This window comes from Malus sylvestris, chromosome 8, assembly GCF_916048215.2.
Source record: "Malus sylvestris chromosome 8, drMalSylv7.2, whole genome shotgun sequence".
NCBI lineage: Eukaryota > Viridiplantae > Streptophyta > Magnoliopsida > Rosales > Rosaceae > Malus > Malus sylvestris.
Window position 1 is genome coordinate 14,333,327 of NC_062267.1, and position 53,250 is coordinate 14,386,576.

Consider the following 53,250-nt stretch of genomic DNA (forward strand, 5'->3'; position numbering starts at 1 on the left):
CAGTGAGGGGTTATAATGCTTTAGATGGTTTCTATTAAAATTTCATTTCTAGGGCCACTCACCCTTGTTTTGTTTTCACCCTCCAGGTTTTATTAGCTGAGCTTTTTTATCGTCGAAGATTCGTGGCAAGTCTTGGTATTAGAGATTACCTTCGATGTTATGATTTTCAATCCACTCTACTGTACTTTACTTATGCTCTGACGTCACGTGTGAAAAAGGTTCATTTCCGCTCACAGCGCACTCTTGTATTTAGGCACTCTTAGGTTTAAATTTATTCACATTTTTCCACATCATCATACTTTATGGTTTCGTCACCCTCCAGGTGTCGGCCAGCACAGCTCGATCTAGAGTCCTAGTGGACATTCCGGGTCGGGGTGTGTCACGAACCCTGTCGGCTCTCTAATCTAATATCTTATTTAACAAATCTATTGTTTGATTAAAAAAAAAAAATATCGTACTGTACTCTTTATGTATATTTTTAGAAATAAAGAAAGTAGAATGACATTTTGTTAGATAACAATTCAATTTTTATCATGTTATTTTGCAATATTATTTTTCTTTCGAAGATGCCGCTATTTGGTTCCCATCAACGAGAACCATTAATTGGCGACCACAAAGACAAGAGCTAGTCAAATTAACAAAATAAAATAAAAGATGAAAGTGGAGTTGAGATGTCCATATATTTTCAGCGCCTCCTTTATACATGTATTCTTGCATTGTTTATTATATGGAAAAATTTGAATCAAAGCTCGAATACGACCCTTAAGAGTTGCTTGACCCACAAGCACACCACCATACTTTTTGGATAACAACTCCTCTTAATATAATTACTCTCTTTTTAGTTTCTTTGTTTTTGGTGTTCGTTGAGAAATCAACCACAAGCAGATAACAGAGGTTCTTAAAACACATAACAGTTCGTGTGTGATTAATTGTAGCTCTTTCATATCGGGTGAAACATGAATGTGGGTCTCACACGTGGGCCCCAGCTTGGTGTGAGAGAACTGCATAATAGAGCGATCACACTTAAGACGTTCAACTAGATTTGAATTTATCGCACGGGTCTAGCATGTTGATTCCATTGGTCTCTAATAGAGAAGAGGGATTCTATTGTATAACCAGAGTATTAATCCTTGTTGCATGCTCAGAAAGAGAGAAGGCGATATATCTCCACTCATACTCAAGGTTTTGGTCAGATAAAAAAGCGGTAAGTAAATGTGATACAAATAACACTCGTTCAAAGGGAAATGAGTCATGCACAGATAAATTTATGATAGCTCTAATAACCTTGCTTTCTCACATCATGTAGCTATACTTGTAGTCCAAAAATTCGTTATTTCATATCTGAATTGGCTGAATTATTTGACATAAATGTTAATTATACAAGATAAGTCTTGCTTGGGGTCTCACCTTATCTGTCAGCTAATCATTCAATTAACAGTGGCAGCTAATTAATTCTTCATTCTAGCAAGACTCAGCCCTTGTTGCCAATGCTTCGCTTCTTGATCTCTTTATTATGTTCCATTACTGCGTCATAAACGTCAAGTTTGCTCGCTTCTGCAATTATTTCACAAGCTCTTCCACCTGGCTCCTGAATTCACTAGTTTGAGATAAGCCGTCTTGAAATCATTGAAGAACGTATCTGGTCCTCGGCATACTTTGTGATCCAGCTGCGCAGGAAGCAAGATTCTCTTCAGTTGGATATGAATAAGAAACAGATACTACACGTACATAAACATAGAGCATAGGCTACTCTGTCATTTTTCTAAGCTGATGGCTAAGTATGCAACAGAATTATATATCTATTTTCTTCCGGAAAAGGGTGAAAGTAGTCCAGGTTTAACCAGTGGGAAATCAGACGTAGCATGAATCAAATAAAATGCACATGGTATTTCAGAAACGTATGTGTTTTGCTTGCATGGATCAGGAAATTTCTAATAACTTTCTGATCGCTGGAGCATGACATATCAAGCAGTTATGCAAGATATGTTAGATCATAGTAATACAGAAGTAGGCCATCGTTCTAAAACATTCGCAATTGTTGCGTCAACCCACCGTGACAAAACCTTTAATTCCTCTCCTAGTGTAGAATATTAAGCAGAAATATCAACTCTTGCATATGGAAATTGTGAATGATCACAATTATCCCAACTACTGTGAGGAGCTTGTGGATTTATTTTCATTGAATTTAGATTTTTCTGTTTTAAATAATGGCTCTTTCTTTTTCTTTGAAGTCTTCTGACCAGATAATATTCATTTTAATACGTGTATGAGTAACTGGGTCGAGTCTTCAACTGGCAGAAAAAAAGTGCAGATTAAAGTTTTTGAAAGGAAATAGACCTTAAGCATTCATCATCCTTGGCAAGTGCACGGTCTGAGGGAAGGCCAATCATGCTTCCTGCATGCAAAGAACAGAATCAGGAATCGAACAACAAAAATTGATATTTTGACAAGAGAAAATAATTGTCTATCAAGTCATGGATTTTCAAAGCCGTGTGTATAAGTCACGATACTTTTTTTCCATGCTATCGTTGATATCATGATAGAAAAAACAATGGCTTTGTTAACCAAGTATTTGATCAATCATACTTGTGCATCAAAATGAAAAAAAATAATCTCATTGAAGATTAAACAGAAATTTGAAAGTTCTCTCACTCTCATTACTCCGTTGTATTCCTATGTTTCTATTGTTGCTCAGTTATCGTGTTGCAACACAAATTCCCCAATAGTGGGAGCTTGGGCTGAGTTTCTTTTAGGCCTCGTTTATTATGCACCTTATATCCATGTTACTGTTATTTTACCTGAAGATGGTTTTGTCAAGCAGAATTTTGAAGTATGTATTGTCGAAAACAGTTGGGTTCCCGAAACCTTTATTTCCAATAGTATGAGCTCCTGACAGAGCAACAAGTTCCTGAGTTCTGAAAAAAATATAAAAGGTTATGTTTCCCTTCAACTCCGTACGTACCAAGGCAAGTCAAGGATAATAAAGTTTGATAAAGTGGTTTACTTATAACCATATAACAAGAACAGAAATCAATTAAATGCAGAAACTAAGTAAATCTATCAACAAAATGTCCATTGATATCTCAAGGACTATAATCTTCGTGCATATCTGGTTTATTTTGAATACAACGAAACAACCACACCTCGTCCACCAAATGCAAAGGTTTTAACATATACGAACTTACGACAAGCCTTTTGTTTGAAAGCTTTGCTTCAGACCAAAAGCATCCAGAGTTTCTTCAGGCAGTTTTCCTTCAGGATCAAGCTCCCTGATCCCAGTGCACAAGGCTCCCGCTTTACGCAGGGTTTGGGAGAGGTGAATGTCGGCTAGCCTTACCCCCATTTATGGAGAGGCTGCTCCCAAGTCTCGAACTTGAGACCTACCGCTCATGGGCGTAGGCACTTGCCATCGCACCAAGTGCGATCTCTCAGGATCACGCTCCCTGATGATAAAATAAATAAAAAACAAGAAAAATATGAGAGATAGAGAGAAGTAGCTATTCACGACATCATTTCTTAAAATAGGAATTACCAGCTTTTGGTAGCATTAGATTGATGTTCCTACAAGAATTAGAAACTCTTTTTTTTTTTCTTTTTCTTTCTCCTTATAGTGTTTGCGTTAACACTAGCAAGATTCAAGCATGATGTTGGCTTTTTCCCCTTGATGCATCTTACTTTGCATCTAGTCTGCCCAACGGGACTTGGATTGTTGGACCTCCACATATTGAAACTGCTTCTGCTCCAGCCACAGCAATCATGTCTGTCCAGGACACTAGTTTTGGAAACACCCACATGTTAGCTCAGAACCAAAACACCGGCACTACTGAAACCTAGACAAACGTATCTAGTAGATGGAAAACCTGGGTTGACTGCATCCACCTCACTCTTTGCTTTCTCTAGAATCTACCAACAATTCAATCCACCGAGGAGTTAGCAGGTAGAAGATCATATAAAATAATTTGTTTACTCAATCACTATGCAAAAGATTAAAAATTGGGAACTCGATGGAAACCAAAAGATTGAATCAGCACACATCTATATATAAAGTCAAGAAGGGGCATGCCTTGAAAGGACTTTTAAGACCTTTGTTTTCTGGTCTATCTGTTGGCGTGAGTCAATGCTATATTTCAGGAATTATATGTGTATTATTTGGGTATGTAATCATGTGATTAATATCCTATAGAATTAGGATTCTAGTTTCCTGATTTATAGGACCTCTTGTACAACTATATATATTCCTTTGAGAGAGAAGAATAAGATATACATGATTAAACCCTAAACACATACTTTTATCTTGGCATCAGAGCAGGTTTCGGCCTGTCTCTTCCCAAACCCTAAAACAAGTGAAACCCAAGCCGTGCATTCTTCAAAGATTGCATAAGAAAAAAACAAATCCTGGTGTTCTTAAAATTTGAACCCAGAAACTAAACAAAATCCTCGTGGCTTTGTAATCATCAAAGTTACATCAAAATTTAATCTTGCCAAATCACGATCAACCTCGAGAGTTGGTTACCATCCAACCTATGTCCAGTTCGATGGAGTCCACCAACATCAGCGGCATACCGTTTGGATTTCGGATGAGTGATACGAACTTCGAAGTTGGGTCGAAGATGAAAGAGATTCATGCTTCTGGACTTGGCGATCTTGGCTACCTCACCGGGAAAATTTCAATGGTCGATGAAGACAGCATGGCTGCTATAGCAGCAAGTTAGCCTAAAGTAGGAACTGGCGTAACTGTTGTTGCAGCAAGTCGATTTGGGCCCAGGGGTAGCACAGCTTCAGATCATGACTTGGAGCACAGTAAGGATGCAGCAGCCAGAGATAAGGACTTTGGTTCAATGTTGTCCCTAATTGAACTAATTTCAATGATTGACGACTCTGAAGATTCAGGTAAAATGGGTACTGCTTTAATGGCATCCACCACGCGTGACTCTGGTTGGATAATAGATTCTGGGGCTACTGACCATATGACATACGATGCATCCTTGTTTCACCACATGACCTCCCCGCCTAAGGAGAATGTCATCACAGCTAACGGTGATGTGGCTCTTGTTATGGGAGCGGGTTCTATTTCTCTTACTCCATCTCTATCTCTGCATAACACACTACTTGTTCCATCATTATCAAATCATTTACTTTCAGTTAGTCAAGTCACCGAACAGTTAGAATGCGTTGTGCAAATGTTTCCTACCTTTTGCCTTCTTTAGGATATACAAACACGGGCAATCATTGGACATGGTACTAAGAGGAGAGGGTTATACTACGTGGATGATGTGATCGCAAGCCGAGTAAATCAAGTCTGCAGTGGTCACAGTAATAAGATCAAGATAATTTGGTTATGGCATCGTCGACTAGGGCATGCTTCTTTTGGTTATTTGAAAAAATTGCTTCCATCTTTATTTAGCGGCGTTTCAGACTCTCATCTTCAATGTAATGATTGCATTCTGGCAAAAAGTCATCGTGCTTCTTATCATTTGAGTTTCAGTAAAAGAACGGTACCGTTTGAGTTAGTTCACTCCGATGTGTGGGGTCCTTCCCCAATAGCTACCAAACATGGAATTCGTTGGTTCGTTATTTTTATGGATGATTGCACAAGAATGACATGGCTTTGTACAATGAAACATAAAAGTGATGTGGGTCAAATTTTTCAACAGTTCTACCGGATGATAAGAAATCAATATTCTTTTCCGCTTAAGGTTCTCAGGTCTGATAATGGTGGAGAATACCTTAATTATGAACTTTCTCAGTTTTTCCAGGAACACGACATCCTTCATGAAACTAGTTGTCCTCAAACTTCACAACAAAATGGTGTGGCTGAGCGCAAGAATCGCCATATCTTGGAGACCACTCGCGCCCTTCTCATTGGCGCTCATGCACCTCATTCTTATTGGGCAGATGCTGTTACCTATTCCGTTTATCTCATGAACCGAATGCCTTCCCGAGTCCTTAATTTCCACACCCCGATGGAAGCCTTTGTGGACCATGTCACTTTACCGTCCTCACTTCAGTTATCGCCACGCATATTTGGATATGTGGTCTATGTGCATCTTCACAAAAACCAACGTAGTAAATTGGATCCATGTGCCGTTCATTGTGTATTTTTGGGATTTAATGGCCAACAAAAGGGATACTGATGCTATCACCCATCGACTCGACATCTATATGTCACTATGGATGTCACATTTTCTGAGAATGAAATATTTTTCAGTGATCAAACCTCTTCTACTCTTCAGGAGAGATGACTACAAGTGAAGATTATAGTTGGTTTGATATCATCCCTACTTGGCAAGACAGTGGAAGCAAACCGAATTTGGGTGCAAAAAAAGATATGGAATTTGGGGACTTACCAGATGCAGCGACAAAGGAGCAGCAGCCCATTGATGCCGAGCTGACCAAGCTTGAGATAGATGGGTCGAATGGAATTGTTGCTGGGGAAAATGGACCACAGTAACAGCAGGCCATTGACCAACAGCAGTCCACTGTTGGACCACGGCTACACCATGCTACTGACCAACAGCAGCCCACTGATTATAGTGGCAAGTCATGGCAGGAGCAACCCTTTGATAAGTCACGGCAGGAGCAGCCCACTGACGCGACTACTGGGTCGGAAACAATCACATTAGATAATAACCCTCATTCTCCACTTGTAGACGCCCATGTCCTTGAGGAAATCCATGAGGTACGTTCATCTCAATCTAATGAGACTCATAATTTGGCTACATATGTATTACCTCTTAGAGAAAATCGTGGGAAACCACCTGACAGGTTTTCTCCGAATGGAAAAGTAAGATATGCAATTGCACAATACATGTCTACTCATCAACTATCACCCAAGTACTAAGCCTTGGTGAATAAAATGGAAGGAATTAAGATACCAACAAAAGTAGAAGAGGCCCTGCGAGACCCTTAATGGACAGAAGCCATGGAGGTAGAAATGGAAGCTTTGCAAAAAAATGGAACATGGAATGTGGTGTCACTACCACAAGGGAAGAGACCGGTGCGATTTAAATGGGTGTTCACCATCAAACACAAAGCAGATGGAACCATAGACAGATACAAGGTAAGATTGGTAGCTAAAGGGTACACACAGACGTTCGGGGTTGATTATCAAGAAACTTTTGCTCTTGTTGCAAAAATGAATACAATTCGTGTTCTGTTGTCCTTGGCTGCTAACTTTGATTGGCCTTTGAAACAATTCGACGTGAAAAATGCTTTCTTGTATGGAAACCTGGAAGAAGAAGTGTACATGGATTTTCCACCTGGGTACGAAGTGCCAAATGGAGCTGGCAAAGTGTGTAGACTTCGGAAGGCCCTTTATGGACTTAAACAATCACCTAGGGCGTGGTTTGGAAGATTCACCGATGCAATGAAGAAATATGGCTATCAACAAGGGAATGCAGATCATACTTTGTTTATCAAACGGAAGGGGAGTAAAGTCACCTTGGTAATAATCTATGTGGACGATATGGTGGTTACAGGTGATGATACTGAGGAGATGAATGAATTACAAGAGCATCTCTCTTCAGAATTTGAGATGAAAGATCTAGGTGGCTTGAAGTATTTTTTGGGAATTGAAGTCGCTCGTTCTCGTGATGGTATTTACTTGTCTCAACGAAAGTATGTGCTGGATCTTTTGACTGAAACTGGGATGTTGGCATATAAGCTAGCAGAAACCCCCATCGTACAGAATCATCATCTAGTAATTTATCAGGATCAAATTCCTACGAATAAGGAGAGGTACCAGAGGTTAGTAGGAAGATTGATTTATTTATCGCTTACAAGACCATATATTACATATGCTGTTAGTGTTGTAAGCCAGTTTATGCACTCTCCTAGTGAGGATCATATGGCAGCGGTAATGCGGATACTTAGTTATTTGAAAGGTGCATTTGGAAAAGGATTGATTTTCAGAAAACATGGGCATTTGGAGGTAAAAGGATACACCGATGCTGATTGGGCTGGGAACATCACTGATAGACGCTCTACATCAGGGTACTTCACATTCGTTGGAGGAAATCTTGTGACTTGGAGGAGCAAGAAATAGAATGTGGTTGCTAGGTCCACAGCAGAGGCCGAATACCGTGGCATGGCACATGGGATTTGTGAGTTATTATGGCTCAAAATTCTTCTCACAGAGATAGGATTCAAGCCACAGGGACCTATGTCATTGTATTGTGATAATCAAGCTGCTAGGGAGATAGCTAATAATCCTGTTCAACATGACCGTACCAAGCATGTGGAGGTGGATAGGCATTTTATCAAGGAAAAGCTAGATGTCAAGTTGATTGACATTCCATATATGAGGTCAGACGAGCAGTTAGCTGATATGTTAACCCATGCAGTGGCTGCAAGGGTGTTTCAAGACTCACTTGTCAAGTTGGGCTTGAGAGATATCTACGCACCAACTTGAGGGGGAGTGTTGGCGTGAGTCAATGCTATATTTCAGGAATTATATGTGTATTATTTGGGTATGTAATCGTGTGATTAATACTATAGAATTGGGATTCTAGTTTCCTGATTTATAGGACCTCTTGTACAACTATATATATTCCTCCGAGAGAGAAGAATAAGATATACATGATTAAACCCTAAACACATACTTTTATCTCTATCAAGTTCATAAACGATAGAACCATCCATACCACCTGCAAAGTTAACAATAGCCATGAAGACGCATTACAGTAATAGTAGAGCACTTGTAATTCCTCATTTGAAAGAAATTTGGACAATATATCCGTTGTTTCAATGCGAAACATATCAGTGGCAAAATGACTGTACCATCAACCACTCGTGCATCCCCGATCCACAAGACCCAAGTGGGTATTGCAGGAAGTGTAGGAATCTTAACTCCAGTTGATGTTACTTCAACTTCAAAAGGCAATGAACTAGCAAGGTCAACGCATATAGATATCTGCACCTAAATTATCATCAATTTGAAAGGTCCCGGCATCATGGAACACCAAACGAAGCACGCCGGCGGCCTTACCCTTCGTCACCACCTTCCTGATCTCCTTCTTCATAAGCTCATATTCCCTTCCATCCGACCTTCCAAATGCCACAGACAAAACCCAGTAATTACATTACACAAAATTAAATCTCTTCAAACACGAAAAGATCAGAGATTTTGTTGACTTCTCCAACCAACCAAACAGATAATTTAGGGTTATGTTAACTTTTACCTGAAGTGGTTGCACTGACGGCGTGGAGAGGATTGGCACGAAAATTCACCGTTGAGGGGGATTTGGCGGGAAAGATGAAGTTGAACGGGAATACGGTGGAGGAAGATGCAGGAGAGATGGACGTGCTTGAGGAGCAAAGGAGGAAGGCGGTGGAGGTAGTTAGCGCCATATCTAATGGATGGTCGAGGTAATGAGAAAGGAGATGGATTGTCTCCTCTTTCCATACCCTCTCCATTCCTCCCGTTTTATGCGATCACAGTTAAGCTACGTCAACATTTTATATTAATTTTTTTATAAAAATAATAAGACAAAAAGAAAATGTTGACGTGGCTTAACCGTGACTACACAAAACATGAGAGTATGAGGAGGGTATGGAGAGGTGAGGGCATATAATCCATTTCCAATGAGAAATGGGTTTGTTGTCATTTTAAGAAGAGAGATATATGTAGGAAAAAGGGCCTCATCCCATGTGGTCAAGTCCATGGGAAATCCTACACCCAATCTATTCAAAAGGCGTCTGTCAACTCAATCCAAACTTAGGATCTCTTATGGACACCCAATTCAAATTTGGGATCTTTTCCAACATTAAGAAGGGATGTATCGTTCATTGACGAGTAAGGCAATTCAACATGGGTCTCCCTTTGTAACGTTAGGAAGAAAAGTATTATTAGACAAGTTAACTTATGACGTGATAAAATTTGTTCAAAGCCGCCAGAGCAATGGAGCAATGGTTTAGCTCTGGAGCTTATCAACATGTAAGTAGTGATAAAGTTTGTATTTTGGTGTCTTTTGTCATTGTTTTGGTTAGATTTCTTGGGGACTCGAAATGACAGAATGAATAAGGAATGTTGCAGGTATTTGACGGCTACAAGGCCGTGCCATTACATCAGCTATAATTTCATTTATATAGGAGTGTTTGTAGGGTTTTGGTACATTGCCAACGCAAAAACCTCTCTCTAAATTATGCTAAAGGATAAGCATGTACTATGAAATTCACCTACTCTACTCCAAATTTAATCCTAACCCTTCATTGGGGTTTTAAGTGATCTAATCTGGAGTGTATACTTGTCACTAACTTACACACACAAACTTTAAATAGAAACTAGCCGTTAACTCTAAAACTCTTTGTTTCTTCTTTCTTCTTCAACTTAGCAGCAAACTATCCGTTGGAGCTTCACCTGCTGCCTTCGATCCTTAGAACTAGAAGCAATTTAGGTTCCAACACCCCCCTCTAAATTGGTTATGGTTGTCACTCCAAGCAATCCCCTCAGGTAATTGAATCTATCATTTGAAAGAGCTTTTGTGAAAATGTATGCGATATGTTCTTCTATCTTGCAATAGTGTAACTTGATTGTGTTCTCTTGCAATGCTTCTCTGATGAAATGATATCTCATTTTTATGTGCTTTGTTCTATGATGAAAAACTGGGTTTTTAGTCATGGCGATTGCAGAGGTGTTGTCACACAGAAGTGGTGTGGCATTAATTTGCAATTCACCAAAGTCCTTGAGTATGAATCTTAGCCAAATGGCTTGAGCTATTGCCTCTAAGGCACTCACATACTCTGCCTTAGCTGTGGACAGTGTAACACTTTGTTGTTTCACTGATGCCCAAGAGAAAACCCTTGAACCAAAAGTGAATGCATAACCTGATGTGCTTTTGCAATCATCTTCACTGCCACCCCAGTCACTATCATAAAATCCAATTAGGATAGTTGACTTCCCTTTTTTATACTTGATTCCATAGTCAAGTGTTCCTTGCACATATCTTAGCACTCTCTTAGCAGTCCCTATGTGTATCTTAGTAAGATTTTGCACAAACCTTAATAGTAGACTTGCTGATAACATTAAATCAGGCATTGTTGCAATTAGGTACAATAGACTTCCAACAATGCTTTTCTAGATACTAGAATTCACAGCTTCACTTCCATTATCATTCTTGAGCTTCTCATTTGCAATTAGGGGTGTATAGGCAGGTTTGCAGCCTTTCAAACCAAATTTCTCAAGCAATGTTTGAGCATACTTCTTCTGATGAATGAAGATGCTAATTCCTTCTTAAATTACCCCAATCCCAAGGAATTGATGTAAGAGGCCTAGGTTTGTCATCTCATACATCTTTATCATTTCTTCCTTGAATTCTACAATCATAGCTTCATCATCTCTAGTGTAGACAACATCATCTACATAGATTGATACAATGAGTGTCTTGTTATTGTTTTTTGTTTTTGGTGTAGAGGGTAGCTTCACTTGGACTCTTATGAAATCCTTTCTCAGTGAAATAAGAGTCAATCTCACTGTACCAAGCCTTTGGAGCTTGCTTTAGGCCATAGATTGCATTCCTTAGCTTGTATAACTTATCTGGAAATTCTTCACTTGTTCCACAAACACCTCATCTTCTAGCACTCCATTTAGAAATGTAGATTTCATATCCAGTTGGTGTAACTTCCAACCCTTTTTAGTTGCTAGGGCAATTAAGGTCCTTATAGTGTCTAACCTTGCTGATGGAGCAAAGGTTTCATTGAAGTCTACACCTAGTTTCTATGAGTAGGCTTTAGCTACTAATCCGGCCTTGTTCTTTTGCATAGAACCATCTAGGTTTAGCTTGGTTTTATACACCCATTTCACTTCAATCACAGACTTGTCACCTGGTCTATTCACCAGTTCCCAAGTGTCATTCGTTTCTATCATTTGTAGCTCTTCTTTCATTGCCTTCTTCCAAGACTTATCTTTCTCAGCTTCCTTATAAGTCTCTGGTTCCACTACACAAAAGTTACAAGTGGCATATATTTCTTCCAGGCTCCTCAATCTCACTAGAGAGCTTGGTGTTGTAATCTGTGAATGGTTTTGTAACATCCCACATCGACCAATGGAGAAGGGGTGATGTGCCTTATATGTACATGCCCACCTCTATATAGCACGAGGCCTTTTGGGGACTTACTGGCTTCGGATTCCATTGGAACTCCGATGTTAAGCGAGTTCGGGCGAGAGCATTCCCAAGATGGGTGACCTACTAGGAATTTATCATGTGAGTTCCTAGAAACAAAACCGTGAGGGCATGGCTAGGCCCAAAATGGTCAATATCATGTTACGGCGGAGTCGGGATTAGGATGTGACAGAATGATATCAGAGCCATTCTGTCGTGTGGTGCGAGTGTGTCGACGAGGACGAGCCCCTAAGGGGGGTGGATTGTAACATCCCACATTAACCAACGGAGAGGGGGTGACGTGCCTTATATCTACATCCTACCTCCATATAGCACGAGGCGTTTTAGGAACTCACTGGCTTCGAGTTCCATTGGAACTCCGAAGTTAAGCAAGTTCAGGCATGAGCAATCCTAGGATAGGTGACCCACTGGGAAGTTCTTGTTGAGTTCCCAGAAACAAAACCGTGATGGCATGGTCGAGGCCCAAAGTAGACAATATGGTGCTAAGGAGGAATCAAGACTGGGATGTGACATGTTTGATTGTGGACTCATACTTGCTTGCTGTGGAGTTCAGTGTGTCTCAATATTCTTTGTAACTTTTTCTTGAATTGAGGTCTCAATAGGTTGTCTTGTTTCTCTATCATTGAGATCAAGTTGTAAAAAGGCACTGTCTTTCTTTTTTACACTTGTTTCCCAATTCCATGTGGAGTCTTCATCAAAGATAACATCTCTATATATGTTTATCTTCTGAGTTGACAGATTGAAGATCATGTACCTTTTTTCACTAGTAACATAGCCCACAAAAACACATTTGTTGCTTGATTTCTCCAGCTTCTGCCTTATCTATAGAGGTATGTGAGCATAACATACTGAGCCAAATACCCTCAGATGCTTCACAAATTGTTTCTTTGCACTGAAAACTTCAAATGGTGTCTTTTTGTCTAGTGTTTTGGTAGGGCACCTGTTTAACAAATACACTGCAGTATACACTGCTTCACCCCATAAAGAATAAGGCATGTTCTTTTTATGCATCATTGACTTAGCCATTTCAACTATAGTCCTGTTTTTCCTTTTTGCAATGCAATTTTGTTGTGGTGAGTATGCTACAATGAGTTGCTTCTCCAATCCACATCTTCACATAATACATTAAACTCTAAAGAGGTATACTTTCCTCATTCTTAGTCTTTTTATCTGGTGTTCACTATGCAATTCCACGATTGCTTTGAACTTCTTGAAGATCATGAACACTTTTGACTTAAACCTTATGAAATACACCTAACACATCCTTAAGTAGTCATCAATAAAGGTTAGAAAGTATTTGTTTCCACTGATTGTTATAGTTTGCATAGGACCACACACATCAGTGTGACTCAATTCAAGTGGCATATACGTCTCTGTGATGTTTTCCAAACACCACCCTTCACAGGTTTCAGTGCAATGATCCAACTATGGTATACCTTGCACCATTTCATACTTTTGCAAATTTTGAAGACTTGTCATGTTTAAATGACCAAGTCGCTTGTGCCATAGCTTCATTGAACCTGTCACACTTGCTTTCTTTGCCATTTCTTCAAAATACCTCAGAATGAGTGAAAAGCTTATGTTTTTCACTTCCACTCTAGTCACTAGATTTGAGAAAGACTTGTCATCAAATATTTCAACCACAATTACTCCAAAGAGTAGGAAATAGCCATGCTTCATCATTTGGCCAACACTGAGTAGGTTCTCATCCAATTGCACTAGCATAGCTTCCCTTATGTGTATTCTCCCTTTCTTGGTTTCAATAACTAGAGTTCATCTTCCAGTGGCTTTAACAATGTTCCCATCTCCCATTTTTACTTTTCCTGTGAAACCAGTGTCAATGTCAATAAGTAGTGACTCATGTGCAGTTATATGGTTGCTGTAGCCACTATCAATGTACCATACTTTAGTGTTTTTTTCAACTTTGGCGTTGAATGCACATAACACATTTATTTTTTCTTCCACTTGATTTGCATAGTTCACATGTTGCACATTGTTTGACATGCAATCCTTCATGAGATGCTTCAACCTGTTGCATTTGTGGCATTTAGGCTTGCCCTTGAACCAACACTCCCTAAAATGGGATTTATCATAGTGCTTACACAACTATTTGGTTTTGGGAGCCTCACTGGTGTTGCTGCCAATGTTAGATCTAGGGTTTTAATACCCCTTTCCTTCCCATCTTTCGAACTTGCCCTTTCATTGTGGTTTCTGTTTGCTTGCACCAGGTTGACTATTAGAACCAATATTGAGAGATTGAAAAGCTCTCTTAATGGCAGAGTTAGCATGCCTTTCAAGTCTTTGGTCAAAGACTCTTAAAGATGCCATCACATCTTGCACACTAAGAGTTTCTGTGTCTTTGGTTTCTTCAATAACACTCACTATTGAATCATAGGGTTTAATCAAGCTAATCAATAGTTTTTGGACAACTCTTTCATTTGGCAGCTCTTCACCATAGGTTTTCATTTGGTTTACAACATCAAATAGCTTAGAAAAGTAGCCTTTCAACAGTTCATTTTCCCTCATTCTTGTATATTCAAAATTTCTTCTAAGGGAATGAAGCTTTACCTTTCTTACTTTGGTGTCTCCTCTGTATTCCTGTTGTAAAACCTCCCAAGCTCCCTTTGCAGTGTCTTCATTTACTATCCTTGGAAAGATGGTATTTAAAACAACTCATTGGATGATCCATTCGGATGGTGGTCATCCTTATTCTCCAAAAATCATAGTTCTCCCCATCAATGATAGAAGATTTTAGCTCACTGCTACTGGATCCCTTCATTTGCAGGCTTAAAGCTTGAATTTTGGGGTTGTAGACAATATCTGAGTACTCCCAAAGATATTTGACGGCTACAAGGTTGTGCCATTGTATCAGCTATAATTTCATTTATATAGGAGTGTTTGTAGGGTTTTGGTACATTGCTAACTCACAAACCTCTCTTTAAATTGTGCTAAAGGACAAGCATGTACTATGAAATCCACTTACTCTACTCTAGATTTAATCCTAGCCCTTCATTGGGATTTTAAGTGATCTAATTTGGAGTGTACACTTGTCACTCACTTACACACACAAACTTTAAATAGAAACTAGCCGTTAACTCTAAAACCCTTTGTTTCTTCTTTCTTTTTCGACTCAATAGCAGACTATCCGTTGGAGCTTCACTTGCTGCCTTCAATCTTTGGAACTAGAAGCAATTTAGGTTCCAACAAGTAGGTCTATTACTGGCCTATGATGGACTAGAAAGACCTAATAGAGTAATCCTTATCTCAAATCGGAGATGGTAACGGGGCGGGAACAGAAAACGGGAGACAAAGAAAGTTATATCTTTGTCTCTTAGAGTATGTTGTTTTGGGTGTTTTTGGTTTTTAGAGATGTATTGTTGAGTCTTAAACATTAAACGTCCAGCTGCTTGAGAGAGATAAATGGAATTCCACTTCATTTTGCAATATTCAACTATATTGAACACTCATTATTTACAGAAAAAGCAATGCCAAGAAATATATAAAGAACTTGAGCTAAGAAAAAGGTAACAACTAAGGTTACAAAATTTCAGTAAATGGAGAAAAATATACAAAAATATCGGAGATAAACAATGTGTACATGTTTCTTATCTTTAGCAAATGTTATCTTGGGCTGGAGAGGCGCACTGTAGAAAGATAGGCATCGTTGTTGCAGTCTGATGGTCATGAGGAAGTCCTCTTCTCACTGATCAATTTGAAAAAATTTGTATAAAGATGAGACCTCGTTGAGTTGGAAGTTGGAGGCTAAGAATAGGATATATACCTTCAAGCATTTGGACAACCTTTTTCATTGATGGTCTCAAAGACATATCTTCTTGTATACACCACTGAGCAACCATAATGGATGTGTGTACCTTAGCGTCGGCTTCATCTTTTCCTAGTTTTGTGTCCAGGATGTCCTTTAGTTTGCCTTCTTCCAACATCTTGAAGGCATAAGATGGAAAATGGGATTTTTTGTTCCTGAAGTTTCTGTCGAGTCATAGTTATATTCTCCCCCTAATGATCTTTCACAATAGCATTCCATAGCTATACATATCACTCTTCTCTGATATTGTGTAGTTGATCCACTTCGGTGCAAAGTACCCATGGGTTTCTCTTAACTTTGGGAAAACATGGCTTTACTTCCTGGTCATTAGCTTTGCCATACCAAAATTTGAGACTTTGGAAAACCAAAATATGAGACTTTGGCAAGGTAATTAGTGTCGAGGAGAACATTTTTAGGCTTTATCTCACAGTGAACAATCTTCATGGAGATAAGCTAGTCCTTTAGCCGTACATAATGTATGTTGAATCTTGTCTCCCAATCCAATAGGAATTCTCCATTGTTTTTCTTGAAAATCCAGTTATCAAGAGATCCATTTACCATGTAATTGTAAACCAGAAGTTGATGACATCCTTCTGCATAGAAGCCCCTGAGCAGGACCAAGTGCAGATGATGAATGCTGCCAATGATGCTAACTTCAGTTCCAAACACTTTCTTTCCTTGACCACTGCCTTCCAACTTCTTCATAGCTAGTTGAGTCCCATCTGGGATACTCCTTTGGTAAACAAAGCAAAAACCTACTTGGCCTAGCTTTAACGAATAGTTGTTAGTTGCAATTTGGAGATCTTTGTAACTGAAACATCCAACATCCAAGTCAAGTCAGCCTAACAAAGTTAGTCTACATCTGCTTGACAGGGGTGTTGAAAAATATTAGTATTTTATGGTTATTTGATTATTTAGATTTGCTTGTTAATTAATTTAGTATATGGACCTAGCCCATCCAAATTAGCGTTTCTAGGTTTTGTTGTGTATAAATATAGGTTATAGTTTAGTATGAATAACAAGTTAGTCACAATGTAGCCTTTTGAGATTTTGTTGCCATTTCGGCATTCTTGTTTGTTTAGTAATATTCTTATTATTTTGTAGTCTTGTTCATTGCGCACTCTGATATTCAACTGTTGCTACCATCTTATATACACTCAGTTGTGTATCTTTTTGTGTTTACAACACTTATCTTTTGAGAACTAACAATGAGTTGATCTTGTTGAATCCTAGTAGCAGAGTCAAGATTAGGATCTCATGATCTTCTCACATTTGACTCTGTGTTTCGGGAATAATGAGAGAGGGAAGAGGGTGAGACCCATCCACGAAATTATAAAAAAATCATGGTCGACGAGATATGGCTTCACTTGACGAAGCCAGGGAAATAACACTATAAGAATGTCAGACGAAACCACTTAGTGAAAGGTTTTAAGTTCGATTCTCGCCAAAGACGAATTTGAATCACATTATTGCTAACTCATCGTGATAAATCCACCCTCTCTCCTTTAGTGTAGATAATATTGATTTGTTCAAAAAAAGAATGTAAGACGAAAGGCACAAAAGCTATTGTGCTTTCTGCTATAAGGGGCACTTATATTTGTGCCATATGTTGTGGGCCATGGTGCAAGCACGTTTAATGGGTCGGTTTGTGCAAGAACTTGAAAATTAAATAAGGAAAACAATTTAATCGAAAATTCAAAAAAAAAAAGAAATCAAATGAAAAATTACTTATAAATAAAAAAGAAAAAACCAACCACATTGCTTTCGAAGTGACAACGAGAAAATCTCAGGTTAAGTTGAATATGTATCGTCGACTAGTCAAGCAAGAGCACGTGAGTAGGTGGCCAGTCAAAGTGAGTAGATCTCAAATTAAGTATGAGCAAGCGGCAGTGAGCTGATGCATAATAACGTTGCTGAGCAAGTGGCAGAAAGACAAGACGAAGAAGGAAGATCCTGCGATGATTAGAGAAGTAAAGTTGAAACCTATGATCGAGAAGGGAGATTTGGCGAGAGACGTCCTTGAAAGAGCAAGAGAAGAATTGAGAGAGAAAGGAGAAATTTAAGGAAAAGAATTAGTGTAATGCTATCCACACATGTCTTTTTGCTCCCAACACATTCCTTTCAATTTTTTATCATCACAATGAATTGAAGAATATCAAGGACAAAAAATTAACAGAGAATGTATGACCATATGAAAGATAAAAAGAAGTGTGTGAATAGTACCATTAAAAATTATAATGCAGCTTTATCTTTTGCAGTCCCACCGGAAAAAAAAATTAAAGATACAAACCTCGTAGTGGAATGAGGAAACTAATTTGATACAAACATCATATTTGGAAACATATAACCCAACTAGGGGTGGATTGTTTTATATTATATATTATTGTGCCAATCCAACCGTGCCATACCAATTTTATGTCAAATTTTTGTGACAATCGGTAATGACACAATATTTGTGCCAAACTGAGATTTTCTATTATGGTATTGGTGTTCAATATCATTATCCACAATACTGAAAAAAGTAAAAAATAAATTTGTTTGTTTTATCTCCCATATCTTCCCATCGACACTCTATCTTATCGATTCTAACCTTCATCTTTGTCTCTCGATCCCAGCTCTCCGTATCATACTCTCCGACGAACTGTGGGTCAATTGTAAGGTGATTTCTGAAACCCTAAATCAATAAATTTGTTAGTTTTATGTTTAGTTGATTCTTCAACTCAAAGTCTGTATGATTATTGGTTGTTAATGGTTGATTTGGACCTATATTAAGTGGTTATAGATGGCTTTATTCATTTTACCAAAATGAAATGGTAAAATATGCAAAGGTAATCCCATTTTGAAGTACTTACCGATCCTTAAGCCTCCTCCCATTTCAGGCTTCAGCTTGTCACTTATTATCTTTGTCTGCCATATTATCTGTATGTATATTCCTAATACCTTAAGGCCTCGTTTGTTTGACCTCCTTAGTTAGGACTGGACTGGCTAGGACTAATAACCCATGTTTGGTGCAAGCCGGGATTAAGTCGGACTCGTGCCGACTAAATCCTTCGTTAACTGGGCTTAGCGAGAGCCCCCGAAAAGGAGGGGATTGCTAGTCCCGTTTCCCCGCTTCCCCTCACTTTGCCTCACCCCACGCCTGAGAACTTGCCCTCCCACTGTCTTTCTCCCCACCTCCTTCTCGTCTGTCCATAAGATCTCCAAGTCAGAGACCCAGAAAACCCAAAAAAGCCAAAAACCCAGAAACCGAAAGCAGATTCATAAAAAATATACCAAATTGAAGCTGGGAGTGACAAGATTACGATTCTACCTGAATCGAGGCCAAAAGGAGGTCGAATGTGGCTGGAAAATGATCTGGAAGTCTCGGCCTGTTTGGGCTTCTTCGAATCCATGACAAATTCGAACATGCAAAGCTAAGATCTTGGTCCAGGGATGGTGAGGAATTTTTTGGCGGTGCTAACTTCATCCAATTCAACGAGGGTTGGCCGGAAAACACGTCGGGAAACCTGCAACTCGTCGGGAAAAATGGAGCCGTGAGGTTCCGTTCGAACAGCGCACAGCTAGAGAGGGAGGGAGGACAGAGAAATAGAGACTGGAATTGATAAGGAGCTTGACCGGGAATGAGAGAAAGACAGGAATTGAGAGGTCTGGTTGGAAAAAAAGAGGGAGAGGGTGGGACGAAGAACTGAGAGAAGAGGGAGAGTGGGACGGAAATGGTAGGAAAAGAAGGAGAAAAAGATAAGATCATAATAAAATATTAATAATTTATAGATTAAATAATATAATATTAGAATTTGTTATTATCCCGCTTCTTAGTCCAACACTGCACCAAACACTTCACTAAGTTAATCCGACTTAGTCTAGTCTAAGCCAGTCCAGCTTAGTCCTTGAAGCTAGTCCAGTCCGAGATAGTCCAGCGCAACAAACGCACCCTAAGGGTCTACTCTCACTTTCTCATAATTTTCATGATTCTACTTTGTGTTGGATAATATAAATGATTATGATCATAATACAAATGTAAATTCAATCAATTAGATAATACCCAAATGCATTAAACACATATATCAATAAATAAAGCAGTAAAAAGGAAAAGGTAAAGAATAATCTGGCCTGTGATATCAAGAGAGGCATGTTGTCAATGTCCTAAAGCCGTAGACGCCTCACTACGTGCTGGTTATAACGGCTATCTACAACTCTAAGATACAACCCTTGAATCTCACAGCTAATCCATAAGCACGATTATGGTAGACGGGATGTCAAGTAGTGATCAATTGCCCATTGATGATCATGATGAGTAGAAAGATAATAAGGATTATATATGAGTACTGTAGTAGGAAGAGAAGGAAAACATTTGAACATATGTTAACCAATTTGTTCTGTTTGAGGAGTTCTCTATTTATAAAACTCTACATATCCCTTAATAAGACATGACTTCTCTAATGGATAAGACTCTTCATATTATTATTTAAAATAATAATAAATAAAGTTTTGAATCTTTAATAAAATAAAGTAAATAACCAACAATCCCCCACAAGATTCAAAACTCCACAGAAGTGTAGAAGACATAAACATATAGATACTAATGGAAGAAATTTGGGCAACTTGTATACCATGCAATGGGTGTAGGTGTCTTTTGGACTTGAACCTAACTTAGTGTTAACAACTTTCATTTGAAGGAATCATAGTGAACTATGTCTTGAACTAGACTCCTTTTGACTAGATTACTAAATGTAACACACATGGTACCAATCGAAAAATTGGCACGGGTTAGCAGTATTTATGGCCATGCGCTTACTCTTGATTCTTATGAGAGTTATTAGAGAACAGCCTAATCCTTACAGTCGCGGCCTCACAACTACTCTCAATTAGGTGAGTTTTCCAAGAGTACATTTGACTTGTACCCTGCGAAATTGCCTGCCTCAAAACTCATTCAGGATTAATACCCTTCCTAACGCCACATAAAATAGCACTAAAGTCCTAGGGTAAGCAAAAGAATATCTCTCATGGATATCTTCATTATAATATGAGTGCTATAATGAGTCACGCAATATGGATTGTTTCTACCACATTGAACTTCCTTCATGGGATCTCCAATCATAGAAGTTGGGTTTCTTCCTTAGGTGACTCCCTTACGGGCTTAAGCATATCCCCCTCGACAATTTTGTAGTTAGTCTCCATGAGACATGCAGATAAATGGCTAACAAATCATTTTATTATGATTGCCTTCACAAGGTATATGTAGGTTTTCTTTCTGGTCGTATATTTGATCATCAGTAAACCTACGTTATAACTAACTACAAGCTAAAAAATATTTTAGTCATAATTTCACATATAAGTTGCTTAAGGTGCATAATCATCATAGCTTCACTAGAATAAACATGGAGACAAGCAATGAAACATACCCCCACATTATGGCGCTTATTAGAAAATTAATTTCATGAAAATGTCAAATCAATTTCAGTATATATAAGATATCAAAAGTAAGAGTAAATTACACACACCTTGAAGAAAAGTTTAATATTATTTGTTTGTTCTCAAAGAGTAACTTACATGTCTTGCAATGAAGACAAAATATTAATCTACTCTTGTGACTTTATTCTCATTGTGATACCAAAGCTCAACAAAGCAAAACTCAATCAACATATAGTTCACAATTTGTAACATTTGATTAAGAAATTAAGAAATTAAGAATTTAATAAATTGCGATAATTGATCACACAACCAAAATAACAACACATATAAATTCATAGCGTTTTCCACGACAATAGAGATGTAATATACAACTTTAATTGTTGGATAATATAAATGATTATGATCATAATACACATGTAAATTTGATCAATTAGATAATACCTAAATGCATCAAACACATATATCAATAAATAAAGCAGTAAAAAAGGAAAAGGTAAAGAATGATCTGGCTTGTTATATCAAGAGAGACATGTTGTCATTGTCCTAAAGCCATAGACACATCTCTACGTGCCGGTTATAACGGCCATCTACAACTCTAAGATACAACCCTTGAATCTCACAGAGTGTCTAATCCATAAGCACGATTACAGTAGACGGGGTGCCAAATAGTGATCAATTGCCCATTGATGATCAAGATGAGTAGGAAGATAATAAGGATTATACATGAGCACTATAGTAGGAAGAGAAGGAAAACATTTGAACATATGTTATCCAATTTGTTCTGTTTGAGGAGTTCGCTATTTATAAAACTCTACATATCCCTTAATAAAAGACATGACTTCTCTAATGGTTATGACTCTTCATATTTTTATTTAAAATAATAATAAATAAAGTTTTGAATCTTTAATAAAATAAAGTAAATAACCAACACTTTGAAACTTAGTGCAACCAAAAAGGTTACATCAATTTTGATACTTGGTCAAGTGGTTGCATTACAAATAGAGATTGAGAATAAAAAATATGCTACCAATACTACAGTGCAAAGGGTGGCTTCTACAGTAATGTGGAAATTTAACAAGTATTGGGGGAGTTATGAGAATGTGAAATCATTTATTATTTTTCTTGGCCAAGTTCTAGACCCTTGTTATAAACTTCAATGATTTTTATCAACCTCAAAAAACTTGGATGGAATGATAGTAAGGTAGATTGAATCCTTAAGGAGATAAAAAAAATGTTTGCTTGTATAATGAGTATAGCAGGGGTTCTTGTTTTACCACTGGGGCTTCATGGAAGATGTATGTGGAACTCAATAAGGAGTTCATAATTCAAGTTTGTTGGGGTGATGAGTATAAAGTTGAAATGATGGAGGTTTTGGTACGGTGATTGGGGCTCCATTGACATAGTAATTGATATAGAAGTTTTAATGCGGTAACCATACCGAATACACACTAAACACAACATGCCACATTTGAAGCTTTTCGTGACATGTACTTGTGATGAACTGATAAGACAAACGCATGCGCTTGCATAATTGAAATCTAAAGCACGATTTTTATCTATTGTGCTCTATGAGTTCATGTCAGGGGCCAGATTTTTGCTTTTAGTGCTCTCTGAGGCACGAAAACTTGATGCGTGTTCTTTGCAAATGAAAATACATAAGTACGATCTTTTATAGGGAGACTTTGGATGCGGTCCCTAGTTATGAATAGTCTTTGACTGAAACCTTGTTGGTTTTCAATTTTTGATCCAAGTCCCTGAAATTAATTGATAATTTATTTCTATGTACGTTACTATATTTTTTAAATTAAAAATTAAAATTTATAGTTGTTTATAGTAATGAGATTTTAAATAAAAAACCATAATTTGTGGGATTAAAAATATTAAAATATAAATATACTATTGTGTGTGTGTGTGTAAACATGGGTACATTCATAAAAAATAACCAAAAAATTATTGTATCAAAACATGGATACATTCTTCAAAATGGGTACATTTAACAAAAATAAAAATGGGTACAAATAAATAAAAAAATATGGGTACAATACAAATAAAACTTTAAAAAATATGGGCACAAAAAGAAATTAATATATGGGTACAAATTAAAACTGAAAGGAAAATTGGTACAAATTAAAAAAGGGTTGCAAATTAAAAATGGGTACAAACTAAAAATAAAAATATATGATAAAAAATTTAGCCATAAATATAAATATACTAATTGTAATATTTTTAATATTAAATTAATATATTTAGAAATAAAAAATATTTTATTATTGAAATAATTAATGATATTATTAATACAAAGGACCTTGATCAAAAATTGAAAAGTAATAAGGTTTTAATCAATAGAGTAGTAAAAATAAGGATGAAAACCTAATTACTCCTTTAATTATTTGTACTTGTCATGTTAAAAGCAAATATAAGTGGCACGATGTCACAAATGTGTCCATTAATCAGGAATTTTGTCACGAAACAGTTATTGGTGCCATTCAATATCAGTAATCCTCATTCTGAAATGGATATTCACAGATTTCTTTCTACATAAGGCACGGTGATTGTGCCCACAATGTGCTGGGACATATTTATTTAGTATTTGTGCCCTGCTTAGGCACGAAATTATTGTAAAGTAGAGAACACAAATAGTTGCCTATTGTGCTAAATATCGGTTGAGAAGGCACAAATCTTGAATTGTGCCCTTAAACCAATATCGTTGTAGCGTAATTTTGTTCGGTTTGACAAAGTGAGAAGTTTGAGGGCCGGGGAGAGATAGAGGACGCCGTGAGAGAGAATAAGAAAACTAGGAATACTACCATAGTGAGAAGTTTTACGGTAAATAACAACAGATAAAATTTAGTTACATGTGTAAATTGTAATACTACCAATAAAATTTAGTTAGATTATGATGAGAATATAAAACCTGTCTGAATTAGGTAGAGTTAAAGTTAGGTCTGGCAGTGTACGATGTGGTCAACTCTCACTCCCTCTCTCTATTACGGAATAGGATCCTATTCAGATATTCTTTGTGAGGATGACAGGGATCACTTCATCTTCTATCAATTTGTCATCCTGTAGTCAGAAATCATTTTGATTTTTTTTTATTTAAAATTGAACACAAACAGTACTTGACGAAAACTGACCGCATTATATACGACAAACGAACGCGATGAAGTTTTTCCCGGAATCCTCACAAAGAGGATCTAGAGAGGATCCTCATCCTCTATTTCCATCCTAAAAAGCCCTAAAAATTTGTCTTTCATATTTAATGAGGCCAAATGAAGAAGATAATCTCACTTAGGTGGCATTTAGCCCTCTAATATTAATTAAACAGACGACCGAAAGCAACTCATCCACTTAGGTGGCATTTAGCCCTCTAATATTAATTAAACAGAACGACCGAAAGCAACTCATCCACTTACTTAAAAGGATTATATGATATTAGCTTAATTTTTCAAGAGCTTGTGGAGCCTCCTTCTTATTTGGTTCAAACTCTTTCGGATGACTGCTCTTGAGTTGCTACAGCTAGATTATTTGTTTCTTAGTGTTTTTCTTCTTCCATGTTACCGGAAAAAAAAAAGCAACTCATCCACTTACTTAAAAGGATTATATGATATCCTAGCTTAACTTATCTCATTGGAGGCTTTCCAATGTTTTAGGACAGCTAACTTCTAATTCACCAAATCCCTCGAACGAGACAAACTTTCGTGCAACATGTTGTACTACAACACCAAAAATGGATGCTAGAGCCAACCTTTCTCTAATTTGTTTACGTTTTTCCACATCTATGCTTCCATTTTCTTATACTTAATACAATAAATTACGTCTTAAAACTCAAATAATTTGAATTAGAAGAGAAGAAAGGAAAGACCAGGTCCATAAATTGATCTAGTCAGTCATTTGAATATACTCCCCAAGTCTCCCACGGGCAAGGCCTCAATAACATAATCATACATGAATAAAAAATGTACTATAATTACAAAGGTTAAACTGGTCGATCAAAACAATATGTTTGGTCTTTTGCACCCAAGTTTGTATCACCTTCATATCCAACTATGGTTTGAACAAATCCTATGGGTTTAATTGACCAAAATCATCAAGCCAATAGGTTAGTCTTGCTTTTAAGTAATATTAGAGTGAGATTTCTACACCATAATGCGTAAATTACAATTTTTTTGTTATATTAGTCGAAACATAAGTCAAAACTTATCATAATCTTTTCTGCGACTATGCATTGAATTTATTGACATCCAGTTTTTAATTCCTTGGATGAGATCTTGAGTACAAAATCATGAATCTTATTATGATCATAATATACTTCTCTCCTTCAAACACTACCTTTTTACTTGTCCATTTGGGTTAATACTTCTCCATCATTTATTCTCCTAAGAAGCTCATAGACCAAATCTTTTACCAACTCACCACCTAGCGACTGAGGTGGATCCACTTTGGGGTAAGGTGAGTCAGCTGACCCTTTCAAGTTTGGAAATTCTCAATAGAAGAGTTGTGTGTTGCCCCTTAAAAATCTAAGATGTCCTTAAAAGCTTCCCTCCAACTGCTCGACGAATTGCCTCTATGAGCGCTAGGTTGGGTAGCTGTAGCCTCATGCCTGTGTATGCATTGCTATAGGCATATGTTGATAGGCTCACTCGGCATACGTTAACATCTGTCGGCATGCTCGCTCAAAAGTTATTGGCATTAGTCAACATGCTCGCTAGGAAGCTATTAGCATCTGTCGACATGCATGCAAAAAAAATTACGCGCTATTCATATTGGCCATCCAAATAATATTTTCTAAATCTGCCACTGCCTAGCGGCTACCACTATCCCATTATTGCCTAACAATTTTTTAGAATATTGCACACAAGTTTTTCTCCTTAATATTATAGGAAAACTAATGAAAATGGCTTGAAAATTTTGAGTTTTAATGATAAGGACAAAATAAAGAGTAAAGTGAATAGTATCATGATTGACTTTTTAGTGTAAAAATGTGGTTTTTCGTTAAAGTGAACAGTACTATGAGTTTTTCGTTAAAGTTCTCTAATATTATCTATAACATCGTATATCCAAGAACACCTGGCAATAGAAGAAGAAAGTAGTATCCTTTTTTGGGTGGCTGTCGATGTTCTTTTATTTTTCTATTTATTTTATTTTATTTTTTAAACAATAAATATTATCTATACTAATAAGTAGGAGAGGGTATGTTTAGCCTCATAATGGTAATTACCAAGTTGAGAATAATAACGGTATTGTTAGAAGTGAACCTTTAACCTGTCTTTCTGATAATTCTTAATGTCACCAAGTTAAAAGGCCACAGAAAGGCCACAAAGAGTTTTCGATGCTGAAGATTAAACTCCCCCAAGCCTATTACTCAAACCAACCTGTCGAACCGTTGCCAGATGATCCTTGTCGTATATTCACGTGACACTTGAGTGGAAGATCCAAGAACGTGTAAAGTGATGGCCAATTGGGTCGCACACTCGGAATCATATAAAACGCGGGGTTTGGAGTCGTTGGGGACTCTCTTGAGAGACTCGGCCATGCAAAAGCTTTAGAAAATTATAGCTGTCACTGTGACCCAATAAAGAAAGACCCCCTTTCTTTGATTTCCCAAAAACCGAATTCATAAATTCATACATTTTCATCACAAGAAACCATTCAAAAAGCTGAATCCGTCGTCGGTCGTTTTGTAACTTTTTGGCTTTCTGATACAGACGACTAAAGGTCATCAAGTTTTGAGTTCGATTGACATGTGGTTGGATCATCGTATCATAATTACAAGCGCAAGATGAAGTGGTCGCCGTGGCTGGGTGGGGGAACAAAGAGGTTTCACGTGAAGGTGAGCCAATTGAAGCTGCAAGGGTTTAATTTTGACAAGGAGAAAGATAGAGTTGGTGTGATTGAGGTGAAATGGAAAGGGTATAAGCCTGGAGGGCCTGGATTTTTGGTTCCATTCTACGGAAGAAGTTCGTCGAGGCATCCGAAAAACTACACCAGCCATAGATTTTTGAGTCGTCAAGTCATTGAATGGGATGACGAATTTCAGAACCTCTGTAATTTTGGGTTGAAGCAAGGTGGTAACTTTTGTCCTTGGGATTTGACTTTTACCCTGTTACACGTAAGTTTCTAATCTTTTGATTTTTAAGCATTAATGGGTTTGTGTTTGTTTTCTCTATACAAGTGATGTTCTGCTTTAAACTATTCGAATTCAGGTATATAGGAAGAGCACATCAGCTCAAGCCGATGTGGTTCTGCTTCTATTTGTTGAATATTTGAAATTGATTATTCTTTTGCGTTTGTGAATTTCAGGGAGCGAGTACAGAACAGAAGAGTAATATGGTGGTTTTCGGGACGGTTTCGTTGAATCTAGCAGAATTTCCATCGACAATGGATTCTCAGATTCAGAGGAAGCTCTCTGTTACTTTGAAAATGGAGGGGACGACTCCCAGCGAAGCTACCCTTTTGGTAAATTAACTTCATTTTTGCTATTTTCCTCATTTTTTAATTTCTGGTAATTAAGTTAATTAATTGCAAATTTACAGACAAGATTAATCTGGTTTTCCGTTATTTAGTCATGTCTAATTTTACCTAAACAAAGTTACATTTCTTAATTGTGAAATCTATGCTTAATTAGCTGTTTTAAATCCCATTTAAGGCAAAGCCAGTTTATGAGATCATCTGTTCTTAATTGGGTAATATTAATGACCAGTATTGTTTCCCCTCAACTTTTTTTATTCATCTATTCGTTTCATTATTGGTAACACCATGTAACACCACTACATATTAATCACGTATGACTAATTATTTCATAAATGTGAAGAATTATACTAATAAATAAGTGCATGTGTTATAATTCTAATTCATTGATAATCTCACGTAGCAAATGTAACAGCGGAAAGTTTCTCAGAAGTACCAAGTGGCTAGTTCATACCAACACACTTATGATCAATCTTTAGTAATTAAATTAATAATCCATTAATCCTGTCATTTTATTTCTGTGTAAGCTAATGGACTTTCAATGTTTGATGGAGCCGCAGGTTTGTCTAAGCTTTGCTGAGGTCAGAAACTCGCATGGCTCGGCAGGACTCGGTCAAGACTCGGCCGAGTCAGACAAGGGGAAATTGACTCGAAGGGTAAGCTACTTCAGGAGCTTTAGAAAGTCAAGCAATGAGAGGAAGAGTCGTGGGGACCAAGTCACGAGTGACTGGCACGAGTCATTCTTGTGTGACTCAGAAGGGTCCCCGGGGAACGGACTCATATCCAGTGATGTCAATGCAGACTTGAATTCAAAGGGTGAGTCGGGATCGTTCCCGAGTCACGAGACTCAATTTGACTCGGGGGAGAAGAGCTGGTTCTTGAGGAAGAGGAAGTGGTTGAATGGAAGACCGCCTAGGAGAAAAGTGGAGCTCTTTGTTGGGAAGACTAGTAGAGCTGTTGACAATAATCTCCCTGATTCTGTAAAGATATTATATGTTACATTTTTTAGGGTAATGTTGTGTAAGTGTTACTATTTGAATTGTGTTTAGTAGGAGAAAAACTTACGTGTAACGATTTAACACTCCTCTCTATCTACATTGACTTATCGAGAGGATATTAAATATGTTGCATGTGGGTTTTGCAGTTAGTCATTACTGTAGCTTAAATAGTTTTAGGGTTTGTTTGAGACTCTTTGTAGTAAACACTCTTGCTAGAATTGCGAAAATTTTATTTTAAGACCAAACACTTCCTAAAAGAGCACCTGGAGATGCTAACTAGAAAGCGCTTGTTTGACTTAGAAGCACTTTAAAGTTTTTTTACCTTACGTAGATAGAAGCACTTTTGGTTTTCAGAAAACAATCTTAGCCTTTCCAGCTTTGCTATAGATCAATGCTTCTTACCAAAAAGATAAAATGATGCTCCAAATGTTAGCTCATCTGGCTTTTCTTTTTCTACAGGAATCAAATAGTACTGCTGAATATTCTTCACAATCAGATCATGAACTTGGAAATTACACCACAAGTAGATGGGAAGAAAGGGAAGTAGAAAGCAGAGATGGGCAAGCAAAGCTCACGACCAATGTGTTCTTTGCCTCCTTTGATCAACGGAGTGAAAAGGCCGCCGGAGAGAGTGCCTGCACAGCGCTAGTTGCGGTCATCGCGCACTGGCTGCATTTGCATCAACACTTGATGCCTACAAGATCCAAATTCGACAGCCTCATCACACAAGGTTCCTCAGAGTGGCAAAAACTCTGCAGCAACGAGACCTACATAAATTTATTTCCCAACAAACACTTCGACCTTGAAACAGTTTTGGAAGCTGATCTTAGACCTCTCGATGTCTTGCCTGAGAAATCCTTTATTGGATTCTTCAGCCCCGAGAAGTTCGAGAGCTTGAAGGGACTCATGTCGTTTGATGACATATGGAATGAAATAAATAAAAACACAAAGTCTTACGAACCGAGGATATACATAGTGAGTTGGAACGACCACTTTTTCGTTCTGAAGATTGAAGCCGATGCATACTATATGATTGACTCTATGGGCGAGAGGCTCTTTGAGGGGTGTAACCAGGCATACATACTAAAATTCGACAATTCGAGCATCATGCATGGGAAAACAAAGAAAGTAGAGGATGATTCAGAGGAAAGATTAGAAGTAATATGCAGTGGAAAAGAGTGCTGTAGACAGTTCATTAAAAGATTTCTTGCGGCAATACCACTTAAGGAGCTTGAGGAGGAAGAGAAGAAGAGTGCAGCTTCTATTTTACGTCTTAACCGGCATTTGCAGATCGAGTTCCACTACACCTCCTGTTTGGGATAAAACTTGAACTTTGGGTTAAAAAGGGGTTAGCCCAAAAGAACCCAAAAGAAGGTTCAGAAGAAGGAAAAGTCCAAGGCCCAGCCAAAGCCCAGAACAAAGAAGGAGCTGTTTTCCCGACCAAGTGCAGATCATTCAAACCACCTGCTCACCTACCTAGAGGTCAAGTGGTGTAGACCAGTCAGCTAATCAGCCCAAAAATACTTTACAATGGCAGTACAAGTAAAAAGTTGATGAGTCACTGCCCTTCAGATGCATTCAAACAAAATCAATACGGCAGGCAACCAAGCCAAACCGTCTATAAAAGGAGGAAGAAAAATCAGAGACAAGGACACTCAATCAAACAAACAAATACAAGCACAAACTCTGCTCAAACCAGATTTGCCTTCACGAAGCTGTAGTCAGCCCCCAAGCCTTCATCCCATTCGGGATCAACCTTCACCAGAAAGCCTTTGTAAAAGCTCTGCTACCTTGTTTAAATCTTGTTGCAGTATCGATTCCCTCATATAAACTCATCATCCAATCTCTCCTTCTAGCATTCAAACCCTTTGTAAACCACAAAGAGAGGAAGTTACAAGACGATCAGCCTTGCCCGACAAGGTGAAACCTTGCCCGACCTCCTTTGTTTTTTGTCTTTCATTCATATATCTAGTAATATGATGTATATTTCCATCTGCATCCAAGTTATTTCTAGCCAGTGTATGATTAAAAGACTTCTAAGTTCTAACCATTAAGGCAGATAAGATTGATCAATTAAAAGTCCTTGGTCTCAAGGCATAAAAAAAACCCTATGTGGACTTAACCCATCCACGACAGTCCTTGATAACAAGAAGTCCAAAGTTACTTGGGGCGCAAGTAATTAGCTTATTCTCTAGTTTTACTTCTTTTATATCATGATTGCTACAGAATGCTGGAGTATAGAATTAACTCTGATAGGAAGCCTCAAGGCCTATACCTAAGGCCTGACAAAGGCACCTATCTGAATTCGTTCTGCTCTGCGGGCTCGGGCGATTAAAGTATAACGGTTGTGATACTTCTACAACAATGAAGCAACCAATATATGTTCAAGTATTTAGTTAGTGTTGACGGGAAGCCTCAAGGCCTAAACTTAAGGCCTCACAAAGGCACATTTCATAACTAACTTGGTCTCTCGGACATATATATACAATAAAACTTAACATCGGTTTTACATCTGTCATGCTAAAGATGGCAGTGGCACGCCTGGGTACTTAAAGTTAATTTTGATTGTGAGCCTCAAGGCCTACACCTAAGGCCCCACAAAGGAACCTTTCATAATTAACTCTGTCCTTCTCTTACAGCCCGCCAATAAGCAAAAGCCTGACAGACAACATCAACCGGCGCTAACCTCTCGGGGAGCTGTGTGCTCGTTGGCCAGGAAACGTCCTCACTGGATATTCCTTAAGACGAACACCTCCTCCTCCTCTTCGTCATCGTCGTCATCGTCATCATCGTTGTCGTCCTTCTCCTCCTCCACTTTGTCGACATCTTCGACTTCTTCCACTTACTCTCTTCTCAGGTGAAGAGTGACTAGAAATCAAGTAGCCGAATTGTACAGAAGGGTTTGATTCCTTAACATTTTCTGACATATTGGAACTAGGTAGAAAGTTCAATGAGATGTAACAAAATAAAAAATAAAAAATTCAGCGAGATTCCAATTTGTGGCATAACCTCGAGTACAACTTACACACAACTAGAACGCTAAAATGACAATACTTTAAACCAATCATACAATATCATGTAAGGTTAAAACACATAACGGAGCATGATAAACTTGAGATGCTATCACCTTCGTCCCAGCCTCTAGTTAGAGAATATGTTGAAACAAAGAGAGATCAGCGTTTGTTTTGACCCCACCAAAATGACTTAAGGGGGAACGCAAAAGATGGGTCTTTACATAAAGTTCTATGTTCTAGAAAGCATCATGCATAACGTAGCACTATTTGTACATAGCAGATTAGAAGTCCATTCGCTCATCTAGTTTATGCTTTAATTCACAATTTACATTTCATCGCTTAAAACACTACAAGAGCAGCTAAGTTCATTACCATGTAATCTAGTTAGGAAGTACATCGAGATTACAAAAGCCAATGTCAAAATAATGAAAAACTAACTTCACTAAAGCAACAGTTAGTCTACAAACCTCAATTCCTCATGCTTCCATTCAAGTGGCTGAAAGGAAGCTCCGGCTGCCTACAGTATTTGGAATCCTCTATTGGGTGATTCAAAGCTGCCTTGCACTTTCTTATTGCTGCTTGTGTCGATGCAAATTTCCACCGTCTCTAGCTTTGACGAAAATGCACCTGCAAAACAATCAACACCTTTTATCAAGGACCTAAGCCTTATGCGCCCATGAGGTTGGAGGATGGGGGTTAGGCCAACGAATCCCCGATGCCTAAGTTAGTTTCTCTGAGAAGATTAAAGTGTTTAGGGCTTTTTAGGGTAGCAAAAACTTCAGAAATTTGGTAGAATATGGGGTATACATAGGGGAAAGGGACGGCCGTAGTGTCAGGGTTTTACCCTACACATGGAGGCATCCTATTGGCCAATGTTTATGGAGAAATATTCTCAAGATATTAAATAGGAAATAATATCTTGAGATAATGAAGTAATTATCCCTAATTGATTTAAATTGGGATTACTTACTTGGTTGGAGTCAATCTTCAATTGGGAATGTATTAAATATAGGATTTGAGTAATTTTCCTTATATTTAATGCTTTGACTTTTCCTTGCCAAGGGCAGGTGAGCTGTGGGCAGTCGTATTCAACTGCTGAGACCTTAAGAGTTGTGAGCTGCACGTGGGAGTATCTGAGGAGCTTGCCCATTTATTAAGGGTAATCTTGTCTTTCTTGAGCAAAAGTTCACGTGTCACCTCTAGAATTTTTGGGATTATTTTAGGCTCCACAAATGCCCCCACACCTGTTGGGTTACACGTAGGAAAAGGGCAGTAGGTGTAGGAATCCCAAGCTGTAAAGGCTTGTAGAGTTGTTTCCCAATTTTGAACTTGATCTCCTTTCTTGATTTGGAGATAGACTACTTCTAGGAAAAGGAAACCAAATGACCCCAATACCTATTTAATTCTGTCTTAAGCAGGGGATTAAATAAATTTGGAGAGCAATCATCATTCCAACTAGGAAGAGAAAAACCAAAGGAAAAATTTCCCCCTCCCCTAGCTTTCTTCATCTTTTAACCTTGCAAAGAGTCGTCTCTCATTGTTGTTCTTCTTCTCTGTGTTGCACCAAGGTAAGAAAAAATTGAATTTTCTTATTCTTTATTTTTTGGGAGTCTTGGGACTCAAAAAATTGGCTGGCAAAGGCCAAGGATGTTTGAAACATGTGGCAAGGTTGCCACGGGGCTGGTGGTGGTGCAGCATGAGGGTCGGTTAGCATGGACCTAGGTGACATGTGTGCTGGGTGCGGGGAGGCAAGCTTGGGTTGGGCTTCCATGGTTGTTGGGCATAGGCTCGTGTAGGCAAGAGGAGAAAGAGCGGGAGAGACATGTGTGGGCCAGCTCTTGGGTCCTGGTGGCTTGGGCCTTGCTGGAGCGCATTAGGCGCAAAGGACGATAGGGGAAGGAGGCGCGGGCTTCCTCCTATGTTGGGTTGAATGGCGTGGCCCTCATGCATGGATGACCAAAGGCCTTTGGGCCATGCTGCACGAGAGAGGGAGAGTCAAGTCTGAGCCATGAAGCATGCCTTACTACTAGGCTCCTGCAGTTTAGGCCCGTGCTAAAGGAGAGAGAGAGAGAGAGAGAGTGAGGGCGAGCTAGGTCATGGGGCCTAACGTTGGGGCACTGGGTTTTGCGGTCATTTTTTTTTTTTTACTTTCTTCTCGTGAGCTGCATTTTAGATATTTTTCTTCCTACTTTTTTGCAAAGATTTTGAAATGTCTTCCTCCGATTGCAAAGGTGACAAATATCATCCACCTTTGTACCATCAAGATGGGCTACTTCAAGGCTGCACATGTCAAGATCAATTCCGATGAACTGTTTTGGGATTTTCTTGAGACGTACAAGCATGCGATTCCGTCACGAGTTCGCGTCAAACGGGTGAAGGATGACATTGGCCATGAACCGTGTGGCGAGGGTGCCACTACTAGGAAAAGGGCTATCAAATTCCATCCGTATTACTTCATGTTGGGATTTACTTTTCCCATGCCGCGTTTTTTCCAGAAGGTGATCTGCTTCATGAAATGAGCGCTTGCTCAATGCTCCCCGAATACAGTTCGTTCAATGGTGGGGTTCTTAAACTTGAGTAGGTTCTTTGATCTTGGTTTGACCATAAATGAGTTTTGGTACAAGGAAGGTGTGGGGCAGCTGAGGTCTCACCACAGGCTGCTTGATGCTTCATGCAAAGGTGATCATGAGTGGGTGAGAGACACCTTGGAGATTAGTGGATAATGGGAATCTGACTCCTCTTCTGAATTGCATGTTTCAACTGTCTTTATCAGTGGTAAGTGAATTTCTTCATTCCTGGCATGCTTGAATTTTTGTTGAGCTACTCCAAGACTTCAGTTTACTAATTATCCTTCTTACTTTGTGTAGATTTGGAATTTGGCACAACTCCAAGAACTTCGGCGAATATGAAGAAAATGCACTTCACCTTGGGCATTCATGTTGAGTACCGTGAATGGCGCTGGCTACTCAGTCATCTTCGTCGGGAAAAAAACGGGCTGCCTCTGAAGAAAGAGATAAAGCGGATAAAGGATGAGATGCTTGCTCGTCTGATCGCTGTTGTAGAGCCTGCTGCCAATGAGGATGGAAATGAGATATTTCTCACCTGCTTGTGAACCTTCAGTTAAGAAGAAACTATGGATTTCTTTTGCTGCTCAGAGGGACTCGTCTGCTGTTGAGAAGCTTGCCATTGATTTGACTTCTCCTGAGGGGATGAAAAGAAACCTGCTGCTCCAAAGGTAGCCACGACCCTTGCTGAGATGATTGCCCAATGGAAATATTCGATAGTGCCCCTAATATCTGGGTTTGTGTAGAAGTGCGCATCGGGAGCTAAGTTTGGTTCAACTTCTGAGAGGCTCGCCGTTATCAAGAACGGGAAAATGGATTCTGTTACTAAGATGGTGCCTGGACCTATTCCTCATTCTGTTACTAGTAATTCGTCTGCTAAGAAAGGGAAATCTGCTCACATGAGTAGTTGTGAGAAATCCACCGAGTCTGAGCCTAAAGAGTTTCCCGAGGTTTGTGCACTGCTGAAGGCTGACCTGCTTGAGGACATTGATGCATGCGCCAAGTTCGTTGACAATGTTGGGAAAGTTGTCATCCGCTCAGAGTTTTTTGCGAAGCATCCTACCTAATCGAGAAGGTCATTCCTAATTGCTACAATGCACAAGACTTTGATCTTGGCAACTGAGTTTATGCTTGTTGATCAAGATGATGTTAAGTGTGCTAAGGAGGCCGAAGTGGCGCTGACGGCTCATCTTTACTCGGCTGTTGAAAAGATCGAGATGCTCAAATCTGAACTTGCTGTTTTCAAGGGGCCTGATGTCTCTACCTTTACTTTTGTGCAGCCGGAAACCGCTTATCAAGAAGTCATCAACTTGAAGGCTAAGCTTAGTACTACTCAGGCGATGTTGGAAGTTGCAGAAAAGGTAGTTAGTTGTGTTTCACCGATGGTCAAAGACCTTAAGCATGTCAATTCAGATATACGATCTGCTTGTTTGCCAAGAATGATGAGCTTGTCTTCATGCATACTGAAGTGTCTCGTCTCAAGGATGTTGCCAGTAAGCTTGAGTCCAAGGAAGTAGATTTGCAAGGTGCGTTGTCTACTAGCAAGAACCTAAAAAAGGAACTGGATAAGCTACAGGGTGCTCACATTAGGCTTATTGAAGAGAATGTGTAGCTGAAGAATGAAAAAGCCAATCATGAAGTCGTTTTTGCTTCTTGTCAGGTCGATTTCTACAAGCTTGGTTACGTAGACCATCTTCAGGGTAGGTCGTTGAATTATGAGTTTTCCGAGAATGACTTCGAGACTTTCTCTATTACTCCAGTTGATCTGCTTGACTTCTTGTTTAAGGTCGCCTTTGGTGGAGCAGATAAGGTCATGCAATCTAGGCAGAGGTGGCTGAGGATGAACTGATGGAAGCTTTGGCTACTGAAAGCGGTGTGGCTGCTAAAGGTGTGGCAATCGAGGGACCAGTGGTTGTGCAGGCTGCTGATGAGTAGTCTTTTGTTTAGACTTAAGATTTTTCTTCTTTTCCTTTTTGTTATGCTTTATTTGAACATTGTTTGCCTTCGAGCCAGTTTATCAATTTGCTAGAAATTTAATAAATAGCTTTCATTGCTTTGCTTCATCCTTCAATTTCGCCATGTCTTTTGCAAAACTTTATTGTATGACAGATGGCTGGGTGAGCTGCTTCAATAAAGCAGTCGATCCCATGTCGTCACTTACGTTTTAGTTTCGGTTTTGGGGCTCAAGGAGCTTTACCTACAATAGGAAAAAATGCAAGATTTCTAACTTATAGAGCCGGCGACCGAACTTGTTGCCTTCGTATGAAGCAGGCAAGTTCGCGTAGCTGCTATAGATGCGAATCTCAGCTTCACGAGCCTTAGCCCTCCTAGGGTGTATTGCAAAACTTTTAACTTATAGAGTTGGTGGCCGGACAAGTGTTTCTCATAAAAAAACAAAGGAGTCCGCGTAGCTACCATAATTGTACATTTCTACTTTAGCGGTTGATAAGCTCATATTTATATATATTTTACATCAAATTCACTTGTCTTATGAGAAATGTTTTTGAAGTACTTTGAAGGAGTTTGGAAAAAGAATAAGTGTGGGGGTATTTCATGTTTGTATTTTGTTATAAAAAAAGAAAAATAAAGAAGAAAAATAAAGAAAATAAAGTATACAAAGAAAATAAAAAGTTTTTTTTAAGTTTCAGTTTAGGGGTGTGGTTGGAGGTATTAGTAAAGTGGCTGGAGAGCTTGAGCTCTTATAAATCTCAACAAGAGAATTGCTTGCAATGTAGCTTGGAACTTGTGTTTACCTATCCTTTCGTTTCTATAACCCTCTTCCTAAGCCTCATTACAACCAATAAAAGTCCTCTTGATTTAAGTTTTGTAATTATAATTGTGGAGATGAGATCTTTATGCAAGCTTATGGTAGATATTTCACATTTGATTCTTTGAGCGAAACACGTTAAACTAAACATATATGTGATTAAGTGTATGTCCTATGAAAAGGTCACTAGTTTGCATGTGGTGTTTTAAAAAAAAAACTTGAAATTGCATTAGCATGGCTATCACACACACTACACTTCATGGATGATTAAAAGGTTACTGCTAACATTTGAATAAGGAAGATGAGTTGGATTAGCTTGTTTGGTGCTAGCTAAGGTTCTTTGTTTTCTTGAATGAAATTCTATGAGAGTCACATAGGGGGAAGCTATTGTTTTTCATGTTGCTACTTTTTCATATTTTCTTCGTTTTGGAGGACTAGCAAAAGCTAAGTGTGGGGGTATTTGATAAGCTCATATTTATATATATTTTACATCCAATTCACTTGTCTTTTCTTAGTTAGTTCCTTATATGTTTGAGCTATTTAATTTGTTTTTGTGTTTGTTAAGCAAAGAAAAGAAAAATAGCACAAGTGGGATTTTAAGTAACAAATTCGTCAAAATTCCCTGTGTAGGTCAGCTGACTTTGGAAGCACGTTGTGAACAGGTCAAAATGAATTAGAGAATGAGCCTTATTGCTTGGAAATCTACCGATGTCTATTTTTTGGAGCATTTCACGGATTGTTAATATCATTTTTGTAGACGAAGTTATGGCCGTTTTAACACCGAAAGGTTCACAAGAGACTGAGCAGTTTGTAACTGCAATGAAAGCAATAAACCCAATAAATCTAGCAGCCAAAACTGATGCAGCCAAGAACAAGCCAGCTGACACCTATTCAAATATCAGAGGAAATGGAAATAAAGATGAGGATTAATTGGGAGTAAATGGTATAAAGGTTACCCTAAGAGTTACAGTTGTTTTGCCATTTCCTCTCACTTATTGCCATCACTAAATGACTATTAGTGGGTGAGTTAAGGAGAAAAAAATGGGGCAGCAAGTTATAAGGGGAAAGGCTGCAGGTTGCAGGTTGGAAAAAGAGAAAAAGGAAAAAAAATAGAAAAGAAAAAGGACAAGGCAGCTTTGCGGAAAGGAAGGAGGAAATCTTGGCATTCTCTCCTCTCGGTTTTATCTTCTAAAACTCATGTATTTCTTTTGGTTTTATTTGATAATAATGTGTAACTAAATTTTTAGTGGTTAGGGGCTGTTTTACAGCCCTGAATATGATTGCAAGTTTGTTATGACATTTTGTTTGAATTACTTTTATGAATGGATGAAAATTGGTTCACTACTTGTCTCATTGATGAATTCTTTATTTGTTTTCTATGGATGCATATTTAGTAAGCATATCTAGGATTCTAACGCTATGAATATGTGTGTGCCTGCCTTTGTCGAATGAGGACCTACATATGTTCTAGAGTAGTACTTGTTAATTGCGATTAACATGTGAGCCAATTTCTAGGATAAGTAAGACAACGCTAGTACTTACGATGCCTTGTGATGACTCAAACTCTTTTCATTCTTAATTATTTCTACTTGTTAAATCTATGAACACACCATTCTAGATTGCATGCTACTAAATAAGAAAGACTAATAGGTTGAGTTCTAACATTGAGCCAACTTGAGCATCTTCATCCGGAAATAAAAGGAATTTGAATGAAACATAACATGTTTGCATGATTATTTGGTGGTGGATAGCAATTCCCCTAACTCGTTTTTCTTAATTTGTGAACTACTTAAAATCTGTTTCTGTCCTGTTTTTGTTCAATTTAATTTAAATAGAAAATCAACTCCAAAAATCCTAAAAATTTGTGTTAGTATAGCTATGTGTGTCTAGTATGTTCATACAAAAGTTCGTAGACTTTAGATAAGTGTAAGTACGTCTAATAATTATTTTTCAGTGGCTGGTCAGTAGGGACAGCAACCAGTTTTTGTGACATTTTAAGTAGTTAGATAAAACAATCTTCTGCGGGAAAGACCCTTATTTTCATATGCTACAATTGACAAATCTTAGTGTTAATAAGGAAAATCAATAGGACATTTGTGTGCTACTTTGTGGTGTGCTTTTAATCCTATCAACGACTGCACGAGCTTTGGCCTTCATGGGACCTATTAGGAAAATTTTTAACTTATAGAGTCAGTGGCTGAACACATGCTTCTCGTAGAAAGCAGAGGTCATCGTAGCTGCTATAGTTGTACAATTTGGCTTTAGCGGCTGCACAAGCCTTGTCCCTTTCGGGGCATAAATTGCAAAAATTTTAACTTATAGAGTCGGCGGCTGAACACGTGCTTCTCGTATAAAGCAGAGGAATCCACGTAGTTGCTATAGTTGTACATTTCAACTTTAGCTCTTGCAAAACTTAAAACTGTAGACAGTCGATTGAAAGCAGTGCTTTTAAATAAACAGATGGGTCCGCGTAGTCATAGCAAGTGTAAGTCTCAACTTGGGTTACCAGCCATTGGGTCATCGTTTGAGTGTTTTACTTATAGAAGCAGACGACATGTGTGACCACTTAGGCGTCATCCTTGGCTCTCAGAGGCGTTTTAGGCTTAAGGTGTAGGCAGAATTGCGCCTCAGAGGCCATATCCTTCCTAGTTATAACTTGATTCTGCAGGTCGCTTAACTAGTATTGCAACACTTTAGAGCCAAGCTATGTTCATGAAAACTTAGATGTAGAGGACGGACCATCTAGTCATGGGAATTCTTTCATAAGGTAGGAATCCTGCACTTAGCATCTCTTCCGGTTAGAGACCCGAGCTCTCGTAAAATTGGATCCTTCAGTCAATTAAGTCTTTCTAGGAGAAAGACTATTGTGGCCAATTCTGGGAGTCGTCTGACTCAGATAGTCGATGAATTCAAGGGGAACTGAGCAGTTGTAAAGCCCATCCACATCTGGATATCCCAAATCAGTTACCCTCTCCTAATGGGAGAGCACACGCTATGTTTGCAAGGGCAGGGGCATCTTTTGCTGTCATAGGGGTGGTCATTTTGTTTATGCATTTACCACAGGCTTGTAGGTAGTAATAGCATAACAACTGATAGTCCTCAGCATGTGAGGTCTTGTTCGTCAAGCTGCTTGAGTCTTCGAACTTTATTTGTCTTGAACAAGGTCCAAGCAATGGTGGTAGGTCACATGTAGTACTTTCTCAGGTTGTAGGCATTTTCATGCTTTTCGATCTCTTTGTTGCTCTGGTGAGGGTGTAGCCGTCATTTCTACCTGCTCAGCTGATTTTGTATAGACCTTCCCAGATGGGAACTATCTTTTTGGAGCCTTCCCGATGGGTGGTTATGAAGGATTTTCTAAGGACTAAGTCCCCTAGTTGGAACTGCCAGATCTTCACCCTCTTGTTGTAGTTGGAGATGAGTTGTTGTTGATAAGCTGTAATGCGGGTGATAACCTTCTTGCGCTCTTTCTCGGCCAAGTCTAAGTTTATGGCCATCTCATTCTCGCTCTACTCGAAATTTGGCAGTACAATGTTGATGCTTAGCACCATGACGTTGGGAGCTATGATCGCCTCGGAGCCATATGCCAAGAAGAATGGAGTTTCGTCAGTTGCTCATCTCTTGGTGGTGTGATACACCTACAAAACACTAGGGAGCTCATCTGGCCACTTGCCCTTCTTGTCAAAAAGAAACTCTTGAGGTAGTCGAAAATGGTCTTAAGATGCCTCGGCTTACCTATTTCCCTAAGAACACTTGGCATGGACATGTGTTGCTTTATGCCATATTTTTTTAAGAACTTCACCAAGTCTTTTCCCATGAACTGTGGACTATTGTCTGTGACGATGAAGTGAGGGATGCCGAAGCAACAAATAAGGTTCTTCCATACCAAGCGCTCTATGTTCGTCTGGGTAGTTGTAGTCATGGGTTTGGCTTCGACCCATTTTGTGAAGTAGTCGGTCGCTGTGATCATCATATCTCTGCCTCTAGTGGTAGGCGACATTGGTCCTACCAGGTTGATCGCCCATTGCATGAATGACCAAAGGCTCATCTGTAGGTGCAATTCGCTGACAGGTAGTGCAGGCACGAGCTTGAAAGGCTGGCAACAGTCACACCTTTGTATATACTCCTTAGTGTCTTGATGCATGGTTGACTAATAGTAGCCAGCGTTAAGAGCTTTTTACATCAGGGAGCGGCCTCTAGAATGGTTTCCACATATGCCTTCGTGGATTGAGCTAAGAATCTTCAAGTCGTTGGGGAGGCGATAGGCAGCGAAGATGTGGTCCTAAGAAAGATCTATGAATGAGCATGTTGTTCCACATGTAGTAGCGTGTTGCCTTCATCTGGAGCTTTATAGACTCGAGTCTATATGTGGGGAGCATTCTATTGACTATGTATTCGATGATATGATCTTGCCAACTTAGAGTTGTGCTGATTTGCACCACCTCTACTACTACTGGTTCCTCATCTATGCTCGGTTTCTCCAAGTACTCAACTGGGATGGAGCACTTGAGTTAATGGTCTAAGGTAGAGCCTAGGCTTGCTAGTGCGTTTGTGTGGCCATTCTCTGCTCGTGAAACTTGAGTGAGTGTGTACGCTTGGAACGTTGCTAGCTGCTCTCGTACCTTCTCGAGGTATCGAGCTATCCTTAGATGCTTTATCGCGTACTTCCCTGAGGTTTGGTTGGTGATCAGCTGGGAAACAGAATAGCTCGCGAGCTTTTTCACCGCTAGGTCTTTCACCAATCGGAGACTTGCTAGTAAGGCTTCATACTCTGCTTTGTTGTTTGATGCCTTAAAGCTCATAGTGATCGCTTACTCGAGCATCGAATCATCCCGGGTAGTGAGAACTAGACCTGCTCCCGATGCCTGATGGTTAGATGATCTGTCAACATGCAAACAATAGAAATCTTCTGCAGGTAGGGCTCGGCTACCTCTGAGGCATTTCTGGGCTGAGTTGATGTACTCGTCGGAACGTCCGCCAGTTTTCACACCTTTAACATCGTGTGTTTAGATTATGTGGAACATTGCATTATGACGATGATTGCGTACGTTTGAAAGTACGGCTTGAGCTTCCGGGTTGAAACAACTAGTGCCAAAATCAAAGTTTTGATTTTCAAATATCTAGTTTCCGCATCGATGAAAGCTTTTGAACTGTAGAATATAGGTGGTCGGGCCCCTAGCTCTTCTCGTATGGCATAGCTCATTGCTGCTTTAGATACCACCATATAGATGCATAGATCCTTCGCTGCTTCCAACTTGGATAGTGGTTGAGGTGATATCAGGTACTTTTTCAAGTCCTGTAATGCTTTATCTCACTTCGTCGTTCTATTTTTCTCGCTACGCATCCTAATTCCCTTGATAAAAGCTTGCAACAATTGGTAGGTGACAAGAAGAATCGGTTAAGTACAGCTGCTCGTCAGGTCAGACTTTAGATCTCATTTAAAGTGGTGGGGGACTTCATATCCATGATCGCTAAGATCTTCTTTGGATGTGCGTTTTGCGTAGTTTGACCACTACTTAAGGTCAAGGGAGATGTGCTGGGCATCTTCTTCGGGTTTCCATCCTAATTCATCTGCTAAGGCATTATCGACCTTAACGCCATCTTCTTGACCCGTCTGTCGTGATTTTTATTTGGTGGAGGTAGAATAGTCTTTCTGCACTTCAGCTGCTACTGCTAAGGCAAAACACTTATTCTTCGTTTTTTTCAGAGCTTGTACAGTGCATCATCTAGACATGGCCTGGTCGCCTTTGATCTTTCCAACTATCCTGGATTCAAAATCAGATCTTCTAATACTTGATCGAGGTCACAGCTTCAATCTTCATTAGCCAAGGTCGGCCCAATATCCCATTATGGGGAGATAGGTTATTGACGATCATAAAGGTTTGGTTACATCGAATGTGATTGTGCCAATGGCAGTTAAGGTAAGTTCCTTGAATCCGGACAAGACTTATGCTTTACGTTTGATCGTTCTTTCCAGGCCTATCTTCTGGATGACTGATAGTTATAGGATATTGACTGAGCTGCCATTGTCCACCATGAATTTGTCAACAATGGCATGGGCTATTTGAGCAAAAATCACTAAGGTATCATCGTAGGGAAAGTCTACTCCCTTAACATCCTGCTCAGTGAAGCCAACGATTGGTCCAAGTACAGCTTCTATGGCTTGAACCTTAAAGACTGATCTCGCCTGCTGGATTTTCCTCTTCTTAGTGGTGGTGGCCCCTAATGCTGGGATTCGACAAAGATGTCGTTGATTCAGATCGTCTTGGCTAGGGGTTCGGCTTCGATGTCTGCTTCTCGCCTTAGTCCGGCAGCTGGCCTATCGACATACTAATCGCACTTGCCTTCCTTCACGAGCTTCTCAAGGTACTTCATCCATGTGGTGCAATTATTGGTTGCGTGCCCCAGACCTTTGTGGAATACGCAGTATTTCATCTGGTCCATCTTAGAGGTGTCCCCTCTCATGGGTTGTAGCATCTTGAACCACGGCTTGTCCTTAAGGTCACAAAGGATTTGGTTGATTGGGACTGAGAACTTGGTGAACGTCTTGGGCGCCGTGTTTACTTTCGTCAGGGATCGGTCTTTGCGTCTGCTTCTTGGCTTGTTTTTATCATAGAGTAATTTATCGATCGCCTTCTGTTTCTTTGCGTTGCTACTTATGAGGCTTCTGTGAGCGTTTGGCCTCATCCCAGAGGGAATGCTTTTCTGCCAAAGCATAAGAGTCTGCCAGGGTCAAGTTCTTACCCATGATCAATTCTCTAAAAAGTGGGTGATCTGCTAGGAACCCCTTTTAAAAGGTTAAGCGTGCAATGCTGTCATCATATCTGACAATCTTTGCATTCTCTGCCTTGAACCTCTGGACGTATGTGCGAAATGACTCATTCGGGTCATTCTTCATGTTGAAGAGGTGGTCAGACTTCATCTTGATCGATCGGTATGGCAAATATTCCTTAGTGAAAACCAAGGAAAGTTCGTTGAAGTTCTGAATTGAACGTGGTGGTAGGGTGTGGAACCAATCTTGCGGCTCGTCTTAGAGCGTCTTGGCAAAGATGTTGCACATGAAAGCGTCATTGCTGCAATAGAGAATCATGGCACTTCGGTAGTGCATCAAGTGCTTATCCAAATCTTGATTTCCTTTAAACAAGGTGAAATGCGGTGGGTTGAACTTCCACGATGGCTCTATTTGCTCGATCTTGTCTGTAAATGATAGGAGCATATTTATGCGCCTTAGTTAGCTAGTTCTTATGCATTTTCGTTATGTTTTCTTCGTTAAAGTAGTCTTTTGAGCTACTTTCATGTGTTTTCAGGTTCAAAGGGGCATAATACATAAAAGATGGCAAAATGGTGCATTTTAGAGCAAAAGTGAGCTTGGATTGAAAAGTACATGCTTGGAGCACAAGGAATGGACGAGTTTGAAGGTCAAGGGAGCTTAAGAAATGAAGAAATGAAAGTGAAGAACAAAGAATTCAGAATTAGAAACCAAAGTTTCTAAAGTTGGAAGTTTCTATTCTCGGAGGTTTCCATTTGTGAGAGTTTCTATTCTTGGCTTTGGGCTTCTAGATGACCCATCCTTACCTTTTGGACAAGGCCGCACCTTCCTAGCCCAATTCATCTTGGATCCTCACTTAATGCCGCACCTAAACCCTAGCCCATTGCATATTTCTGACTTCTAAGCCTTTGCTGCACCTAGGCCCCAAAATATCTGATTTCCTTGCCTTGCAAGGCTTTCTAGAAGACCTATCCACACTCCCACCAAATCTGCCGCACCCTAGCCCTTTTCCCATGCAAATTCCTATTGGGTTAACCTAATTTCTGGTGGATTTGGGTTTCTAGAAACCCTAATCTGATTGCTAGGGTTTTTAAGTGCCTATATATATTCATTCTAACCCTTTGGCCGAACCACCACCCCCCCATATCATTCAGTCACGCCAAAAACCCTAGTTCTCCCCTTGCCGCAACCTTCCACCACCATCACCACCTTGTGCAGCCACCATTGGAGGAGGAAGAAGTAGTGCCGTGCAGTCCAAATGAGGGAGAAGCCTTGCACATGCAATCTGCCATTAGTGGAGTGTTTGGAGTTCTTTCTTTCTTTGTTTCTGTTTTCATGTTTAATTTAACTTGCTTTTCAATTATGTTAAACATGTGGAACTAATTTCTTTTTAGTTAGAGGTGAATTTGAAGCCATGGACATATGTGTTATATGATTTGATTTCTTCCAATTATGATTTCAGAAATTGTGAATGTGATTTACTTATCTATTTGATTGATAACTTGTTTATGTATGTGGGTTGAGGGTCGACACTTAATTTGCATGCCTAAACTTGATGCTAGGGTATAAGGGAATTTCACCTAATCGTTATTAACTTATATTCATAAGTAGTGAAAGTCGCTAGTCACGATTGCGTTAAGTAAATCCTAGGCAAGAGTAACATGCGTATCCCATAGTTATGAATGCCTCGTCAATGCTTATGATTTCCATTGAACTTAATGATCTTTGATATGTGTCTCTATCATGCGTATTCCATAGTTAGGGTCCTTGATAAGAATAATTTGGTTGTAATGCGTATTCCATTCAATTCAATGAATCTAGGGAAATCTGAGAATTAATTGGTGCAATCTAGTTAATTTGGGGCATTGTCATTCATGGTTTGTTGAAAGAGTAATTGGAAATTGAGTTGTATGCATATGTTCATGTGTGGATAAGGAACCCTCTAACTAGCTTCTCACCATTCTATTTAATCACAATATGTTTTGCTTTACATTTGTTTTTTAAAGTTTGAGTTTTAAAGTTTTAATTTCGTCAAAATCATTCCCCCATTTATTTTAAAGTGTTAGATTAGTTAGAAATCCATTTAGTTGTGTTTTTAAGTGTTTTGAGTCAAGTCATAGTCCAAATTCGTCCAAACTAGTGTTAGGTACTCAAAACTGCCCAGAAAGTGGTTTTAAGGCAGTTTTGAGCCTTTTAGTTGCTGTTTTGAGTTTTTAGTTTGTTTAGGTGTTTAAACCCTAGTTTTGCATTAATTGAGTCTAGTTTAGTGTTCTACATTATATTTTTATGTTCTTAAGTCAGTTTTACATTGATTAGCATCCCTAGTTAATCCCCGGTTAGAACGATCCCTATTTGCTCATATACTACAATTGTCATCCATAGGGTTTAATTTGTGTGTCAAGTTAATTTTCACATCAGTAAACAGTGACCTACTCATGGTGGCCACGTCTTTACGAATGGCATCATCGGTAGTATCAATACATTAAAATCCATGCAGCTGCTCTGCTACGAGCATGTGCACTTCCTCTTGGATTTGTGCCTAGTGGTGCAGTGGAGCCTTTAGCTGCCCCCGGTGTTGACCTACTGGTCCATGTTGCTCTTCTACATGCCCTGCTCGTCCATGCCGCGGTCACAGTGCACGTGGTTCATTATGTGCTACTTGCCGTAGTGCTTAGCGGGGGCTACTAGTGGAACTTAAGCCAGACTGTTCTCGTGCTCTCCTCAGTCTACCATATGGCTGCCTACTCCAGTGCCTCCCAAGAGGATCTCTTTGTAGGCCTAACCTCATATGGATGCTTCGCTTGAAATGTCCTGAGTGCTCGTCGAAGTATGGACCCAACCTTAAATGCACACTGACTTGTGAGCCGAGCATTTTTCTGTGCATGTAGGCGGGACAAAACATTTTCCCGAGGGCCCAAACAAGAGTTCACACTACCCAAACGCACTGTTCATGGGGGACTAAGCGGCTCTTTACCGAGACGTCACTAGAATGAGTCTCGTTCTTCTGCCCTCGTCCTGCTTAAGAACACCTTGTCAGGGATGCGCTGCGTCTTGATATGCTCAAGGAGCTGGTTCACCAAGGTGGTATGCTGCTCGAGGGCGCTTGTCAAATTGGCGACCTACTAGGGCAGGTGATGCTCACTATTTGGATTGGAAGAGTCTGGGCAATGGGCATCTCTATGTGTTGTGGAAGTGTAGTGGACTGCAGATACAAATCTTAAGCCCAAAGCGAGCATTCATGCAGAAAAATAGGGTGAAAATAACCCTGAGTCGATCGCGGGACCAGTGGACAGAATCTAGATCGCCGAAAGTGGCCTCCAGTTAGATAAGGTCGCGGTTGGGTCGCCATAGTGGGTCGCGGGGCGGGCCAACCTAGCTGGATGACTGGGCTATGCGCTGCGCGTTGGGTCGACGCTTGCTTACCTTGGGCTTACACAGGATTGGGCTCTCTTGACCGTTGGGTTGCCATGTCGTGGTCTGCTGGCTGGTAGGAGCTGTTGTGGTCTAAGCTCGAGTCTAGGCCTGCTATGCAGCAAGGCCTACTATTGTAGTGGGTTAGGCCTTCTGCCCTGAGCCTGATGTGGCAGTTGATATATGATGAGCCTCCTACCCGTAGCCTGTTAGTGCCCTAGCAGCGTGGTAGGCCACTACAGCAAGCGTCTAGGCCTCGGCTTAGGCTGTTGCTGCCATGGTGGTGGCTGTGGCGATGGGGCTCCTCCCGCCGTCGCGTTGAGTCTTGAGGATCACCGTCGTGGGGCTATGTCTTCGTCTCCACTCTTCGATCCAAATCCTTGGTTGTACGGGTTTCCGTTCGTCGTGGTTTCTGAATTTCCTACCATTGTATCATTTCTCTAGGGATTGATCAAGAAACTTTTCTAGAAAAAATTAATTGATATGACGTGTGAAAATTTCAACGTAACAGAAAATTAAGAAACAAATGCAAGAAGCTTCTTCGAGTATTTGAATCAGCTTTCAATGAAAGCACCACTTTGTCGATGCAAATTTCCGCCGTCTCTAGTTTTGACAAAAGTGCACCTGCAAAACAATCAACACCTTTGATCAAAGACCTAAGCCTCATGCGTTCACAAGGTAAGGGGGTTAGGCCAATGTATCTCTGATGCCTAAGTTAGTTTCTTTGAGAAGATTAAAGTGTTTAGGGCTTTTTAGGGTAGCAAAAGCTTATGAGATTTGGTAGAATATAGGGTATATATACGGGAGAAGGTCGGCCATAGTATTAGGATTTTACCCTACACATGGGGGCATCCTATTGGCCAATGTTTATTGAGAAATATTCTCAAGATATTAAATAGGAAATAATATCTTGAGATAATGGAGTAATTATCCTTAATTGATTTAAATTGGGATTACTTACTTAATTAGAGTCAATCTTCAATTGGGAATGTATTAAAGATAGGATTTGGGTAATTAATCATTATCTTTAATGCTTTGACTTTTCCTTGCCAAGGACAAGTGAACTGTGGGCAATCGTATTTAGCTGCTGAGATCTTTAGGGGTGTGAGCTGTGCGTGGGAGTATCTGATGAGCCTGCTCATTTATTGAGGGCAATATTGTCTTTCTTGAGTAAAAATTCACGTGTTGCCTTTAAAATTTTTGGGATTATTTTAGACTCCACAACTTGCACGTACTTATCTTCGCTCTCGAAACTCAACCTACTCCATGAGTCTATTGGGCCATATTCATTACCCTCAGGAATAAGAGGAAACTGTTTATCGAATCGCAGTGACTGATCACTACACTTGGTCCCTTCCTGTACACCAACTTTTTTTTCCCTCTTGGGCCTGACTGTTTTCACCGCTCTGGCATTGACTAGAAAGTGGGCCTAATCGCAGAGACAAATCACAGCCGATCATATATGGGCTCTCAGGGTAGTCTCTTGTATGTGTTCGTGTGTTGTTATTTGCTTTATCTCCATTATAAAGAAGGTTTGGAATAACTCCCATCTTGGCAGGTTTTAAAAGGTTGGAAACTAGTTTAGAATGGACAACAAAACCTGCCTTCAGTTCTTCGAACTGAGGAAGATTTCCATAGCACAGAGGGTATTTAGGAAAGTTAGATGTTGCCGGCTTTTCCCTAGGAAAAAGATGGTCATAACCCGAAGGAGGAACATTTTCGAATGCAACTGTGAACTTCATAGTACTACAGTCATTGTTTATGACAACAGGACATCTAGACTCAAAAGCAAGATGGGTTGAATTGATAGTTTTGGGGTTCACATAACTTGAACAATGTGGCCTATACTGCGAAGTGGACATGTAATCCTTTTGACTAGCATCCTCTCCTACACTAGGAGAAACGCTAGGGACATCGGATGTGACATGCATCATATAACACCTTGTATTAGTATTTCATTGACTCATTGTTGCTCTTCTTGCTATGCACCCCAAATTGAAAGTAGCTGGATTATTTTATGAAAACCAGGATGTTATTGCAAATGTTCATACTAAACAATATCAAGAAATTATGCAATCCAAAATTGTTGTAGCTACCTTCAATACAAGGCTGAAGAAACTCTCCAGTTTCAGTAGTCTCATCACATCAAATTGTCGTGTTAATGGCATCATTAGTTCGATCCTAAAGGGTTTTAAGGTCCATATATTATGCCTCTAAAACAACATAAATTGCAAAACACAAAACTTTTAAAGAGCCAAATAAGTAAAAATCTAGCATTATACACCACAACTCTGTTCTCCTACTCAGAAAATGCAGAAAGTAGAAAGAAAGTAGAAAGACAAAAGATAAACTTTTAATCCCCACCTAAGTAGTATTTAGATTCAAAGGTAAAAAGTAAAAAAATTACCTCAGAGTTAGCCTTGGAGTACATGTCTTCAGCTTTGAGAACAACAATAAGGAGCTTCTCTTGCCATTCTTTGTTCTTCTTAGTTATTGAGTTGCGGATCTCATTCACAACCATAATTAAACAAAAGCGCTTATAAGTGATTATTGATTAAATTTTAAACATTTCAAAATCCCACCAAAAAATAGACATGCAAAAATTGAGAGTTGAGGGAACCTGAAGATTTATTTGATGAGAGAACCTCTCATGGGTTGGTGCCTCTCACTTTGCCTGTTGAGATTTAAGCTGCAAACTAGCTTGATTTCAACATTGCAGATGACTATCCTTCAAATGCAATTGAAGAGAATGATGAAATCGAAGAACAGTGAAGAACTTACTAATTTTAGTAATAGCTGTTAGAGTTTAAGTTATAACGGCTAGTTTCTTCTTTCTATTTTTAGTAAATAGCACAGCTATTGCTCTTATCTATTAGAGTTGTACTGTGTCTTTCAATCCTCTCCCGAGTGGAAGAATCACAACCTCCGATGGCCTAAATGGCTGGAGATGTGTCCTTACTCCCTAAAATGTAGGATCTGAGCAATGGACCAAGTTACGGTGTTAACCTTGTATTTTCCCTCTCTTAGATTTCAATCAGAATTATTAGAACTTCTCTCTCTCTGTGTTCATCTCTCACCATTGTTTTCTGTCACAAAGCTTTGATCTTTATTGTTAGTAAACTTATCAACGACATGCCTGATACCATTTCAACATGGTATCAAAGCTCTGTGGTCTGATTCCGAAGAAGGGACGTGAACTATGAGTGAAATTCTTTAAAATAAAAAAATAAAAATAAAACCCTGAAAAAATTTAAAGAATGCCCTATATGGTCTAAAGCAAGGTCCCAGAGCCTGGTACTGTGAAATTGACACTTATCTCATTAGTTGCAACTTCAAGAGAAGTGCTAGTGAAGTCACTTTATACACCATAATCGATGAAGAAGGAAAAATGATCATAGTTTCAATCTATATTGTCTATATTGGCAATAAAGATGTGTTACTCAATGAGTTCAAGAAGGAAATGATGTAGAGATATGAAATGTCAGACTCAGGACTCTTTCACCATTTCTTGGGAATGGGACTACTACAATCTGATAAAGGGGTGTTTACTCACCAAAGCAAGTATTCAAGGGTCTCTTCTTGTCAAGTTTGGACTTGAAGATTGCAAGCCTGTGTCAATTTCCTTGCTCACTGGATAGAAACTAAAGAAGATTGATGGAAATGAGCTAGCTGATGAAGCTCTATACAGAATGATAGTTGGCAATCTACTATATTTGACAGCAATTAGGCTAGATGTAATGTTTGCTGCAAGTTTGCTATCTAGATTTATGAATGGTCCCACAAAGAAACACATGGTAGTAGCAAAAAGAGTCCTGGGATATATTCAAGGAACTCTCAATTATGGCATTAATTTTGCAAGGAACAAAGATTCAATTCTAATTGGATTTTGTGACTCAGATTGGGCAGGAAGCGAATATGACAGTATGAGTACTTCAGGGTATGCATTTAGCTTTGGAAGTTGAGTGTTCTCATGGGCCTCTGTGAAACAAAACATTGTTGCATTATCAACTGCTGAAGCTGAATATGTCTCAGCAGCAAAAGCCACAACTCAAGCTATTTGGCTAAGATTTGTTCTTAATGGCTTTGTTGAGATGCAACCTGATGCAACTCCATTGTTTTGTAACAATATGTCTGCAATATCTATGGTAAAGAACCCTGTGTTCCATCAAAGGAAAGGCTATTAAGATTTAAGCTGCATACCAGCTTGAAATCAACATTGTAGATGACTATCTAGCAAATGCAATTGAAGAGAATGATGAAATCGAAGACCACTTAAGAACTTACTAATTTTAGTAATAGATGTTAGAGTTTAAGTTGTAACGGCTAGTTTATTATTTCTATTTTTAGTAAATACCACAGCTATTGCTTTATCTATTAGTGTTGTACTGTGTCTTTCGATCATCTCCCAAATGGAAGAATCACAGCCTCTAATGGCCTGAAATGGATGGAGATGTGTCCTTACTCCCTAAAATGTAGGATATGAGCAATGGACCAAGTTAGGGTTATAACCTTGTAGTTTCCCTCTCTTCAATTTCAATCAGAATTATTAGAACTTATGTGTGTGTGTGTGTGTGTGTGTGTGTGTGTGTTCATCTCTCACCATTGTTTTCTGTCACAAAGCTTTGATCTTTATTGTTAGTAAACCTATCAACTACATGCTTGATACCATTTCAACAGTGCCACACACACATCTCTCACCATTGTTTTCTGTCACAAAGCTTTGATCTTTATTGTTAGTAAACCTATCAACTACATGCTTGATACTATTTCAACAGTGCCAAGCTCTTCTCACACATTCATATTGTCTTGGCTCTAATCTTGGCATCCTCTCTAACCAATTCTAGAGAGAGAAAAAGAGGGAGAGTTGGGTTTAGACATTAGAGAGAGAAGCAAAAGTCCTTCAGCTGCAATTAAACAGCTTGTATGGATAGTTGCGAACTTGAGGCAACTTCTGCTTATGGCTGTTCTTGTTAAATTGTGTGAGACTCTCTCCTTCATCAGAGACAACTACTAACCCAAAATGTAGTTCCACCAAAATTTCAAGTAACCAGTAGAGGAGAAAGAGAGTTTTGTTTGTACATCTTTTTTTAACTTGGGTTTTTATGGGATTTGGATCCTATCTGGATTCTCTTTGTGAAGATCTTAAGGATCTTTATATATTACCCGTTCATAGTACATTGTGCAGTTAGAAATTATTTTAAATTTTTTATTTAAAATTATAAACATACAATATTCAATGAAATCTGACCACATGAAGTACAATGAACAGATAAAAGGAGGAGGCTCATTCGTTTTTCTATAAACTCAATAATTTCAAAGGAAAACTAATGAAAATGGCTTGAAAACTTTGAGTTTTAATGATAAGGACAAAATAAAGGGTAAAGTGAATAGTACCAGGATTGACTTTTTAGTGTAAAAATGTGGTTTTTCGTTAAAGTGAACAGTACCGGGTGCTTTTCGTTAAAGTTCCCTAATTTCAAAGGGGGTAGAGTTGGGGTTTGAAATTGACCTTTGAAATTGATTTGATTGGGTGGGAGGTTTTGGTGTCTCCCCCACTCATTCACATGCATGCATCCCCCTTACCTTAGGAGGCAGGAGTAGGGATGGGCAAATACTCATTGGTTATGGGTAACCGCGGTTACCCGCCCATTTAAATTAAACGGTTACGGTTATGGGTAACCGTTTAAATAAATAAACGGTTATGGGTATAACCGTTTACCCGCGAAATTTAAATGAGCGGTTATGGGTATTAACCGCGGTTATAAACGGGTAACCGTTTACCCATTTATTTTATATATGTAAAATTAACACAAACCATGTTCTCGATCCAATAATACTTAGCACCCAATAAATTAGCAAAGAATTCATTAGTCTTTCTCTCAATAACACTGCTACAGGAATGATGATT

At 39.1% G+C, this 53,250-nt stretch overlaps 1 protein-coding gene and 2 pseudogenes across 1 annotated transcript; 1 reads left to right on the forward strand and 2 right to left on the reverse strand.

Annotated features, from left to right (window-relative positions):
- Positions 1-1,237: 1,237 nt before the first annotated feature.
- LOC126631392 (putative L-ascorbate peroxidase 6) lies at positions 1,238-4,561 on the reverse strand (annotated as a pseudogene).
- Positions 4,562-26,892: 22,331 nt separating this feature from the next.
- On the forward strand, positions 26,893-31,828 carry LOC126631597 (uncharacterized). The gene is made up of 5 exons (XM_050301719.1): positions 26,893-27,463; positions 27,655-27,810; positions 28,383-28,817; positions 29,280-30,123; positions 31,569-31,828. The coding sequence occupies exons 1-5, from the start codon at positions 27,134-27,136 to the stop codon at positions 31,679-31,681; spliced, it is 1,878 nt and encodes a 625-aa protein (XP_050157676.1). The 5' UTR covers positions 26,893-27,133; the 3' UTR covers positions 31,682-31,828.
- Positions 31,829-32,302: 474 nt separating this feature from the next.
- LOC126631662 (uncharacterized) lies at positions 32,303-52,167 on the reverse strand (annotated as a pseudogene).
- Positions 52,168-53,250: the final 1,083 nt, after the last annotated feature.

What these genes read in the sequence shown, in the direction of transcription:
- LOC126631597 (XM_050301719.1), top strand. Translation starts at nt 27,134, where the DNA reads ATGAAGTGGTCGCCGTGGCTGGGTGGGGGAACAAAGAGGTTTCACGTG. An exon ending in CCAGCGAAGCTACCCTTTTG is followed by an intron (nt 27,811 to 28,382) that starts GTAAATTAACTT and finishes ATGGAGCCGCAG; the next exon opens with GTTTGTCTAAGCTTTGCTGA. An exon ending in TTTGCAGATCGAGTTCCACT is followed by an intron (nt 30,124 to 31,568) that starts ACACCTCCTGTT and finishes TCCTTAAGACGA; the next exon opens with ACACCTCCTCCTCCTCTTCG.